Genomic DNA, 65618 nt, shown 5'->3' on the forward strand with positions numbered 1-65618 from the left:
TTACCCCTGAGGGCAGGCGGATCAACACTGCCAGGACGGACTGGGGATAACTGGAGTTTTGCAGTTCAGCTGATTCTTGCTATTCTGAGCCAGGATCTCACCACAGGTTTAGGACAAAAAAACCACCCCAGAGTAGAATACACTTTTTTGCCTTATTAACACCCAAGATCAGCCAACGCCCCCCGGGATATGGCGCCTCCGGCAGGGGCGGGGAGGAGCAACAGACTGCAAGTACCACAATGCAACGCGCGGCGATGGTGGCCCAGCCGGCCCTGCTCTGGGACCGTGTGGAACCCTGGGCAGTGTAGTTTATTTGTGGAGAGCCACCTGGCGTTTGAAAGGGAGAAAGGAGAAGCAATGGACTACAATTCCCGTAGGGCCGTGCGCCGCCTGCTCCGTGTTGAGGGGACGGGAGAGTGGTGTCCGCACCTCCCTGCTTGTGACAGCCCCGCTCGCCACCGATCCTTGGGCCTGAGGCAGCCACACCACCGGGGGGACTATGGAGCTTGGCATAGCGGGGCTGCAGCGCCGTGCCTGAGGGCGGGCCGGGGCCGTAGCGCCATGGATAGCCGGTGCTATGGGTGCGCGTCCAAGTTCTCTGTCTTCAAGAAAGAGGCAAGTCCTTCTTGCTGCGGGGGTCAGGAGCGGGCCGGTCCCGCGGGCGCCCCCGCGGTGCGAGGGGCTGAGAAGGGAACCGGGAGCTGCTTCGCCCGGCGCATCCCGGGCCAGCAGCCTGGCGTTGGTGTCCTTGCTTACTGAGCTCTCGTGGTGCCTAATTCCGATATGTCTTCAAATATGGAAAATTACTAATAACAACAACAACAAAAAGTCCTTGAATGGCATCCCTCTAATCCAGGATTGTCTCATGGTCTCAGTTCACACACACACACACCTTGTTATACTATGGGGTGAAGTTGTGACTCAGCTCCCAGCAGGAGTTATGTGCTGCTGCTCCAAGGCTCTTGAGTCTCCATATCTTCAGCAGCAGCTGGTGGAACAGTTCTGTCACAAAATCAGCATAACCCCAGCATTATTTTGCGTGTCCCCTGCGGTGTGTGGTGCCCAGGTGGTGACGCCCTGTCCTGCCTCTCTCTGTCTCTGCAGTGTGGCTGCAAGAACTGCGGGCGCTCCTTCTGCTCGGCCTGCCGGAGCTTCAGTGCTGTTGTTCCCCGCTGTGGAAACACTCAGCAGAAGGTGTGCAAGCAGTGCCATGGAAAACTAACTGGGTAAGATGGAAGTGTTTCTTCACCCAAAGACTGTTTCCTGCTTTTTTTTCTTCAGTTCTCATTCCATGTGATGTTGAACTCTGCCTTCCATGTGTGTATGGATGCTGCCTGTACCCCAGAATTTCAAGACAAGACATCTCTGAACTGTTGTTATATGAGTTGTGCAGTCCTAAAGTAGGATTCAGGATTTGTACCTGTTCTCTATGGTTGGCAAAGTAGTTTGAAAGCATCAGGTTTAAATCTTCATGGATGGACACTGAATTCCTGTGAAGAGCTTAATTACAGGGGTCAAGGTTAGGCCACACTCTGTTTTTGCCCAATAATCTACACCCCTTTAACAATTCCGACAGTCTTCTCAGATGTGTATAGTTGAGTAGCCTGACAATAAGATGTTAGAACAGATGTTATTACATCTGTGGGCTAACAATGATATAAATCCTCCTTGTTGAGGGATCTTCTATGTGTGGCCTGACGACATAAAGCTTTGTAGCCTAAAATCTATAAAACTTCTGCTTTTAAAAGAAAACAAAATTATTTGCAAACATAACCAGTAGACTTCTTGTTGAAAACAAAACATGTAATTCAGTAGCAGCAGGATTATAAACTTGAACAAGCAACACAAGAACACAGGTCTATACCAGAATCCCTCTGTCAGGCAATTCTTCTGTGTCCTCCTTTTTCTCTTGCATTTCTCCTTTTCTTTTTCCTCACTTTTTTCCTATAGAAAGGAATTTTCACCAGTGAGGAGGAAATTTTCTGGCTCTGCAGGTGTCTAAAGCAGAAGAGCCTCATTAGTGAAGGTCTTTGTCTTCATGGGCTGCTGAAAACAGTGAAAGACAATATGCAGTCTTTCAGTTTTGAAGTTTTCTGATTTTGCTTCACAACTTCAAAGCCATTCAGAAAACAGGGCTGCCTGTCTTGATGTTTCTTCTGGGTCTTTTTTTCTCATAATTTTAATACCAGTGCTAGAGAGCTACAGCAGAAAAATAATCTTCCCTGTCTGCATAGCAGGTAGATTAATCACAGAATGGCCTGGGTTGGAAGGGATCTTAAAGATCATCTATTTCCAGCCCCTGTGCTGTGAGCAGGAGCATCTTCCACTAGATGAGGTTGCTCAAAGTTCCATCCAACCTGACCTTGAACACTTCCAGGTTTGGACCATGCACAGCTTCTCTGGGCAACCTGTTCCAGTGTTCACCACTCTCCCAAGTAAAGAATCTTTTTCTAGTATCTAACCTAAACCTGCACTCTTTCAGTTTAAAATCATTCCCCTTGTCCTGTCACTACATGCTCTTCTAAAAAATTTTTTCTCTGTCTTTCCTGGAAGTTTCCTTCAGGTCCTTGAAGGCTGCAGTTAGGTCGCCATGGAGCCATCTCTTTTCCAGGCCGAATAATCCAAATTCTGTCAGCCTTTCCTTGTAGGGGAGGTGCTTCATCCCTCTAATCAATTTAGTGGCCTCTTCTGGACACACTCCAACAGGTCCATGTCCATCCTGTGCTGGGGACCCCAGAGGAGTGGATGCAGCACTGCAGGTGGGGTCCCATGAGAGAGGAATAGAGGGGCAGAATCCCCACCTCTTGCCCTGCTGGCCATGCTGCTTTGGATACAGCCCAGAACACATTTGGCTTTCTGGGCTATGAGAGCACATTGCTGGGTCATGTCCAGCCTCCTATTCACCAGCACTCCCAGGTCCTTTTTGGCAGGGCTGCTCTGGATCTGTTTGTCCCCCAGCCTGTGTTCATACCAGGAGTTGGGTTGGCCCAACCCAAGTGCAGCACCTTGTACACTCTCTCATTTAACCTCATGAGATTCCCAAGGCCCCACTTCTTGAGGTTATTCAGGTGTCTCTGCATGGCATCCTGTCCTGCACGTCATACACACAGGCTGCAGTTCTGTAAGTTGGATATGTTGTTCTTCATTCAAATAGCTTTCAGATTTGAAGCCTTAGAACTTTGGACAGTGTTCCAACAATATTGCATTGAGTCCCACTACTATGTGGGCCTCAGCTGGGATTTCTAAGAACAAACAAAATGTGCTGACTTACACAAGTGCCTAGTTTAGTCCCTCAGCCTAAACACAGCAAAGTAGAAGAGTTACACATATTTGTGTTGTGTAGTATTCAAGTGTTCTGGAAGATGTTATATAATAACTTTTGTAACACTTTGTTTTGCTTATACATTATATAATTCTATGTTTGTTGCATGCCCCAGCTCCTTCCAGAGTGTCCTGCTGCATTGGAGCTAATTACACTGGGAGTCTTACCTAAGTACTCCCTGCTCTCTGAACTGGGAGGTGCAGGCTGTGGGAGGCAAGGATATTTCAGCCCCACCGCCTTTGGATCACTGGTGACCGTATTAAATCACATTTTGTCCAGGTGCAAAAAAACTGGACCAAAGGACAGAGATGAAGTCTCCCACTGTCCTGGGCAGCTATATTATATTAATCCCTTGCATAAGCTGATTCCTCTTAGTATTAATGAGGTTAAGGAAGGGATTGTACTAAGAGGTCAAGAAACATCTAATGATTCCTCTTGAGATGAGAGAATAGATGATTATCAGGTATTGTCGGTATCTTGAATTCAGATAAATCATTTTTGTCTTTCAGAGAAGAATCTCAAAGCAGTTCAGCAAAATGGTCACCACCAGAAAACTACAAAAAGTGAGTTGCACTTGCCAAGCAGTTCTTTGTACTGCAGATGAGCCTTTTAGGCCCTCTCTTCCCCTATGTATCCCAGCAAAAGTGGGGCTTGCAGTGTGGGTATTTGCTTGTTCAGAGTTAGATTAAGGGTGGAGCTTTTGTTTTACTGTTTGGCTTGTTTGTCTAGAGGGGTGGGGGCTATGCTCTTTTGAATATACTCCTGAACAGCCACCTGCCTGTAATTATCTGTGGCTGATCAGAGTTGGCTTGGAAACAGGAACCTTGTGGTGAAATGTTCCTTGTTTCCTGGGAAGTGCTGCCAGGTGTGCTATTCTTGTGAGCTGAGGTTTTCCTTGCTCTTAGGATTACTTTATTGTGCTGATATTGGAGAGAGTGGTTTCATTTCTGTTTTGCCCTGGCATTCTTTAGATAGCCTGTTGGGTTCACAGAGGTTGTTTTCTTATCTCTGGGTTAAAATCCCTGTTCTCAATTGTCCTGTATTTTTTTTCCATCCTTATCACAGGCGTGTGGCAGCTTTTGAGGCTAAACAAAACCAGCTGAAAGACCAACAGAAGGCAGCTGCAAAACCATCAGGTCAAGCAGCCTGCAGATACCAGGGGCTCTCAAAAGAGGATAGAGCTATTGCAGAGAGACTGGAGAGGCTCAGGGAGGAAAGGAAACCAAGTGAGTTTTAGAGAATACCATAAATATCTTGGGTGGGAACACTACTATTTGGAAAACAATGAACCAGGAGGGAGAGGGAAGTACTGTACTTTAAAAGGCTGTGATATTAGGGGTTGAAGGCGTCAAATAGGATAGAGCATCCAAGTTCTGCTGCCACAATGGTCAACTTCTACAATAATTTTAGGTCAATGTACCAGTTTCATTTTGCTTCTTGGGGTTTCTCTTGAAAATACTACTCAGTTTTGGAGCAATGTCTAACCTGTAAAATCACTTTGTCATTTTTCATTTTTGGGGGTAAAAACCCACTTGGAGTAGAATGAAATTAAAGTCTTTGGCCAAACTATTTTGAAGAAGGTTTCATGTGAGTCACTGACTTGGGCAACAGCAGTTCCAGTCTCTGTGGAATTATATTCTGACCAGCCTCATCTCACAGAAGAGGCAAAGGATTCTCATCCCAGTCTGCAGCTGTCAGGTTCTGGGACTGCTTTGAGGTTCTATATATATTTGGTCTCTAAAATAAAAAGTATTCTCTTCAGTGTGGTTACCTGGTTATCATAGAATCATCAAGTCCAACTGTTAACCCAGCACTACAAAGTCCACCACTAAACCATATCCCAAAGTGCCACATCTGCACATCTTTTGAATACCTCTGGGGATGGTAACTCAGCCACTTCCTTGGTCAGCGTTTTCCAGTGCTTGACAACCCTTTCTGTGAAGCAATTTTTCCTAATATCCAATCTAAACTTCCCGTGGAACAACTTGCAGCCTCTTGTCCTTTATGTGGCAGGCCCTTTCTGAAAGCCTCAGGCTGATAAGACTGGAATTGCATTAGGAGATGTGGGGTCAGTGGACTGAACTGCCTAAATGACACTCATTTCTCTGCCTGTCCCTAGAATCCCAAGTCAGCTGATTGCCAGATGACATCACCCTAATACTTGTGTTATGGCTGGGAGATAAAACTTGAAGGAGGCAAGGACTTGGAAAAAAGGGATAGCAGTTACCATCAGGGTAGTCTCTGAGTCATTGCAGTATGAACTCTCATTCACATCAGGGCTGGGTGAGGTTTTTGCTCAGGTGTTCAGAGTCTGATTCCAGAAAGAAACACAATTTTGAGGGAAAAAACATGTAGCTTTTCATTTTCAATAACAAAATAATCCTCTCCCTTGGGTTATTGTGAATTGCAGAGTCCATCCCCACTCAGGCTGAGATTGAAGCTAGGCTGGCAGCCCTGAAGGAGGATGGCCAAGGACCTGTTCCATCCACACAGGAAATGGAGGACCGGTTGGCTGTCCTGCAGGGGAGAGATCCTCCTTCCCAAGCTCCCAGACCTGTAAGCTCCCTCAGCTCTTTAGTCAGCAATTTATTCTGAGCTGACACAGTAACTGGTGTCACAGCATGCTAACCATTCCTTCTTCTTCAGCTGTTTTTCTGTCCGGGTAGCTTCCTTCAGAAATCTGTTTCCTGATTTTGTCATTGCTCCAGAAGCAAATCACCAGCCTTTACCAGTTCACTGCTTCAATCTGAATGCAACATGCTCCTTTATGCCAGATGTAGTTCGTGTATATATTTTTCACAATAGATTGCTAAGGTTTTTTACTCTCAACTCATTTATGTACCTGAGTGGTCATAGTTTTTCAGAGCTGTTTGTGTTGAAGGCTTATCAGCCCTACCTTTTAATTACATCTTCTGGTTGTTACTGCATAGCAGCTGGGCAGAATCCTGTTAATTTTTTTTATAAATGGAAGCCAAACATGATTTGTCTGAGGTTGCAGAGGAATCAGTTGGATATATGTCTTGAAAGCCTATAGGAATGGTCTTGTCTCCCAAGATACCATTTCCTTATGGTTCCTTCAGCTGCGTGTCCAGCTGTTATCATAGGTCTCTATGGGGCTGCTGGCTGGCACTGTTGAGAATGGCACTTTGTTTGCACTGGAGTTAGTGGCAGAGCTGGAGTTGGGACCCAGGAGCTTGTATTCCTACACATTCAGTATACCTTTGCCTTGTTTGGATGACTGCTCTTAGAGCTTTGTGCATTCAGCACCTCTGAAAATGAAACCCTTACAAATCTTACACCACCTAACTGTAAACTGAGATTCTCAATGTCCATGGAGCCATTTTTGTATGCTGCTCCTATCTAGGGTAATCTTGGTCGCCAAAACTCTCCTTTGATTGAGTATGCTACTTTCCTCTCATTTGTCTTTTCACACATTCCCCTGGTTTCTTAGGTACACCAACCTCCTGATAGCCGAAGTCTGGTCCAGCAGACAGATGACCTGTTAACTCAACTGTCTGAGGAGGTTGCCATTGATGAGCATTACAAACCAAGAGTTCAGCCTCAAGGTAACTGTTTTGGCTTCTAAAGACCTGTTTATGTCTAGTAATGTATGTGCTATGCTGAGAAGGAAATCTGTGCCTCCCTATGTAACTTACAGGTGAGCTGTGTGTCAAGTTTGTCCATATCTTCCCCCTATAATCCCCCACACTGACTAAGAGCAGCCATCTGGCTTCACACTGCTTAGAGATTGGTTCCTTCTTGTCAGGGTTGTATTTTTCAGATTCTCTGTTTCTCTAAAGTGATTCCTCCCTGGGGAGGAGCTGTTGCTACTCCTAATGCACCTGTGCACTGTTACAAAATATCAGAATCTGGCATATCATTATCGTCCTGGCTGCATTGATTCCTCTGTAATCTCACTGTAGGCCAGAGATTAGCTCATTTTCTTCTCTTCATATACAGTGAAGATCCTACTGGCATGCCTTTCCCTCTTGTTATCCACTTCCATGGAGAGCAGCAAGCTGCTCTCATAGCATTATTTGTCACATTTTCTGTGCCCAAGGAACATTGCTGCTGTGTCACAAGTGTGTTCTGTGTGTCTGTCTGCAGCTGTTAATAGCCAAAGTTTGAATGATCTCAATCGGGAAAGTGAAGATAGTGTTTGCCCTGAAAATCTGGACCCAAAACAGCTAGAGGAAGAGAAGAATAAACTTCTGGCAGAAGCTGCTGCTGAGCTGCAAGAAGAGAACACTAGGCAGGAAAAGATCCTACAGGTTGCCAAGAGACTGGCAGCACTCAAAGGCAAAGACCCTGAGAAAGGTGGGTAGCAGATGAGAATACAGTACCAAGAGAGGATTCAAGTTGCTATAACAAAGTAAATTCTTTATTAGTGTTTATCCATTTAATTCCTTCATTCTGCAAGAAACAGACTGAGATTTGGTTCTGTCTGCAAAGTTGTACAGGTTGGTTTGTCATGAAATTAATATGAAAGCTCTAAGTTGAGGGTGAAGGCTGGGACTGCAAGGTCAGACTGCTTTGTCTTGCACCCTTCTTTGGGATACTTCTAGCACACTCTGGTGAGGTTAACAAAACTTTTAAAACCAAAACTCTGGTTTTGGTGGGGATCTTTTCCTTCCCTCTTCCAAGTGCTAGAAATAAACACTAATATTCTTTTTGAGGAATCTGCACCTTAAAATGCCACAGCAAGCTCACACCACAAAAATTGTCTCTGATACATTAGTGGACACAAGGCTTGAGGCAGGTGTGAGTTACAGTCTCACATTTCTTACTCCTACAGTTACACTGGAAGCCTACAAGCTCCCTGACAGTGATGAGGAAGTGGCTGAGGAGGAGGCCATTCGCAGAGTGCTGAAACAGGTCAGAAGTAGCAGCTGCTTTTCTTCCTCTTGCTTATGCCTTGTACAAAGGATGTGTTTCTGTTCTGAGGAGAGTTTCGTTCCTTACTTTCCTAGTGCTTTTCCAACACTGGATCCCATGGGCCATTCAACTATTTGACAGACAATTGACAACAGTATTTCTAGTCTGTCACATTGTCTTTTTCATTCATTCGTATGTCTCCTGTATAACCACATTTTGCTGGTTCTTCCTCACATTTTGTTCTGTATTTTCCTCCAGCCAGTTAGAACATGGATGATGAGATGTGTGCCATGTAGCTCAGCTTGTGCCTACATTTCTCCCTTATGTCTCTGAATTGTCTTGCAGGCAGACCTGAGCTAAAGTTTGTGTGATATGTCACATGTATGTGATTAGCAGGATGCTGAGAGCCTGCTAACTGCACTGCAGATTGTGTGAGCTGCAGGCCCAGGCTGCTGCAGAGTGTTCACAATGGACACACAGTGTTCTGAGTGCAGAGCAAGCTTACATCTGTCTGGGTAACACCAGCTGCATTCAGACTTGTCATCTCCTGTTTCTGCATGAAAGCAACAGTGCAGGAGGTTTAGGGCCTAGCATGAGGCTCCCAACTGTGTTTGAAACAAGAGATTTCTTGCTTTGTGTTGTTACCAGCTCACAGAGGAAGCAGCCCTGGATGAAGCAAGTGGATTCAACATTCCCCCAGATCAGACCACCCAACCAGGATCCTCACAACAGAACCTGTGTAAGAAAGCAAAGCAAAAGGTCAGTGAACTGGTCAGGATCTCTTGAAGAGAAGTCTCAAATGTTCCAGGGTGTCAGGAGAGTACAGTTCTGCAGCAAAAGTTTGTTGTATCCTAGTCTTGATGCAGGAAAGAAAATTAACCAACCAGTTTCTCCAGAGCAAACAAGCCCAGCAGCTTCTGCAAGGCTGACCAGCTCTGAGCTCAGCTGTGAATCATCCTTCTACTTATAAAAGGAATTGTTCCCTGGATTACAGTTCCTTTCAGGCTGGCTTTGTGTTGAATGTTACGGTGTCATGTAAACCAAGAGGAGTTGGTAGGCACCTCACAATATGCATATTAGAGAATTATACACATATATATGTATAATTAGATAAACAAGGCCATGGTATAGTACCGTGCACTCTGAACCAGAGTAAATGGGAGGTTTACCAGTGCTTTCAGCATGTGCAGAATAGAACTTCTAGATAATATTCTACTGTTCATGTTCTCATATAATGTCAGAAGAAGGAATTAGTAGCAGGATATCCTATGCTCAGAGTGAATTCTGGCCTACTGTAGGAATATATACATGATCTCTAATGAATATGACAAGAATTAAATGCAGCTGTGATTCACAGGCACCTGTCAGGCCTGCTCCCACTGAAGAAATTGTATAATTATAAGCATTATCAAAAACATCCATCTCAGGTATGACACCTTGCATTTCTGGGATTACTGATGCAAAAGATAGTGTTAGGAAAAGACTGTGTCAGAAAGCTGCCTTTGCCAGTGTCCAGGCACTATGTCTTGGTGTGTTTTCAGTTCCACAAGAGTTCTCTGTAAGAGAGAAGGATTCCATAATTGGCTGTATGGATGTATTTAAATTATGATTTCAGAAGATCTTTTTTGTCTCATCCTCAGGTACAAATGAATAGTAGGGGCCTTTTGGCAAAGCACTTGCTTTGTCCCACAGTTTCCTATCTACAGCAGGGAGAAAACAATGCCCCCACCTCTGCGTTCCTTTCCCTTCCCACATATCCCCTTTCAGCAAAACTGTTTGATCTCTTGCTTTTTCAGCAGGAATTGTTTTGTCACATGGTATTGTTATGGTGCCTTCCAGAATATCTGGGCTTTGTGCCCTTACAGCACACATAATGTGGGTGTACATCATTGTATACACTAAATGAGGCCGAATACCTGTTTACGTTCCAAGCAACATAGATTCAAACCCAAATTCTAGCAAGTACCTTGGGTTATTATTTAACAATCTAGATGCTTATGGAGCCTGTCCCTGTGCTCTGGGCAAGTTCATCTCACAGACTTAGGATCAAGAGAGGTAAAATGGAAAACTGTGGAGCATGGGACAGGTCACTGTGGCCATCATGCATTACAGTTAAAACCCTTTATTGTCTATGCTGGAGTTTGAACTCTCTATCTCTTGTTTTCTGTGTGAATTAGAGCCACACTCCAGACACCACAGCTCTTGCAAGGGCAGATGATAGTGATGAGGATGAGTTACCCTGGTGCTGCATCTGCAACGAAGATGCCACTTTGCGCTGCCATGGCTGTGACGGGGACCTCTATTGCCAGCGCTGTTTCTGGTGAGTCTCACAGTTCCTCTAGGTTTGAGAAGTGGGTCAAAGGTAAGCTTGGCCCCTTTTGTATGTTTTTCTCATTGAGCAGGAAAACAGGCAGTAGCAGGCAAGATTTGAGGAGTTCAGATTTGAACTGAATGCTATTTGTTAGAGAAATACTTTGTGTCATCAGTAGTTGTCCCAGGCTTCAGGGGCTAAACTGGTCCTTGGCAGAAATGCCTCAGTGCGTGTTTGGGCGCATTGTCTGAGTGTTCTGTGGAGCAGCTGATGTGCTGCATTACGTGGGATGGGATAAATGAGACCATTGTTCAGTGACTCCTATGGCTTGTTAATGCCATTGGTGGATGACCTGGGCTGGATTCCCTTAAAGGGGGAGATCAGATAGTATGAATTCCTGAGGCTTTTCTTAGGTTGAGACTGCAATCCTAAACCATAATAAAAAATTCTTCATTGAAATATGTACATGTGAGCCTTTTTTCACCAGTCAGGCTTTGCAACAGCTATAGTTTTGGTTCTTAAACATACGTAGCTTGATTTTTGACAAAACTTTCATGTCTCAGATTTGGAGGGTTAATTCCTTTGGATACAAAGCCAATGCTAACAGATTGTGTGGCTTCTCTTTTTTTCATGCCTCAAAAGTATTGGGTAGTTGGCCGGGTTCTCAGATTAGTGCTGGGTGACATTAAGACAGCAGGTTGCTAAAAATGTGGTTGGGATAACAAGCAATGTTTTTGTGTATATATTCTCTCATTTCCTGCAAATGCAGTCAGAGAAAACCATATGAAAATATTCAGGAAACATATGACTGGCAGTGTTAGATTATTAAAAAAAAAAAGCATTCAAACAAAAGTATCTGATGGCAAACATCAATAAAAGCAGATTTAACAGTCTGGCAGGTGAGTGTGGCAGCCATACGCTGTGGATGCAGGCTTGTACTTCACTCAACACTGCCTGCTCCTGAGTGTAGTTATGACAGCTGCCAGTACACTACATTACTTTCAGTTAATTTCCAGAGTTTTCTGGAGGAGACTATCGTTTTGTCAGTTGCTAATGTCCCTGGAATCACAGACACAGTGCTGAAAATGAGTCAAGAGTTAGATGAATCTCTTCAAGTGAGAAAGAAACAGAAGGACCTGTTGTCATTTTCAAATCCAGCTGACAAGGATGAGCAGACCTTCCCATAAAGCACCTCAGAAATTTCTATTACAAGCAAATATCTTAAGTAGTTAGTCCATGTGGCTGTGAGTCAGGTGCTCACAGCCCTTGGATAAGTTTCTGGTTAAGGACTGCTAGGAGATATCTTGTGCAGTGGCTAAGGGTGAGTTCCTGGCCTGGGTATTTATTTCTGACTGCACTTTGTATTTGCTTACTAGGGAAGGCCATGAGGAGTTTGACCTGAAGGACCACCACACCTCCCGCTATCATCTTCCTTGCAAACAGAAGTGATCACACTCTTCATGGGCAGAAAAGGAGCTGGAGAATAGGAAAACAGAGGAACCGGCCAGATGGAAGAATCCAAGTGGATTTGCAGCCAAAACGGGTGATGTTTTGGACAGTTCAAGGATGTGCTGTAATCTGAGAGAGGCTTGGAGGGTGTGACTTTGTCTTCACAAATACAGCTGAGAAGTGCAGGGTTTGTTGTGCATGCTTGGGGATAAATAAGGACTTGATACGAGGAGGTGGATACAAGTCCGTAAATACAGATGGTAAAGCAACGTGGGTAGCAGTAAAGATGTGTGTTTAAGGCAGTACTGACTGGCTGATAAATAACTTCCTGCTTTTACTAACAGCTTATACACTGGTTCAACAGGCAGCAAAGCACTTTGCACTGAGAAAAATGTCTGCATTGTGATCACATGTGTGATGAGAACTTTCAAAGCATAATAAAAATTATTTATTATAGAGGCCTGTGGTTAAAGTCTCTCCTGAAAATGCCTGATAGCCCTTAACAAAGTGTTGCTTTCTTATAATGGTATGGTCTTAAAATGGTATCCTGTCAAGCGACTTAGGGAAAGAAATGAATGTTTTTGTGGCAAGTCTGGAAAAGATACAGGGCAGTGTTGCTCACTGACTTGAAAGGAAAGATCCTTTCAAAAGGTTATCTGCCACTTGATACAGTGTTGTGGCCTACAGCGGCTGTGCCAAGGTCATGTCATCTTTAAGAACAACCTGTTATTCTGAAAGAGTTGTGTATTAGTCTGAAAGCAGGATTTGACTGTTTATTGTTTGGTCCCTGGTAGGATAAAGAAGTTACCTGTGTGATGCTCTTCATCTGGTTATGAGAAGCTCAGTTGCATAGGTCCATATCCCTCCTGGGAGACAATCCAGATGCAAGTGGCACTTGCCAGTGCCCAGAACACCCAGAATTGCTTCAAATACCCAACTAAATTGGCTGTAAACATGCTCTATTGTTCCATAAATGAGCTTTTTCCAAATAATGTGACTTTTGAGAGAGCTCTCTAAGGCTGATAAAATCAAATTGCAACAAAAAAGAGGATTTGCCCTTGACAGGGAATTTCCAATGAATCTTGCCTGTCTGGTTTGACACTGCCACTCCCAGCTGTCTGCCTTGCCCCCTGTGCTTAAGGTCAGTGCCTCCGAGGTGAAGTGATGAAACAGTGTTTACCTGCACCTCTGGTCAGAGGACAGCAAATGAATTAAACCACTGTTGAAGATGGGTTTCTGCTAATGTGCTGCTCTGGATCAGACTCTTCACCAGAAACCTGATTCAAACAATGTAGAATAGTAATACTTCAGGTTAACACACTAAAAATGGCAAGCATATCCAGCAGTGCCACCAAAACCTTTTCTTAGGAGGGGGTGGAAAAACCTGATTTCTGTGGAGAATCTTCTTTGTCCTGGCAGCCCTTGCTTCATCAGAGCCTGTCTCCTTGGGACAGGTAGATGGAAAAAACTGCTTAAGTTGTTCTGATGCAAGAGCTCACAATTAACCCTGTGTTACACAAAATTGCAGTTACAGCTGTGAGGAGCTCGCAGTCTTAAGAGTCAAAACAAAATGCTGTTCTTTATTGATGTTATCATAGGAGTGACACTTTTTCATTGCTATTTGATATGGATAATTAGTCTGATAGTAAGACAGCCCAATTCTGTCTGAGGCTAAATCCTTTCATGTTTTACATATAAAGGGGAAGGTGCAACTATCTGTTCTCATTTATCTCCTACTTTTCCACCACTTTGGGCTTCAGCCTGTGTCTTCTCCAAGAAGTTAGTAGTAATTTTATTTCTTGATTTACAGGTGCTGATTTTCCCAGTATCTTAGTATGACCTGCTATGATACTTGCAACATTTTGAATGCTTCATCAGCAACAACAAAACTTTGAGCTCCCTTGCAGTTAGGCAGCCTCTGTCGTGTACGCCCTGCCCTGCTCACATCAGTAGGATTGAAGCAGGTTGCAGCCAGAAGCAGTTTATTTAGATTCCCAGGTTGGTTTCTGTGGGGCCATCCCAAGGAATCCAGACATGCACCCAGCCCATTGCCTGAAATAGAAATTAGTCATGCATGGAAGACTCTTCAGTCATACAGACACATGCTGCTGCTTTCCCTGCACCACTAATGAACATTTTTGTGGCTGCTGCACTTTCTGCATGTAATGGGCCATTTTAGTAGTAGCCAAATTACTTTCCCCTGAAAAGCCATTGCCACTGTAGCTGTTGCCTCAGTGAACTCCATGCAGGAGGGGCAGAGGGGCATCCAGATGGGCAGGAAGCACACCTGGCTGAATCTGTTGTGAAAGAGGAATGCTGCATGACCTTTAAGTGGGCAGTGCACTGTTAGCTGTGTTGCTTACTCCCTATCCTTGTGTTTGAAAAGGTGCTGGCAAACAAAGACACTGGTAACCAATCAATTCCTGACAGGCCAGATCAACTTCAATCATAGCTATTCAAGGACAGAAGACAGCTTGGCATTTTCCAGAAAGAGATTTAACTTGTTTGCTCTTGCCTTTGTAGCAAGTCATGAGGGAAAATGAGATTTTCTTTCCCTCTCACAATGTTTTGTATGTGAATTATCAAATGTATGCTCCATTCCAACAAGAATTCAAATTAGACAACCTCATGAACTTTCATACATCGAGTTATCTTGGTATGATCAAGAGGGCAAAGTTCCTTTCAAGCAACATTTTTAGGTAGTGTCTACATACTTATGCTAGTGGTGATTAACTGGAAGGTGTTTGTAAAGAAATTTTTCAAGCATTGATTTTAATCTATCCATGTGGTCTAGTGTGAGAATAGCCAAAATGTAAATCAAACCAATTATTTAGTGCTGTTTAAGAAGAAAACTAAAAAGAAGTTACTCTGTCTTATGTTGCCCTTTCTTTTGCACCAGTGAGCTGAGAAACCATCTACCACTGGCCACATGTTGTCTTGCTCCCCTGATCTCACTGTGCTCAGTTGAAATGCTCTCAGGTATCATTATGTATCAGAATTCCTTATGGATCAGAGCCAACTGCATGTGATAGGGTCTGCAGCTTACTCCTTTCCTGCTACTTGCAGAATAAGAATGAAGACAACTTTGGTCAAGCAGAGTTTTCAGAACCTGCTTTGTCTTTGACTCTAACCATGTCTACCTTAAAGCACAGACAAAAATTGTTTTTGCATCATTCCACATTGAGGAAAATACAGAGCAGTGCTCAGGGGAGAGAAGCTATTTTTCTTGGGCCAGAGGAGAGGCATGTCATGTCTTTGTGCTGTTGTAGCTCAGCAGAATAAAACAAAGCCTGTTGGTGGGGTATGGAAGTAATCTGAACTCCTATACTATTGTGGTGCAGCTAATTGCATCTCTAGTTTAGGACTCTCTCCTCATGTCCTAGCTCTTCCACCTGAACTTCTGTTTGATCCTACCCTTTTTACTAATGTTCAGAGCTTTTTGTCAATATGCTGCTCTCCTTTCTCAAGCAGCGTTACATGAGTCTTAGCACATGTCATTCATAAGCAGTGCCAGATCTGCAACCATTGCAGCTCTGGATTTAATTTTTTGTTTTTATTTTACTTATAAAGTTGAGATTTCATGAAGGTAGGCATGTCCCACTAGCCCCTTTTTAAGCCAAAATTGGCATGTTCCCAGGGCTACCAAAGATATATATTGGACCTGATAAACAGAGACCATTTTCCGAGCCTAATGGAACATCCTGGAGAGCCTTAGAACAAGGCATGAAGAAAGCAGCCCTTACATCACAGTTGTTACTGCAGCTTGGGTTTTGTCCTCTCAGAGGACACAACCCACAGTTTGTTCACTGACACCTGGAAAATAGGAGCAAAGAACAAGATAATAGTCATCACTCTGCTGCTGATAAAGATGGAAAGACTAATGCATTTAAGATATTACCAGTCCAGCCCAAGAATCTTTGTTTGTCTTTGTTAGCTAACCTGCACATCCCTCTGGTTCCATAGCTGTTCCATTCTGCCCTGGCTCACCAAACAAAAGAGGTACTCAAAAGCTGGCCTTGAATTTTCAGCTCTGTAGGAGCTCCCCTGGATGTGACTCACACTCATCCCTTGTGTTTCCATGGCAGGTATCAGCATAGGGACAGGGCATAATGTGAGAGTGCTTTGCCTAAGCAATCAGCCTCTGTTTGCTGTCTTATTTCCTAGTCACATGTGTCAAGTTACTGACTTGCTAAGAGGCTGGATGTAGTTTCCTTTGTATTTTTCCAGGCAAACATTAGTTGTAGCCAGAAGGGTTTGTGCAGCAAGGTACTGTGTCCTGCTGCTCATTTGTGAGACCTACCTGTCTGCAAAAGACTCGTTCTGAGATTCTCCCTGGAGGGAAGTTAAGAGCAGGTATTTTTTTACTTCAGTTTTTCTTTAGTATCTAAAGAGAGAGCAAAAGCAAGCATGTTTTCTCAATTTTAATATAAAGTATTTTTCTAACACCTTTTTAAACTAGGAGGAAAATCATTCCCAGACCTTGTTCCTTTAGAAAAGGCTTCTAAGTCTTAAATTCCACAAAAAGGAAAAAACATTAGCCATTAGCCTTAGCAGCTGTTTCACAAACTTCCCCTTAAGTAGACCAGGTGCACTCAAAAATTTTCCTTCTATCCTATATTTTCTGTCCAGTCTTCATAAATAACAGAGGCTTAATAAGACTTACAAAGTACGTGCAATGCTGTAGAGTCAGGTACAGCAGTAACAGGCAGGACATCACAGTCAGGTCCAAGCCAGACTGAAATGAGGAGCAGCTTGACAGTGGCTGATTTTCCATGTTGATGAATGAGTGATAACCAATGCCTTGTTTTCCTTGCAGTGGATGAAAAAAAGAAGTCTTGATGAGCTCCTGAGAATTATATTCAGTGCTCCTTGGCCAGCATGGAAATTCATAGAAGAATCTAAAGGAGGGACATCTCATCCTGTTCCTCAAGTTAACACACTTTTTAAGAATCAGGAAAATGTAAAGTCTAGCTCCCTGCTGTGTATGTACATCTGGAAGGAGTGGAGACTTCAAACCGCTGGTACAAAGTTCACCAACTTGGTGATTTTTCTCAATAATAATAAGTCTTAAATGTATTCAGAAGTTCTGTTGCTGATCCTGGCATTTGTGAGGAAGATACACATTTCCTTGTAACCAAAGCTGGGTTTTCCATGTGAGCAAGGTCATTTCTTCTGAGGATTGGTGACTTTTCGGAGACCTCTCAATCGACTAAGCAATTCCGTAATGAAGTCCTACAATAAGAATTGGTTGAAGAAGGATGTCATATTAATTCCAGTGCTCACTAACCCCAAGAGTACTATGGTGTTTCCATCATTCCCTCATTCACCCTCACATTGAGCACTGAGAAACCAGAATTTTGATATATATTGAGCAAATCTATCTTTTAGCTTAGGAAAGGAGACCTTGTGATGGATGAGAAGTGTCTAAAAGCTCCTCTACTTCTCCTGTCTCCCTTTGGAACAGCCATGTTTACTTTCTCCTCAGGAGCTAGCCTGACCCTCTTCATCCCAGATACCTATTTTTCCCACTGTGAGATGACCTCTGGATGCTGTTGTTCTCTTTTAGGTTACACTGCTTCCTGTTGCCACCATAACCTCCTGCCCACTTCTATTGCCCTCCCAATCTAGGGCAAAGCAAGCTGTCCCTCTTGTTGAACCAGTAAAGCTCCATGTTGTGAATTGCAAACCATCCTGGAGCTGTGCCAGTTCAACAAGGAAGTGGCTGGCAGAGAAGAGGTGGAGCAAAGCATGTAGGACTAATGATAACGTTGAGCAGGGGTTGAGGACAGGCAGAGCAGATAGATGAGCAGTTAATGGAGACAAACCCTGACTACTTTGCTGACACAGCCAAGGACTATGAACTAAACTGGCCTATCTGGTTATTCCAAGCAGAAGGCAATGTGACTGGTGCAAACTTTACCCTTTGCATGGCAAGTAACATCACTATAAAGAAGTGCAGCCTTTCTTACCCAAAGACATAGCTACATGTTCTTGTAATTAGACAAGGTCACTGGAAGTATGGCAGCTTGTTGCCATTTGTGCTGTGTGGAAACCCAGAGTACTCACTTGGGTGATCAGAGGTTGCCACAATATGCTCTTCAAGTAAATGCCTAGGATCGTACATTCCTTTTCAGTCAGTCCTTTCAGTTTCTTGTCTGCTTTCTGCAGTTAAATTGCTGTGATCTTTCAAGGGGACTGGATTCAAGATCCCCAGGGTGAAAGTAGTGTTTTTCTCCATGGGGCAGCAGTATCTGTGTTTAGCAGGTACTGTACTGTCCACAAGACACTTTCATGGTTCATGACTTAGGAGAGTAAATTGTCTTCAGTTGTCGCTCTGGGAATGTGGGATTCTTGCCTCAGATCTGACATTCAGACACTCTGAAAACTATTCCATATTGCCAGCTTTGCTGAAACCCATGTTAGGAGAGTATCTGTGATGATTGCTAAGCCCAGTTTCATTTCAGTGATATTAATTGTGATTCAGTGATTGAATTTCATGCATTCATCTCATTTTTTGTAACTTCATCACTGGACAGCCACATCAGCTCAACAACATATGGAGTCTGATGGATGATGTGCAAGCAGAATGCTCACCTGCAGTGCACGTAGCTGAAGCAGTGATGGGGACCACATTTTGCAAAGGTGTGCAATGGAGCAAAGGCAATCCCTGTGTGGTGAATGCACACAGTATTGCCTCCAATCATCTGGACATTGTGGGATTTAACTCTCTAATTCAAAGTCAAAACTTGTGAAGTTACATGGGGAAAAAAATACATGTGTAAAACAAACCTACATGGACACTGCTCAGCAATTATCTGCCCCATCCAACCTAAAGACCATTCTACATTCTTGTCAATCATAACCCTAAAGTGTTTTAAGCTTAGAATGCTTTTTGTTAACAGTGTAAAAAATGGCTGTGTGAGTTACATCACTGTCTATAGCTTTGCTATGCTAAGGATCAAATAGCAACTCAGACTGATCAGCTTAGGATACCCAAAACATGGAAAGAACTTCCTCTGATTGTAAAACACAAATCCTTATTTGCTGCAGTGCTCTGCCTTCAGTTTATCCATGTGCATTTATATGTAATTTTGCAATCACAGAATAAATTGGCAAACACCTCCCATTATGATTAAAGAAATCTGCAGCAATGTAGTGTCTTGGCTACTCAGCCAAGTAGGAGCAAAGACATTGTAACAGGATAGTATGGCATGTATGCATGTAAATATATATGGTGCTTCACTCACCTCTGTGGGGCTGGAGCACTCATGGAGGATTTCCTAAAAAAACAAGGAGTCATCATTTTAGTATTTAGTATTTTATGAGTTGATCTAATTCTCCCCTCCCTATGAAAAAAAAAAGGAAGGCACAAGAAAGCATCATGCAACACTACAAGCACCTATTATCTGCCCCATGTGCCACTAGTCTTTATGAAGAAAACTTGAAAATTAAAGTCACCAAGTCCCTCTATCTGACCTGTAATTTTAATTTCTGTTCTTCATTAGGGACCTCCAGGAGATCTTCAAGATCAATTTGTGGTTCAGGAGCTGCTGCCTCTGTTTCTTCCCTTAGCTAAAAAGGAAAAAAAGCCACCAGAGTTAATTAACCTTCTAAGAATTCCAGAGGCCATCTTTAAAGAACTAAGCAGCTGAGTTACAATAAAACTATGCTGCAAAGTTAAGGTCAATATATAAATCATCTCAAAAAAGGGAGGTTCTTATGATGAGGGCATGGATTCCAGCCCCTTTGTGGTTTCTGCTACAGCCACACATCCTGACATAGACATTCTTCATCTTTTCCAGCCACTACACTGCTCAGGGATCATCACCCATCTTTGGAAGACCATTTTAAGGTATCAAACAGCTGTGCCATGTACACCAGACTGTGACACCCTTCCTCTATGCAGAGTTCACTAAACAAAACTCCAACAGCATTAATCTTAGAGAGGCATAAATAATAGAAGGAGATTTTAGGTTTTTATGCTAATTGCACTCACCTATTTTGTATTTATACTAAATTTTTTTAGAGTAATGGAGTAATAATTATGCTGTTGAAAGACCTAACAATATTTTGCCTGTTTTCTCTAATGTAAGAGGGACCCCAAGTTTTGGTGACTGGAGTAATTATCTTGTTTATATGGAAGTGTTAGTTGGAAACATTTTTTAGACTCAATCACACACACTTTTTAGCTTCACAAATCTCTACAAGGAAAGCAGCCTGTGTTTTTCCAGTGTATTTGCAAAATGAATCTTTCACAACTCTAATGATATTTTGGCATAGCAATCAGTAGAATAAGGATACTGGGTGGACAGTGAAGTACCTGACTGCCAGGCTGTGGCATTTATGGCAATACATGCAAGAACAAAAGGAACTTTTCCTGAGCAGCCACTGATACCAAACCAGAAAGGAAGTAGAAAGCCTTTGTTTAGCTTTGATACACAGCTGACTTAAGAATAAATAATAAAGCAGAGGTAAATAGGTTGCACTGTGACCCACACAGTATTTATTCTTCCAAGTAATAGTTTTCATGTGACTTTTTAGAAAACCAGTGTTGATCCAGTCTGACTTTGTGTCTGGTTAAGAAGCTAAGTAGGCTGGGAGGGCAAGATAAGGTAGGAAGTCCCTGTGGTTTTTAGTCCTAGTGTGGATGCTGTTCTGGCTTCCATATGCAAGGAATCATCTTGAAAATCACAGAATCTTAGTTTTGTTGCAAAAACGCCTTATGGCAGTAAGCATCATAGTATTCCCTGTATCAGGAGGTGATGTTAGGACTAACCTTGCTGGCATTTGAATCTCTGGAAGACACCCTGGAACATTGCACTGCCAAGGGCAGGGAGAGCAAAGTAAGAGATAACAAAGAAACAATTGTGATGGAAGTTGATGGATACAAGGAAACCCAAAGAAACAGGGCAAGTAAATAGTCTTGTCACAATGCACAGAGCAGAGCAGGATGACCTGCTGGACATCTCTGTGATTACAAGTAATTTACTGTGGCACATGTATGTATTTAAAATCATCCTATTGACAGTCTCTAACCTGGCATAGCATTATGTTATGTAGTTCCTTGTAGCAAATCTCTTGTGCTGGCCTGAATATATCTGGAAGTAGGGAAATCTGTTGTGCTGAAGTGATGCTAGCAAGGGCAATCCGTTCCTATAAGGGCATGAGTGGGTTTCTCACTTGTGCCTGCTGGCATTTTGCAGTGAGGAAAAAGAAATCCCTTTGGGCAGCTACTCTGATGACAGTAAACAGCTCTTAATTCTCTGGAAAACAGAAGTGATAATGTAAACTGACTTGTTTTTCTGACACCTTCACAAGTGTAAAGGTCTATCTCTGTATTCTTCAGCAAGTAAGAGTAGAATATGCAGAACCCCATCTTGGGTCATGTTACTGGTCAAACCAAGTGCTTCTTGTCTGTCTCAGGAAAAAAAAGTGCCAAAATTTTAACTCTCTGAAACTGCAGTAATTCTCCAAAGGGCAACATGTTCTGTTAATCAAAGCAGCAGCCATTGTCCTTGCTTTTCTCTAGCAAACCTCAACAGTCAGGAAAAGGACTCTCTGAACTGAGCTGCCAACTCCAGGACAGTCCCTTAAATGCCAGTGTGGGCATGGTTGGGAAGCACAATTTTCACTGCCACTCTTTTGAACAGCCTTCACTCACCAGGACTACCATGCTAGCACTTTGCAGACACACTGAATTTTGCCCTTCTGACTGGGTCTGCTGATAATTTCTGCTCCTATGTGCACTGTGTAATGTTTCATAATGTATTATCAAGAGGCCTAAGATACAGCTGAGAATTTATTACTATCATTTTAATAAGCTATAGAAAATAACTGGAAATTCACAACTAACTTGAAGAGATTAGTCATTTTTACTAAGCAAGCTATGTTTGGGAATCTAAAAAAGTTAGTTAACCAAACAGAAGCAGTAATATACTCATTTTCAGAGGAGACATGCATTTGCAGCAGAAGGAAAGACCTTTTTCTCCATATTTGTTTTCTGCCTGTTCCTTGCATAAGGCATAAATTAAAACAGACATGAACTATTTTCATCTCCCAACATGGCATGAGAATCTGGCACATTGCCACAAATATCAAATAAGAAACAATCACACAGAAAATTATTATAATAATGATTATAATAATAAAAATCAACAGCAACAACAATGATAAGAACAGATTTAGAAGTAGACTTAGGGTCTTCAGCTGTGGAGGTGACATAATTCTATAGTTCTCAGGGCCTAGAAAATCAGCCTGGGCAGGCAAAATTTTCTCTGTACCATCATGGCAAGTAGCACAAAACCCACCATTCCAGGCCTGTTTTAATATGTCTACTTCACTGTTGATTGCAATTTGAAACTGCTGATGCTCAGAGCAGAAGACTCTAAGCAATCATCAGCTCTTATTTCTTGTATCTCAAAAGTGTGCTTAACATTGCACTGGTGTGCAAATACAGAATACAGGACAGCAAGGGCCTGGCAGTTCATTTAGTCTGTCCCCATCCAGGACATAAATAAGCATTTTTACACAATTTGTTAAATCCATCTGTGTCAACTGTTGAAAATGGAGATTCCCTGTGAGTCAAGAAAGCTGTGTTCTCTTACTGTATCAGCCACTGCCCTAGAAGGAAAAGCAAAACCCTTCGTCAAGCTATTTAAATGTGTTTATGATCATGATGTACAATGGGGGAAAGCCTTTAATCTTTTACTGTACTGCACTCCAAAGGATTATCTCAAACACAAAAGAGCACTATTGCTTCTGAAAGCACCCAGCATATTATCATGCATCTAAGGACAGTATATGAACAGAAGTGATAGTGCAGGGTTAAAATTTCAATATACCCAGGCAGTGCTGGAACTTGAATGTCTCTAACCCAGCAAAAAAATGCAACAGCTGCAGTAAAGACCTGTACCATTCAGGTACTGTAGGCACTCCTGGAGCTTTCCTACTGGGACAGCTCTCAGGCAGGCAGGAAGAATTTGGGAGCAACTGTTCCTGGTGCAAAGGGAAGCTCAGGCAAAGGACACAGCTCTGGGGATTGGTGAAGAATGAAAGCATAAGATCTCTACATTTGAGCAAAGTTTTTTTTCCCATTCTTCCCTGTTGCCAGTAGTGTGTCCAGACTCTGCAGTTACAGATACAGCACATTCTGAAGTGTCTCATTCAAACAGCAGTGTCTCATTCAAACACTCACTGTTGTGCCAAAAAGGAACAGGGATACACTGATCACTCTAACCCAGCTACCTTGGATACTGCTCACTGCAAAGCCACTCACCACATGGAGTTCATCAACAAGAATCATCCTGGGTTTATACATCTCTCTAAGTTGTGCTGCTCATGCTGAGCAATAGCTACACCCGTTCAGTGGGTGCAACACCAGGCAGTTCAAAGCCAGTTGGATTGCATCAGTGCAAGCTCCCTGCCTGCCAACACACCAGTGCTGCAGAGGGGGCATGGAGAGACCTGCTGGAAGTCGAAGATAAGGAACTATTTCCAGTGAGGCAGAGCAAGCAAACCGCTGTGCAGCCCACAGGGCCTCTAGGACAAGCAAGTGGCCGATTTGCCCCAGCTACTCACCCGGCACTGGTACAGCTCCTGCAGCTGGGCGTTGATCCATTCCTCCAGGTCCAGCCAGCGCTGTAGGTCTTTGCGGTTGTACTTTATGGTCAGCTTGCCCAGTTTCCTGTGTGATGATTCCTCCCCAGGTTTCTCTGGTGTCTGGAAAGTCACCCGGGGCAGTGTGCTGGAGTTGCTGGCCATGCTCACCACCTCCTCCTCTGACAGCAGGAACTCACCTTCCTCTGGGCTCCCTCACACCTTTCCTCTGTCTCCTTTAACCAAAGCCTCTCTGCAGACAGTGTCTCCCAGCACAAGCTAGCTACAGGCACCAGAGGTGGAAGGCATTGGTGATCTTAGGTAGAGAATTGGGGTGGCCACAGGGCTGGGGAATCAGCCAGGCTCTGCAGGCAGAGTTACAGCCGCAGACTCTTGGGTTTCATCATCAGATGTGCAGACAGGAGCGGGGAGGCAGGCAGAGTTGTTGTAATAACATCTGTTGTTAAAAGAAGCCAAGTGAACCAGGGAATTGATGAACCATGTTTGTTAATATTTAACACAAGTCAGGTCCAAGAGGTGGGGAAGAAGGAGGTTTTAAATTACTGTTTTCCTACAGGCATAACTTACATGCATGTGCAATTCCAGAGGGCTGATCCATGCATAATGCATTGAATCCTGCTGAAATTCCTACTCCGTAAACTGCCTGCAGCTACAGGGTTGAGCTCCCTTTGAGTTGGGATATTTGGCATTTCCCAGCTAAAGCACTGGACCCAGCACCAATAAGAAGTGGTCTGGAATCAGGCAGCTCATCCATTATTTTATAGCAGTAGATCAGGAAATGACACTGCAACACAAAGTTGGGCTCAGCAGTTATATTTTTTGTTCTCTATTCTCTAAGTTAACCCCAGCTCTCTCAAAAAATTCTGTAGAAATCCTATGAATTTGAAATCATTTGAGCAAGAAAATTCTGGGATAAAAGAAATCTATGCCCATATTAGGAAAAAAATACAGTATTTGATGTGATAGCACTGTAGAGGAAGACCTCACTAGGAATATAGCACCATCTTCTTCCCACAGAAAAGTATTCACAGTAAGCAGGTTCACCTGATGAGGCATCATAAATGTCTATCAGACAACATATTATCGATGCTACGTTTACAGTTCCTTCCCACCTGGGTAAAGGTCTGCAGCATTATTGCCCTGTACCATTTAAAAGGATGTGTGTGAGAAGTACACACTGCTGTTCTGTTCAGAGGAACAGAAGTCAGCTGGCTGTGATTACAGGGTGCCAGGACACTGGAACACCTGTGTCCCTCCAGACACTCTCACACCTCTTTATTGAGCTTTATTCAGAGCCCTCCATCAGCCTGCCCAGGGAGCTGCCCCACCACATGGACAAACCAAGACCCTCCATCCTGAAGCAGAACAAAAACCTCCAGTCTCATGATTCGTGTGGAAAAAGCAAGTAAGCCTCTGCTGTCAGGAGCCAAGGTATTTCCAGTTTGGAGACCATGAGCTAGATAAGCCAAAGGAATAGCAACCAACCCTTCTCCTACTGTAAGGTTCTGTCAAGCAGCATGAGGCAGTCTGCAGAGGGGCTGGTCTCTGAAAAGCTTGCCCTGTCCCCCTGGCACAGTTCTGTCCCCAGAGGGATGGTGGTACAGACAGCCAGCAAAATCTTGTACACAGAGTGATAGAAAAAAGAGCAGGGCCATTACAGCCCTTCTTTTCATTCTTAATGTGAGCAAAAAAAAATCCTTTTCAGATGGATAGGTATACCTGAAACTGATACTATCTCCTCTGTTTTTCAGACAGCCTAAAACTTCTGTTCAGAAGACAACTGTTAGCTAGTCAATGTTAGCAGCTTTACCCATTTTTCCTCACTGTTTGGCTGTATCCTCCCTCAAATCCCACTCCTAAAACTTCCTTATTTAGATCAAAGTTACACAGAAAAAATCTGTGTTGAGAGGCTCATAGCACACTTAGTGAGTGCAGATTCTTCAGAGATTCTTAACCAGTGGAAACCTTGTAAAACCCATTGAACAACTTGTAATGCCTTTACAACTATTGACTTTTCAAAGGTTAGTATGGCCTAAAATGGGCAGATATTCACAAGCTAAGTCTGGACCAAAGGACACACATTCAGGTGATAAATTCCTGTCTCCAAATAGGAGTGCTCGATTTTGGTGTTCGAGGACTGACATATTTGAAAGGGGAAAAGAGAAGGGAAACTGCACTTCTTTGGTCCCAAGGATGTCCAGAGAGGCTGGCATTGAGAGCAGAGAAAGAGGACCAGACTTATAGGAGAAGCTACTTGTTATCACTGAGTCACTCCAAATAGCTGCAGCAGCTGAAGGACTGGCAGGGAAGCCCCTTTCTTCCACCCCCTGTGCTAGCTCTGGTGCTCTTGAGCACTTTAGGTAATCTCTACATGAAAGGTAGAATTTGTCCTGTTAATATTCTGCCAGCATGGTTGAATTTATGAAGCAGAGGATCCAGAAGTAACAGGAGAGCTGTGAAAATGAGGAAAGAAGGAATATAGCCTACTCTAGTGGCTCTTCAGATAGCTTGAACCACTGTTGAGGTGTAATCTCACATGGGCTGAGATGCCACATCTGTAAAGGTCCACAGGCCTGTTCTCTGAGTGACAGACTCACCCCCCAGCTGTACTCTATCAATAAAGGAACATGGGGCACCAGCCCTGGTGCTGCTCTATTAGTGCCACCCTACAGGTGAACAAGATGTTCAGAGGATGATGTCAGAGGCCCTCTCAGGAAAGCTGTAAGCTGAAATGAGGCAGATAACAGGATGTTCATCATAGTGCTTTGGCTTATTTCAGCTTAGTCATGAATTTGTTGTAATACGAAGGTGGCAATATAGGAACAAATGTCTACTGATAAAGTAGGCCTCCTCCAGTAATAAACTGTTTTAATCTATGATGAAAGCAAGAAGAAGGAGCAAAACCAGTGCAAGATCAGTCCTTGAGGGTGTGGTAGAAGTTCCTGCAGGCACAGGACTCAGTGCCTCATTCAAGGTAGGGATATTGTCATCTGGAATGAGGCAGCATCTCCTCTGGGTGCACCAGCCACCTGCCAGTGCTGGTAAATGCCAGCTGCCACCAAAAAAGAAGCACTTTCAAGACTTCCTTTGCAGTGCCACACCCCATCCTGTCCTTTGTTTGCATTACAGCAGATTCATGTGGCCAAAGGGACAGAAATTCATCATTTTGTTTGGACAATCTCAGAGATATCAGGCATGGCTGGAGATGGAATTTTATTTTCAACCTAGTTATCTCTCCCTATAGCCTAAGGCATACAACATGGAACAAAATTTCTGGAGTGAGCACACATACTTGGGCAATTAAGTCATCTAATCAGACAACCTGTTTTTTCACAAGAGCTGCGCACATGGAAGCTGCAATGGACCTCCTACTGCAGCTGCTTGTGATCATGTCCTCTGCAAATCTGCATATAATTTATGTTGGTGAATAAAGGGAGTTTAAACAAGGCCAACACATTTGAATTGTAAGACTGAAAGAAACATTGTGCCTCAGTTTCCGTGTGTGTGACCTGGGGTTGATCTCCAGGCCTACCCTAAAATTGAGATGCCTCTGAAAGGAGGGGAGAATTCAGTACTTTGAAGCTGGACTTTTATGACTGCCTGTGGTGCCAGAGAAAGCCACCAAACTGAGCACAGGCATCATAGTACCAAACAGCTGTGACATTGATCCAGGCAGCAGAGCATCCAAGGGCATGAGTCAGATCCAGTTACACTCCCCTGTTCTTGAAGCTAGTAATCTCCATCCCACACCTGTGACCTAAGGTGGTGCTTCTCTTTCTCCCTGAGCTGATGACTGTGGTGTGTGCTTAATAATTCAGCAGGGCCCCAGCTCATGTTTCCACAGAACCAGGTTGGACCCTTTCCCTTGAGTCCCAACCTAGAGAGGAATATTTCCATTCAAGACAGCAGAAGCTACTCTCTGCCTGCTTTAGAAAATAATCACTTTCCCTATGGTTGCAAACGTGATAGTTAACACAAATTAAACCAGAGAAGCCATTAGGGGTGATTGTATCAACATTACAGTGACACCACAAGGTAAAAAGGTTCTGTTCCTTACAGGGAATGGGAATAGGCATGGAAAGAAATGTTGTGCAATAAGACAATATAGCCAGGATTGGAGGTTTAAAAAAAATCCAGAGTCCTAAGTGAGCAACCCCAGTACACCCAGTAACTTGATGTCCATTATCCACCTTATTTTTCAGTGTCTCCATGGGAGCATGGAAACCAAAAAGGCTGCACCATTACCCCAGAGTTCTAGCAAGTAGAGGGAGAATGCATCATCTCTCACCCTCAACTTCTGGAGACATGAGGAAGCAGACAGGGATATCCAGTCCCCAGCTTCACCTGAGATATACAACCACCTTCCCATCAGCACAGGCTGAGAAACCTCTACATTCTTCAGCCAGGTGTCAATGATCAGCCTTACTCCTTTTTCCTTACAGGCTCACCTTTCATAAGGCACTAGAAGGGCACTGGAAGGAATAATGACAATTGGCAGAGGAAAACATTTCCTAATTTGACTGATCAACCCAAAATTGCACTATTTGGCATTGTCTCAGAGAATGGAGAAGTCTCAGCAATAAAGAGGTCAGGTGAGCTGGCCTGTCCATCTGTCCTTCCTCTGGCCTCTGCTACTGACAATCAAGTGAGGCATAAAGGCTAATGTCTCATCAGCAGTTCTGTAGGGTAAATGGGAAATACTTGTACCTACTCCTTTGGCACACTAATTTTCCTTGTCTGTGTCCATCCATAGACATCCTGGAGGCAGCAGGTTGGGTAAGCATCTCCACTGAGGAAGAAAATCCCCTTCCCCTTGAATACTTAGGTGAAGCTGACAACATGAATGAGATGTCAAAGTATTTGTTTGGAGATCTTTGAAAACCTGCCCATGTTATTAGTTGCTATCCCTCTTGTTTGTTGCTCTCCCTCATTACTCTGCTGCTTTCCTAGAGGAAGAGGTCTTAGGTACTGATAGCATAATCAGTGCTTTCATGTAGCACAGAAGTTTCAGCAAGTCTTCAAATGGTGGATTTGGAGACAAGAAAAGCATTGGCTGAATAGTTGAAGAGGATCTTCCATGTTTTCCACCTGCTTTCAACATTTTAGGCTTGCAGAGGCTATATAGTTCTTGCACCAAGAAGTTTATTATGACCCAGTCCCCTTGAAAGGGTACCATTCCATTTGCAGGGACTGTACTGCTCACACCTGCAGAGAAATCACCATCTACAAGCAGAGTGGAGGGCAGACTTTCCCAGGAGGCACTGGCAGCTGGTCTGAAGATGTTGAAAGAAGATTTCTGGGAATGCATTTGCTGTAGGAAGTAATGGAAGAGGGAACCCTATGCTCAATCCTGTTCTATTCACAGATGCTTTGAAGAACAGATCAAGTTGTCTGTATGAATTTCAGTGGAAAATATAAGTTTATTCTAGTTCCTACAAACCGAAGGTTCTTTGCTTCACATTTCTGTACTCATCTCCCTGTAAAAGCCTAGCATAGACAGCACAAAAATGCAAATACTTTATTGGTGTAACAGTCTAGATACTCTTTCCACTTCTTCCTTTCATACTGCTTCTGCCCTTAAGGGTTTACCTTGAACAGCAACATTAAAATAAAGACTAGTGCCATGAAGCTGTAGACAAGAACATCCCTAAAGAAACAATATACCCTTACTGCGACTCCCTTCCCCATAGCTACCTCGTTGCAATGGGAACAGCTCCCAGGAGGACTCAGCAGCCTGTCATCCTTTCTCCTGCTTTGTTCCACAGGACCAGGGGTTAGTCATAGCCTGATGAGGTCCCTTCCTGTCTCCTTCCTTTGCCACATCTTTGTGCCGTCACTTGCATCCAGGTCTCACCCCTAAACCACACCAGGAGATTTAACCTGAGGCAAATACAACAAAACAAGCAAGCAAACCTGTCTGCCAAGTGTTAATGACACATGGAGCGGTTCCAAGGTAAAACACAGCAGAATGGATTTGTCTGCAGCAGCCAGTGGGACAAGCTGCTGTGAGGAAGTCATTGCAGGTGGTGATGCCATAGAGCTGGGCTGCACAGCAGGGCAAAGGGGAACCTCAATCAATTCTTCCTTATTTTTCTGCCTGTTGGAGTCACTTCCTCCTGGAGGGTGAGCATCCAGCTGCCAAAGGTACCGTGGTCTCAAGAGTAATCAGAAATATGGCAGGTGATGGAGGCTCCTGCACTGCATTTGTTACAAGGCATGCATGTCTAAGAACTCTTTTAATCTTAGTCAAATATTAAACTATGGTGTGGTGTACCCCCCTGAGTCATCCTTGGAATAGTTATCACCAGACTGAGGGCACACACTTCAAAGACAGACAGAAGTTAACAATGACTCACTGTTTCAGGACCCCTTAAAAACACTCCCAAGTTATAAAATCACACACCCTACTTTCCCTTCACACTAACATGAATAATGCAAGTCTCAGCTGAAGCCGTGGGAATTTATTCATTTTGCAGAAGATGACATCTGAAATGGGATTTTGAGGTGAGAAGAGCAAAAATTGAGTTACTGGGTTGGAAGACCTGCTGCCACAGAAAGGGGTTCCTAATAGAAGTCCTTGATCTTGGGCTCAATCTCAATTAAAATTTTAATTTCTGAATTCCTCCAGAATAAACTGGGCATATTTAAAAACTGTGCTACTGTTATTGAATATACTGAATAAGCATAAAAAAAGCATGACTATAAAGACAGGGTGAACAGCATAAAACCTTGCAGCAGAACTTAGCACAGTCTTCTGATAAGAATGAAAGCCTCCTGCATATACTTAGATGTTCAAATACAACAAAAGAAGCAAGGTCAGTTCTCCCTTTACTGCTTGCATGGTCTGCAGGCAGGTCCAAAAGATCTGGTTTGTAAATGGAGTAGGAGACACCCATGCTGCTTCTGACAAAGATTCATAAAGCCAATGAGGAAAGCAAACATCCCTTTGCTCTGCAGATATTCTTGTTTTCTCCTATCAAATTTCAAGGTTTCTTCATTACCTTACCACCAATAGATCAAAGGAATTCCCTTTACCTAACATATGTCAACATCAGACCATAGAAAGTCATGAGAGCTATGGAAAAATATGATTACTAATAATAATATCTTGCCATGATGCTTGTGGCAGCCAGGAGGCAGGAAACATGTCTCTAAGGACTCTCAAGAAATCCTGTGAGGATACACAAGGCTGGATCAGAGGTACGGAAAGAAAGAGCAAGAATTGAAATACTGGACACCAGAATGGACCCCAAACCATAAAGCCAACTGCTGTTTGATACATAGATGCTGCTCAGCACCTCTTTCCAAAGACCTACAATGAAATGCCATCTCAGATTTGATGTTATTTTAAGCGATGAAATATTTCATTATTTATAATGTCCAAGCAAATTACCAACACTCCCAGCTTTCCTAAGGACAATGACAGAGGGATAAGAGCAGTTTGCCCAGAGGTTTTAGGACTGTTTAAGGACAGTTTACAGAGGGGGTGGATGATACAATGTATGTGTTGAACTGAGGAATTTGATCATGGATCTGCAAGTGTAGAAGCACTAAGGAGGAAAATAGATTGCATTCCCGTGGTCCCAAACAGCACCATCCTGCAAGACAAGGGCACTGCAAATAGACCATAGCTAATCTATATGAGATTGAGGAGAACAATGAAGTGCTGCTTATGAATGGGAGGTGATTACTCAACATTTTCCCTGCTGTGGTAGCAGGGGTCCTGCCGCTCAAGCAGCCTCCAAGTATGATCCCAAGACCTTTGACTGAAAAAACAAACAAACAAACAAAAACCCCCCAAAACAGCAACAACAAAACCCTGTGTCCCAAGAGCAGGGAATTAATTATTTCGGGATGCTGCACTGAGCACAAAACCTCTCGCAGCAGCGCCGGCGGTGGGCACTGCAGACAGGGCGGCAAGGCTGACTCATTTGGGTTAGCGAGACGCTAATGGTGCTAATGGTGCTCCGTGCCAGTGAGCGCACCGGAGCACAAGGGCGACTGCCACAGGACACAGATCCCCCTCTTCTCGGCTTTCAGTGCCTTTGGAGCATCCTTAGCACGGGGATGTAGTTGGAACCCAGCAGGTGGGATGCTCGTCCGGAGCACCTGCGGAAGCGAGAGAATCGCTCCCGGCTCCGCTCCAAAGGGAGTAAAAGATCGTATCAGCTTGTCTCTCCTCCCCTTCCTCTTACGCAATTCAGCATTCAAGGGAGTGACTTGATTTTTTTTTTTCCCCACTCTCCTAGGGAGTTAGTTTTCACTTCCTGTGCTCCCGAGCCTTTGTCTCCGCTGGCCGCGGCTGCGGGCACACCTGGGCGGTGGAGGGGCGGCGGGGACACCCCGCTCCGGCAGCGGCGCCAGGTGGGGCTGGGGCCACATGCCCGGGGACGAGGTGCAGGGTCAGGGGACACACCTGAGCGGCTGCCTGGGGCGAGTCGGAGTCCAGAGCGCAGCCTCGGCCGTGCCCCGGCTCGGCACGCACTCCAACAGTCCCTCTGAGCTTCGTGTGTCTTCTCCCTTCCTTTAGGAAAGGATTGAAGTCTCCAGACAGTGAGGACCGGGGCGCCAAGATGGCCAGGAGGAGCCCGGGTCCGTGGTTTGTGCCCTGGGTGTGCTTGGTGCTGGTGATGGACTTGGGCGAAGGGCAGACGGGAAAACCCTTCGGTGAGATGTGCCTGGAGGACTTCACGGCAGGGCTGCCGGACTGGGTGCTGGACACAGACGCCTCCGTCCAGAATGGAGCCACCTTCTTGTCGTCCCCCATGGTGCACCGGAGCAGGGACTGCGTGAGAGCCTGCTGTAAGGACCCTGCCTGTAACCTGGCTCTCGTGGAGCAGGGACCGGCCTCGGAGGAGGACCACATCAGGGGCTGCTTTCTCCTCAATTGCCTCTATGAGAAGAATTTCGTCTGCAGGTTTGCTAGGAAGATCGGCTTTGTCAATTTCTTGAAGAAGGAGGTGTACGATTCCTACCTGGCAATGCAGGATCACAGACCTAGTGGTAAGGTGCCCATAGTGGATCCCTGCAAACCGAGTCTGGAAGAGCATTAGTGGTTAATTAGTGCCAGCTCCTCTGGCCATCAAATGAGCAGCAGTGCTGCCAAACACTCGGGGCAGAGTGGTGCTAAAGTGGTGTTTCTGTGTTTTCTTCTGCCACAAAGGTTTTCCCAAACCACAATACTCATTTTTAAGATTTTATGCCTCAGTTTACCTGTTAGTAAATGAATAGGGAATCTCTCTTTGACCTCTTTGAAGCAAGTGGAGGGTGTGATCACCAAAGTCAGAGTTTTTGCTACTTGACAATGTAGACAACAAGGTATTATTTTTTTTCTCTCTTCCCCTGGGCCTTTGAGGTTGGAAAGTGAAATCTTTCAAAAATCTACACATCACCAGGTTTTAAAGGGCTGAATTAATCTCTTAATTGCTCAGGGGCTGAAAGCAAGATGCAATCCACTTACCTTTATTTAACAGCAGCCTGGATAGTGAGGTGTGTCAGTATTGCTCTCCTTGTTGGGCTGGTCACTGCTGCTGGGAGAGAAATAGCTGGGGGAGGCTGGTTATAAATTTTCCCCTTTGGAGGTGGGTTTCTCCTCTCCAATCCCTGTTTTCCTGCTCTAAAAGATTACACCTGGACACAGAGAGACAGGTGGAAAAAGAACTAATTTGAAGCTGGCCACCTGCCATCTCTGAAGAATTGCTGTGTGCTCAGAAACAGTAAAAAAAACACAGCAGTTCCTCCTTCTGTGTTTGGTTGAAGCCTAAGAAGGCTGGAATGTTTCTGGCCTGGCTGGGTCTTTGGCAGCCATAGCCAGTTTATCATTGTTGATCCCTGGGCAAGGGCTGTCAGGGGATATCTCTATGGGTGATCCTCTTCACACCCCCTCCCAGCCCACCTGTGGGAGGGAAAGGATGTGTGGAGATGGCAAGGAGAGCATCCAGGTGGGTGCAAGGGCTTGATGGTGTGAGCTGAACAGATCTTTGATCTTCTGCTGGCATGTGAGAGCCTGAAGCCCTGTGGGTGCTGGAGATGTGAAATGGCCCCTAACTCCACAATGACCACTTCTCTATCTTGAGCAGCACTGTGAGGGGTTTGGAGCAGGGCACAGCTTCTCAGAAGCAGCCCTTGGGTGTTGCTGGCTTGAACAGCAGTGCAGCAGAAGTGGTCCTCCTAGTCCTCTGTTCCTACTTGTGGCTTCCTACTGGATTTTAGGGCCTTTTGGTAAAAGTGTCTCACTCTTTCAGTAGTTCTCCCACATATCTGTTCCAGGCTCAAAGTCCTTTCCACAGGAGCTGCAGTTAGGAACTGAAGGCCACATTCCCAAGACTGGAGGTGGCATGCTGGCAGTATCTCAACTCCTATATGCTTTGTTGTAGGAGGAAAAGGGAATGCATCATCTCCAATACATCCTGATTTCATAAGATTAGATTAAAATACAATGTACTAACTGTTGAGCAATTTGGCCTCTTTACATCTGTGGAGCAGTGCCTTGTACAAGGAGGCTGCAAGCCCCTTGTCTCTTGGCTGGTCCCAGGGTCTGGCATTCCATATGTATGCATCTTTAGAAAGTGTCCCAGGGTCACTCCCTGTCTCGAGCTCTCTGTGTGACCAGCAGTGGCATGTTTGCTAAAATATGGCACCGAGCTGCAGCACCTCAAACACCAATCTGCAGTTGCTGTCTTGCAGTCCATCCCTAGTGCTCCTTTCACAGCTCCTGGGATGGCTAGGTGGAGCAGGAAGACCCAGGAGGGCTCATCAGTGAGAAGTGAAAAGCACTCCAGAAATGCACCTCTGCCTGGAGGTGCCTCTCCTCACTCACCTGGGGCTTGTGCCCCAGATGCTGTGGGTGCAGGAAGGGCTCGGTCTCTTTGCAGCTGTGTCTGACCTTTGGAGTGTGGTTCCCCTCCTCTCTGAAATTTTTAGGCATTGTCTTCGATACCAAAAGCTTTCTGAATCACCTTGAATGACACTGGAGGGCTAGCAAGGGAAAGGAAACCAAGGGAGTTATCTTACTGGAGAAATAGCTGAGTCCTCCTCCCCATACCAGTTGATGAGACACTTGAGAATGCAAATGCCCATTTTGATTCAGATACAAACCAGTAAAATCCAACCCAAAACCCCATCCCCCTCCAGCCATGATGCTGGAATTGGGTCCTTGCAGGACCTGTCTGGACAGGAAGGTGGATGCCTGGCTGTCACTGAGGGGGAAAAGGGGAAGGAGCCTCTGGGCACTGAGCATGTCCACCTGGCAGCATGAGGAAGCTCTACAGTATTTTTGCTTCTGGACCTTTTAGGGATGCCTGAAGAGGCCAGGTGAAGCAAGTGTTAAAGGGAGCTGTTCTTGGCGTGTCAGGTCTTCCTCCCAAAATCCAGATTTTGGACTGGAGACGAAACTGTAGTTTTCCTGCTGTTGTGCTCTATCAGTGCTAAAATGTGAAGTTTTGTGACTACTCTGGATTCCAGGTTACTGTCAGCCCCCAATTGTGGCCCTAAGGGTGTGCAGGAAGCTTATCTGCTGCTTTATCATGCATTCCTTTCCTGTATGTTATGCTATTCTAGGAGTCTTTGCCTGTATCACTTTCCTGACACCCTCTGCAATGACAAGAATTAAATGCATGTTTTTTCTAGTGAATAATGAAATATCCATTTTGTGATCCCAGTGGGTGACATTAAACAAAAAAGTCACAACTTATAAGAGCCACACTACTGCTACTACAGAGAGCAGACTTGTTGAATTAAGAGGTTTATGTATGTTAGGAGGAGACCAGGTAACACTTGAAAGAGAGCACACAGCTGGGGGCTGCTGAATGGACAAATTTAATCTTGGAGTGTTTCTGGAGCCTGGTGGAAGTAGCTGAAAGCAGGCAGAGCATATTCTTGCAGCTCTTGCTCTTGTTCAAGCACCCACAGCGAGACTGTTGGCAAGTGAACACAGGGACAGGGGAACCTGCTCTAACCCACTGTGGCCATTCTTACAGTGTTATGATTTCAGAAAAAGCTGTGGGTACAGGCAACAGTGAATACAGCTGAAATCTGGGTTCTGCACATCTTATGAATATATTTTCGGTAGTTTGCATAACAAGAGTTCTGAGTTCTTTGCAAGCTGGTGACGACAGCTTGGCACTGTCTCTTGCCTGTTTCAGCTAACACACAGCCTGAAGTCTCTGATGTTATTGTTAAAAGGCACGATCTTAAATGATTCCTGAGCCTGAACTTTGGTGCGAGTTTTCTGCCTGGCTCATCCGGGAGGGGCAGGCTCACCATGCACTTTATTGGTTATAATGGAGCCCAGTGTTTAAGTAACTAGCCCAGCTTATTCTGGTCTAGGCAAACCAGTTTTGGGTGTGAAACTGGAAAATAACCTCCCTGAACCTTTGTCCATTTCTTGAACTGAAACTTTTGTGGTTGTTGAGAAATGCTCAGTGACACTCTCCTCCTCCTGTTGAATCCAGGGCTTGTGAGTGGGAGATGGGAAGTGGTTGGGAACCACAGGGTTCTGCTCCTGCCTCACCATGGAGGGAGATTTGCAGACTAAAACTTTGGTAATGCATTTCTAAAGGAGATCTCCCCAAGATGAAGCTCAGTCCTCCTCAAATGTTTGGTTCCATGCTGGTTTCCTTTCTGTGGGCAGCTAAAATGAGCAGCACTGGTATCACAGCTGGGGCTGGGACAGGTCCCCCTTTGGCTGATGCTGTTGAGCCCTGAGCCAGCTGCTCATCCTTGAGCTCAGGCCAGGAGATGGGAAGTTGCACAGTCAGTACCTACAGCACAGATTCAGGGGCTAATGTGTCCTGGAAGGGTCCTGGAGGATCAGCTGGTCCAGCTCCCTGCTCAGAGTGGGCAGTGAGGGGCTTCCACTCTGCTTGCTGTGAAATTGGTGTTTGTCATGCAGCATTTACTGAAGTGGCTGCATCATGTCCTGTCTCCAGAACTCCAGTCTCCTCAAAGAGACCACGCTTTACTAAAATGCCAGAAATACCTATGGGAAAGTCTTTCCTTCTGCCTGCTAAAGCAAATAGGACTGGTTTCCCACACTCTGAGAAAGGATGGAGGGAACCTAGTGACAGCAGCATCTTACATTATTCTGCAAATATAATCCACTCAGTCATACTATATTGTTTTTGAGAGGTTAAGTTGACCTGCTGTGTGCACCATTTACAAACCACTACAAAAACCTCTAGAAACTAATGCTGAGAGCTGCTTGTCTGTGCATGAGTTGATAGAAAACTGTATGGCTTTGTCATGACTGCATTTACTGCCCAGCCAGGATGAAGCCCTAAAGTAAGAGCCTGTATTTCTCTTTCTCCAGGCACAGAATTGCATTGCCTTGCTCCCTTCTCTCTGTTGCCACCTCAGGCAAATTAATACTGTGGCAGCAGTGTCATCTTTCATTACCTCTGCCCATGGAAATGGAGAGTTTTCTAGTGTGGATGAGTGAGAAAGCTCTTCACTTTTGAATTACTTCCCTGAAAGCAATGCAGGGGCAGAACTTCAGCATTTTTGAGATGAGTCACACTGCTGCCCACCTGCTTTTGCAGCAGACAGGCTCCCCTAGCTTCTGACACTTGAAATCTCCTGTGTCTCGTGGATGCTGGAATTTGGGTGGCCTCATTTTTGGCCTGGTCAGTGGCTTTGAGCAGTGGCTTCTGTCCCCAGTGAGATTTTCCCATCCTGGTGCCTCAGTGTCCCCAGTGCAAGGCACACTTGTCTCCTTTGCATGTTGCTCCTGCACAGGCAGTCAGCAGTGGGCTGCAGGGGCCCCTCAGTCACCACGAGAAAGCTCTCCTGCTTTTTCTAGTGACAGCCTCAAATCATTCTGAGGTATTTTTGAGCATTGCTTTGTAGTCTCAGCTACTCAGGGTGTATCTGCATGAGCTCTGGAATGGAGGAAATCTGGTTTTCTGTGGATCTCAAGGGCAAAAGTCAGTATCTAAGTTCCAGAAGGAAAAAAAACCTCCAGACTGTGAGCTTTGCAAGTACATTCTGCCATGGGATTTCAATGGTGCCTGCAGGTTTGCATAGCAAGGTCCCTAGTGGGGTCTCTTCCCCCACTTAGATGCTTTACTTTTGAAACTCTTTAGAAATTTATTATCTTCTAAATTCCTGTTCCCCAATCAATTTTGGTTCAGGTGAAGCCACGCAAGCAACAGACTGCATGAGCTTTTAAACAAGAAGAAATTTTTTTAAAGGTGTGAATACAGTGTGAGTAATAAAACTTTTTTAAAGCAATTTGGATATCCTCTATCAAGCATTCCTCTGGAATCACAGAGAAAAGATACATCCCCTACTGATGTGTTATATAAATGGGAATGGAAATTGTCACTGATGATGTGACTCCAGGAGTATGTTTCACTTTAAAGAGCATGCCACAGACAGCATCATAAAGCTTTAACCTCCCTGTTAATTAGAGTTTTACTACAGAAACTTCCCATGGTCAAAAGAGCATTATAGCAAAGGTGACTTTCGTTTTTCATACAGACTTTCAGAGCAAAACAGTGGAGCCTCCACTCTGCAAGCACTTGTGGATACCCTGGCTCAGTCAGCACTTGGTTCTGAAGCTCAGGTGGAAAACAGACATGTTACCAGGGAATGCTTCCTACAGGCAGTGTGGCAGAAATACTCCAAAGTCACTCAACTTTCAGGCATCCTAAGGAGAAAAGAGATGGACATGAAAGACAAATCCTTGATTTCTAGTGAGCATTACTCCTTAGCAGGCATCACAAATAAAGAAATACTCTTGACTTTTCTTCTGGGTGTGAGGAGAGTCAGTAAATTTGGCTAATCAGAGATGGGAACTGGAGAAGCTGCTGACCCATTGAATAGAACTGAGCTTTTACAAGGAAAAACATGATTTGGAGTCATGAGTTAAGGATCAGGCTCTGTGTTGTTGAAAAACTGGTCTTTTCCTTGTGCAATTGCATCCACCTACTGGGCTCACCCTGGCAGGATGATGGCAGGGAGTAGGCTGCCTTTCTCCCTGCCAGGCTCCTGGTGTTTGCCTGGCAGGAATGGCAGGCATGTGTCCCCTTTGCAGAGCTTGCAGTGGTGTGTACAAGGTGACAAAAGAACTGAGTGGCCTGTTTTGATGTCAGGTTTGTTTGTACATATGCCTTGTATTAAATGTCCCTTCAGTAGACTGCAGCAGGAGTCAGCAGCTGGGATATGAATCCAGATACACAGGATTCAAACAGGAAATTAGGAGCAAGTCTGCAACAGTGAAAATAATCAGCTAATGGAGTAATTTTCTAAGGGGTTTGGGCACTAATCCTCTCCTTCAATCACAGTGGATAGCAGTGTAATGGCAGAGTGATTTCTATCTAGCTTATAAATGGTGGCTGGCGCCTTTACAAACGACTCAGGCTGAGCTGGAACACTGAGTTTGCACTTGGTACAGGTGCTAGCAGGTGGAGTTTTACAGCCTGAGCTATGCACAAAGCCTGCCACAGAGACGTTCAGGCCAAAAGGAGTTATGAGTCAGGCTCAGTGGTGTTATTGGACAGGCTGTTCTTGCTGGCACAGGCAGGGGTCAGTTTTCATCTCTTGTACTTACAGTCTGAAAAAACATTTAATAGATTGTGGAAATTGCTGGTAAACTAATCCATGGAACGGTACAAAAATCACAATCTCATGAGTGGCGTTTTTGTGCTGTTTTAAAGAGATGTAGGTCAGAGAGAGGGGTGGAAGATGAGTTGGAAGTGAAATACTTCTCATCCACGTCCCACATTGTGTTGCTCTGGCTAAATACTCTAACATGTTAGTGTTAGAGGTAGTGGTAGGAATGATGAGAGTCACTTCCACATTTTTCATCAGGCCATTTCCCTAAGTGAAGGGCAGACATTGCTCTGTGCTCTTCTGTGAGGATGTGGTCCCACTCTCAGAAGCACAGTGGCTGTAGCCACAGGGCCACCCTCTTATGGTGTTTCCTGTGGACAGAAGTGCCCAGGGAGCCAGCTGGCTCAAGGAGACTGCCACAGTGGGTTGTGGACTCATTAAATTAGTGAGGGCAGTAATAACAGTACTGATTGCCTGTTGATTGCTCAGGCTACAAAGAGCACAGCTGTATATATAAGTGTTTTCCTTCCACCACTTGGAGTCTGGGTTGATTTAGCCTGGAAGAATCCCCTTCCCTTGTCTTTCTGTAATGGAGACAAGGACTGGACCATTCAGCCTCTTACCCAAGCCTTGTTCTACATTTCTTCTGCAGATGACCACCCTCCAACAGCCCGTGCTGTCAAGGACATGAGGGTACAGCCGGGGGAGCCAGTGATGCTGAGAGGCACGGAGAGCACGGATGACCACGGCATAGTCAGCTATGAATGGAAACAGATCCTTGGTGACCCCTCTGCAGAGATGAAGGTAGGGAGCTGCAGGGAACAAGCAGCTTGCTCAGTGGCATCTGTGATCTGCTCTAGGTTGGTCAACCAGAGCCCTGATTTTAAAGTCACATTGTCCTTCCCTCTTAAGGCAGTCCACCCAGGAGCCTGTTCCCAAAAACTATGGAACACTCCTTGTGATTGCTCTCCTTCTCTCAAACACTACTTAGAAGTGTCCTTTTTGGCCTGATTAGGTCTCAGGCTCCCTGCACAGGATGCTGCCTTCCTGAGCAGCACCTGACGTGCTTGGGTGGGAGCAGCTGGGAGGGCAGAGCTTCCATGCAAGAGCTGCCTCTGGTCCCAAGATCTCACAGTTCAGTGAAGGGCCTTCTCTTAGTTCTGCTCTGTCCACTTCAGTGCATTTCCTCTTCTGTCTCTGAACAATCCAGTCTCAGACTCTCTTTCTGTTCTCCTGGGGCTTTCCTGGACTTTGCCTCTCTTTTTTATCTGAGCTGAAGCAGAACTCATGACTCCTGTCTGGATCCAAGATCTCTGGGGTGTGAACACTGCCTATTTGCTGAACTGTGGCTTTAGGAGCTCAAATTACTTCTTTTAAATTTCTGTAAAATGCTTTGAAAAGCCATGGAGTTGGTATGGAGTTCTTGTGGCACCTTTTGGAAGAAGTAGCAAACAAGTACCTCAGGCCCACAGCTGATTTTGAATATCAGCAGTGGCAAACACCAGAGTGCCAAGGGGTCTGTGTAATTCAGCAAATGCTGCTTTCCTTTTGCCTTTACCCTGCTAAAACAACTGTGAAGGTGGGGGGGAAGTCCCCTAATATAATGTGTCAACTGCAAAAAAAATTGTATGTAGTGAGGCTGTGTGCTATTGAAACCTTATCAAAACCAGAGATAGCATGGAAATGAAGGTCCAATTCTGTTGTAAATATAGAAGAAAAGTTTGTGTCAATAATATTGTAGCTTTCTCTTCTGACAAAATAATTAAATACAGCTACCTTATTCCTTGTATACTAAGTGAATTATTCATAATAGGTTTTAAGTTTTAAAAAGTAAAATACAAACTACAGGTATTTCTGTCCTCTCCAAGGAGTTTTATTTTCTCTTGTGCTTTCACAATGCCCCAAAACATGAAATACCTAATTGTTTGTGTTACTTGTTTTCTCCATTCCAGCTGGGTACCAGTCCATGGGTTTTGGGGGAATTGTCTAGCACTGAGACATTTTTCATTTCAGACATCTGCTTGAAGATTTCCATCCAAGTTCCTTCCTCCCTAATGCAGGAACATAGACCTTGCCTAGCTTCAGTCATTTCTTCCTTAGAACTACTTTTCTCCTACATAAGCCTTTCTTTTGCATTCTCAGGAGCACGAAGGAGATCAGGTAGAAATCTCCAACCTCCAGGTGGGGACTTATGTCTTCCAACTCACTGTCACAGACACTGCACAGCAACAAGATTTCACCAACATCACCATCATGGTGTTGAGCTCTGAGCAGACAGAAGGTGAGCCTTGCTGTCTGCAAGACATTAAATGTGTCCCTGGATATTTTTTTCTTTGAAGGCTTTGTTTAATGATGAAAATGTTCAGCATTACATGTGTATTAGGAATAAGGAGATCTTAGACAAATGGTTGACTAGTTGTTAAGCAGGGGATGTTTTCTCCTACCTCAGATACCATAAAAATGTAAGAGCAGCCATGTCAAGTGATGCTAATGGTCTGACCAAAGTCCAGTACACTGCATTCAACAGTGGGCAGGGGTTGGTACTTTGGAAAGAGTGCAAGAACATGACATGCTATCAGTCAGTCTCTACTATACTTGACTAATCCCCAAGGATTTTGCAGCTGGGAGATTTTTTTTAAGCAGAAGATGGCTGTCTTTGTGTTCAATAACCATGTATGAATCCCGTTTTGACCTCCTGCAATCCTTGAAATGCAACAACCTCCTGAATCAAGGGTTTTTACAGGTTGACTATGTTCTGTGTGGAGATGCAGCTCCTTTTGTTTTATGGGTGTGGCACCTACTAATTTGGTTTTGTGACTCTCCCTTTCATATAAAAAAATTAATTCCATGATTCTCTACTGTCCTTTTCCATGTTGGTCAAGATTTTATAAACCTTTCAGACATGTCCTTTGGAAGGTTTTGTTTCCCTTCACATGTACAAAACAGAAAGTCTTCCAAAGGGCTTACCTAACCCAGACCCTTTGCTGCTAACTTTCTTGGTAGAGCATTGTTTGACTCCAAAGAAGGTGGGCTGGTGTCGGGGATCCTTTCCACGCTGGTTCTACAACCCCAGCCTGCAACAGTGTGAGGAGTTCACTTTTGGTGGCTGCAAGCCCAACAAGAATAATTACTTAAGAGAAGAGGAGTGTGAGCTTGCCTGCAAGAATGTCAGAGGTGAGTCCTTCAGAAATCCAGCCCCCTCGTTCTCATAGGATTGGGATGACCCTGTGGGCAAGTACTGCAGCCTCTTGGCTGACACCTGGTTAGAGCCCCCTAAGCTGAGGAGACTGGGCTAATTATGGATGGGCAGTCATTGTCTTAAGCTGCCAAGGTATCTGACCCACCTCCTAAAAAACTGGACAGTGTCCTTGGTATTCCCTCACCAAATCTTTGTGTCACATCTGAAACCAAAATTCAGAGAGCAGCATTGTGCAGTTGGGGGCCAGAAGTGCTTCACTCCCAAAATGAAATTTAGCTCCCTCCTTGGCACCCTCAAGCCACTAGAGAACAATTTAGTGCTGCTCAGATAAATGGGCTGAGCCTCTGCTAGGCCCATTGCAGTGCACAGCTTAAGAAGGAGATTAAAATCCTTGGAAAAGAAAGACAATTTGGAAATGGTCTAGCTTGTGGTGGGAAGTTCCCCTGTGCTCCTCCAGGCCTGCCTCACGTGGCTACAACTCATCTGGATCTCTGAGTGCTCTGAGTGAGGGCATCCACATTTCACCTCTGTAATCCAAGGCCTCCTTCCAGAAAATACACTCTTCTCATGTGGTACATGAGGGCAATATAAAGCTGCTGTTAAGCTGACAAAATGTTGTGGTGGTAAATTTATTTTATTTTATTTTCCCCTTGTCTCTTCAGGTTCTGTTGGTGGGCGACAACAGCCAGGTGAGTCTCCCATAGGGCAGTGAAATCCTACTGCAAGCTTGGGCTGAGTGTCTCATGTCCATTCCTGTGGCTTTTGATTAGGACTCAATGTGGAAAGTGGGGCACTGGAGACTAATTTCTTTACTAAGCCTTTCACTTTCATGTCACAGCATAATTTAGGTTGGGGATTACCTCTAGAGGTCATCTGATCCAAGCCACTACTGAAAGCAGCTTTGAGTCACACTAGGTTGCTCAGCACTGTATCTGGTTCAGATTTGGGTATCTCTGAAAAAGGAGATTTTACACTTTGGTCAAACTGTGCCAGTGTTTGATGACCCTCATAATTTTTTCTCCTCATATTGAATTGCTTTCTCTTGTTGCAACTCCTGTCTTTTGCTGTTCATTCTATTAGTGTGCTCCAAAATGAATGTCTCTTCTATAATCTGTCTTCTCCTCATGCTGGGTCTTGTGTTCCAGGCTCTTGCTGAGATTTACTCTAGTATGCCAATGTTTTTTATCACTGGGCAGCTCAGAGCTGGGCACAGTACTCAGCACTTGGGCCACCTCTAGAGCAAAGAGGTTTGAAGCTCTTGCAGCCCAGTGTGCAGGTTTCAGTTTGGCTTCCCAAATTAAACCCCAGGCTTGGGCAGTGTCTCCATATTCTTTCCAAGTAGCTCATTCTTGCTTCCACCTGCTATGTACTTCTTTCTGAGAGGAAACACAGCTGTTTTCAGTGCAACGTTTCCTTTATAAACAGGTTTTTTTTTCTTTTTTGAGTCTAGGGTGGCACTGAGGAGAGACCTTTACCAATCTGCCTTGTTTCTTGTTTGCCAGCCCTATCAGCAGCTTTTAAGTCCTTCGTAAAGCATCTGGCAGGGAGAAACAATGAATTTTAATGAGCTATCTGAACTGTTTCTGATGCAGTATGCAATGGGAACTGTCAGGCCCCCTTCTTCAGATGCAAGGATGGTTGCTGCATTGATGCCTATCTGGAGTGTGATGAAACTCCCGACTGTGCTGATGAATCGGATGAGATGTTCTGTGAACGATGTAAGTGCTTTAAATTCTGCTTCAGACAACTTTACCATCTGCCCAGGAATGGGTGCAATATGACTTACAGGTGCTGAATCAATACTTTTTGGTGTCTCCTGTTCTTATCTGCTAACCTGACGTGGCATTATCTCTTTCCACAGTATTATGTTTGCAGGTTCTGCCATTTCCTGTGTCTCTGCTGACTGCAAGAGATGACCTTCCCTCTTTCTGCCTCTTAAATAAGCTATGACTCTCTTCTCTGCACCTATCTGTAAGACTTCAGGCCTGTCTTGCTGACCCCTTTCAATATTTTCCTTGCTGAATGACCTTACCTTCTCTCTTAAAGTTGGGAAATGGAGAAGGAAACCACTGTTTCTCCAAGTCTGTCCAGTGGCACAGTCCCCTTAATATCTTATGCTAATGTAAATGCACAGTGGTGAGATGCTCAAATCCACCCTCTCTCCTCCCTTCTTCAATCCCTCCTCACCTCTTCTGAATTCCCATAAACTCTTTCCTATGTGTGGGTATTTTGTTGCCTTTTTAGATTTGCAAGCCTATGATTAATCTCTCTTGCCCTCTCTTATATTCTGCACTAGTGCTCTTTTATATTTCTTAAAACTTGGAGTGACTTTTCCTATACTTTTTGATGGAAAACAAAAATTAAAGTGCAGCCTTTGTTTTCTTTACTTTTGTCTCTGTATCTGTGGATTGGAAATTGGGAAGAGTTTTTTACTACATTTTATTTTTCCCCATGTTCCTCTTATAGCTTTGAGATACATAAGAATATCAAATGATATTTCCCTTCCTCTGGCTTGTGATAGCAAAGGAATGTGCAAGAAAGCTCTGTCTGCTCCAGTCTGCATGGACAGAGACATTACTTTTGAACTGGTGAGAGAAGTTTTAACATGAAATGTTTCCCTTGCAGATGCTCGTGAGTTCAACAGACTGCAGAAAATCAATGTCACTCATAAGCAAGGTATGTACCATCCAGAGCACCTAGACTGACTTCTGCCAGCTTTTGGTTTTTCTTCAGTTTGTTGTTCTATGGTAAAACTGCCTCCCTCTGTAAATCCAAAACCAGGTATAGCATCTGGATAGTGCCTGAAATGAGCAAAGGCCTGTTCTCTGACCTTGAGGACAGCTGTTGACAGTAGGCTTTCACTCTCCTGCCTAAACTTTTTCCTTTCAGGTAGGTCATATTGCTTGCTGGACACAGTACCTGACCTGGTCAAAACCTTGCAGCACTTTTTTTTTTTGGAAGTAGTGCAAACCAAAGCAGTGTGGGGGGCACAGCAATGTCTGTTCAATCCCATATCTTTGCCTTGTTTTTGAACCATGGACAGTGGATCTATCACTGGCTTAAAAGAATGTATTTCAAGGCACTTAAATGCAGCTTATTTGTAGAGGAGACCTGAGCTGATCTGTGGTTTCTGTGTGTCCAGGCTCTTCATGTTCCCTTCTGTCTCCCAGGGAGGACAGGTCATTTCCACAGGGGAGTGAATCCAGGGTTTACCATGACTGCACACTCTGATATTCCTTTCTCTGCTTGCTAGTGGATTAATGCCAGCTCACCTTGGCATTGCCAATTTGACCAGCTGGCAACTGAGCATTGGGGACCTGAAAGCCACAGTTCTGGCTATGGATTTCCTCTGCTGTGCTGCTTGTGCTCTTTTGTTGTGAGCACAAAATTTTGCTGCTCTGGGAAGACACTGCTTGGGCTAAAGCACCTCTGCCTTGCTTTGCCAGGCCACTGTGTGGACTTGCCTGATACTGGACAGTGCACTGAGAGCATCCCCCGCTGGTACTACAACCCATTCTTGGAGAAATGTGACCCCTTCACCTATGGGGGCTGTGGTGGCAACAGCAACAACTTTGAACAAGAGGAGGAGTGCATGAAATCCTGTTCAGGCATCACAAGTAAGCACACATGAGGGCTGGAGTTTTACTGATCAGACTGGGAAAACCACTTCAGATAAAGTTCTGTGCTTCCAAAGAGGAGCTGTCAGTCAGTGATGCCCTGCTATCAAACCCTGGCCATGACCCACAGGGGAGAAACTGAGAAAATCGTCAATGACTCATATTAGCCTGAAGTTTTAAACAAAAAAAGAGAAAGGGTTACACTGTATACTTGGTAGGTATTGCTTTGGAGGCCAACAGGAAGAATTCTACCAAACTGGATGTGTTAAGAGGCAGAGTACCTCCCTCAGCTGGGCCTGGCAGCCTCCCTGAGAGCTCAGTGGAGAAGGGATGCCATGTGCCTTCAGTGACTTCAGAGCACTGCAAATGGGTTCCTCAGAAAACTGTCTTATCCCTTGTTCCCAACCTTCTTTGTAAACCTTCTTTCCTCCTGTGTTCCCAATTCAGAAGCAGATGTCATTGGCCGAAGATGGGAATCATTTGAGTCCCAAACTGCTATGTTAAGTGAGTAACCATGTTCCCAACCTTGTTGCTTCTCCTTGTCCTGAAAAATGCATTGTCTTTCCTTGCAAAGAGTAGCCCTCTCTCCCACACCCCTTTTGGAGCTGGGGGCAGTGTGGGATTGGGGGATGCTGGCAGTGGCAAGAGGTGCTTCTGTGCACTGTGCAACTGTGGTCCATTTTTTCCTGTGTCTGTGACTTGATAGCTCATACAGAGACCCATGCTTTTCTTTCTGTCAACTTGCATGAATGTTCCACTTCCAACATTGAAAAATTGGAAGTAAAACTCTTCCTAAGGGCCATTTTCACATAAGGACTACTAGCTTCTGCAAGAAAGCTCTCTCAAGTGAATATGTGAATAATATCAAGACTGTGGGGAAATGTGATGACCCTGAAAAAGCCCTATGCTATTGAAATAAAAATTCTTTAAAAAATGTCACATGAAGGTTATTGTTCTTAAATCCTAGAGATTGATTTAATCTTTACATTAACACCATCTCTCAAATGCATCATGTTTGACTGTCTCCACTGATGATGCAGGGGTTTGGTTGATTGGAGAACAAGTGTTCACAACACTGCCAAGAGTATTTTCCCAGAAACTCCACCTATCCTCCATAGCTCACTCCCTCAGTGCTGTCCCAGCCAGGAGGTGCCTTCTGTGACCACCCTTTGGTGGCTTCGCTGTTGAAGTGTGACACAAGGCTGCTGTTGCAGAAGAATTTGGTATTCCTATGGTTACCAAATGGCCAAGCCTGCCAAAGTCACAGAGCAGCCTTTAGAGGGCGTGGTGCATCTGGGAAATGATGGGAAATATCATCTGGGAGAGACAGGCTGGCTGTGCCATGCACTTGCCATCTTTCTTCTTTGCTGTTGTGCAGTGACCACCCTGCTCTCATGCCAGCTGTTGCCTCTTCTCTTTGCCAGCACTTCTGCAGCAGCTTTTGTGCTTGCTTCATCCTGACCAGTTCTGCTGCATCAGAGTTTGTGGAGCATCCCTCCTAACATGTCCACGTATTCCTGCAGGTGCCTTTGAGGTAGTGATTGCTGTGCTCCTGGGGATCTGCATCATGGTGGTCCTGGTGTTCATTGGCTACTTCTTCCTGAAGAAAAGGAACAAGAGCAGCCACCGCCGCCAGCCTCCCACTGCTACCAACTCAACCCTGTCCACCACAGAGGACACTGAGCGTCTGTTCTACAGCAGTGCCACCAAACCAGTCTGACCTACAGCCCCTCTCTCCAGCTCAGCACTGGGGCACTCCCCAAAGCTTCTGGAGGTCTGTTTTCAGACACAGGTCTGTGCCTGAAGGACTCGTTCTCTGTGAAGACATTTGGAGCATCAGGCCAAGATTTAACTGTGATTTGGCAGTACTAGTATTTGTGATTGTCTAGGCTAAATGGCTGCTCTGGAAAGTCAGGAACTGGGAGCAGTCTGTTGCTCTCGGACATCCATCTGTTCCTCAAACAATCCAGTGAAACTCTGAATTACATCTTTCTTCCTGCTCAAATCTGGAGCACAACTTTGCTCAACTTCCTAAAGGAGCCTGGAACTGGATCTGTGTAGCATTTTTGTTGGTGGATGGTGCAAGCTCACCAGAAGCAACAATTTGTTTTTACTGTCACTTTCTGCCACTTAACCTTGTATTTTCCTCCCCTTCTCCCAGTCCTCTGCAAGGTGCCCTGCCTTGCAGCAGTCTGCCTGTTTGTGGTGCATCTCTTGAGGTCTGTAGGATTCACATAACCATTCAGACCTGATCCAAGGGTTCTGTGACACCCCTGTTTTCAACATGGACAGAAACAGAAATACCTGCTTAAGTCACTAAGGTTTGTTTTTTTACAGAAAAGCTTACCTAGACTTTTTGCTGGCTGGCTGCTGTGTTTCAGTCTCCTGTGCACAGTACATGTTCACCATTTTTCTCTCTGTGAGTTGCCCTGGTTGCTTTCCCAGTGTTCCTGCTGAACCCGAACATATTGAGAAAATATCTATTTATTCTCACGTGAAGTAAACGTCCATACTTTTCCTGCTGATTGTGCAGGAAAGCTGCAGCTTTGATTTTACTGCATGTTTCTCTGGGCACACAGCCTGGTTTGAGTCCCTGGCACCTCCCAGAGCACAGGAGTGGGCTGAATACCACTAGCTAATGTCTGCAGGATTCCTGCTGCTTCTGGCTCATTCCTCCTGATGCAAGGTGAGCCCAGCCCAGCTCCAGGAGGTCCAAAGCTCATCTCTGGCCCCAAGGCAGCATGTGAAATTCCCACTTTGGCAATGTCCTGGTCCCAGTCCTGGTCCTATATGTTCCCCTGTAGCTATTTGTGAAGAGCCTGATGGGCCAGCTGTGGGGCTGGCACCAATCCCTAAGCATCCCGTGCCTGCTGCTCTTGGAAAACTGCTGCTAAGAGAGAGAAAACCTGTGTCTGTGCATGCATGTGTGTGTGTGTGTGTGTTTGTGTGTGTGTAAGAAGCATAAATCTGTGTACAGACTTTTTAGGAGCTTGGACTCTTTCAGGGCTAAGGGCAGAGTGGTTCTGGAATGCTCTGGTGAAGCCATTCCCAGCTCAGGACATGGCTCTGGTCCTCCCAGGCAGTGGCAGGAGAGCTGCCTCCTTGGGCTGATGTGTCAGCTGAAGGGAAAGGAGCTGCTGCCCAGAGCCTGCTGGCAATCTGACTGCATGCCTCTCCCCATCACAGACATCTGCCTCAGCATTCCTGGTCAGATTCCTCCTTTCCGTGATCTCTCTCATATCGTTCCCATCTCTTTGTTTTTCCCACAGCCTACCACGGCCTTAGCATTAAACCTAATGTCTTGATTTATTTTTTTGTGTACTGACTGATAATAAAAAGGAGATGTTTGTCTTATCTGGCTCGGGAGTGGTGTCTGAGGAGCAATGACCTGCAGAGGGGGCAGGTAGGTTCCCATGCCTGCTATCTCACCCTTTCATCTGCCCCACTGTGATATCTCAGGAGAGCTGCTGCAGCAGTGGTCCCATGGCCTGGGGAGGGCTGGAAGCGGGGGATGCAACATATGGGATAGCTGAAGAGGAAACTACTGCATGAGGTGTTCTGGGAGAAAGATTACTACCCACTAAGTCACCCAGAGAGCAAGGCAGGGTGTAACCTGAAACTGGGCTCCAGCTGGTCAGACTGGTTTGGGCTTTGGGTCTGAAACCAAAAGCAGACACTATTCTTCAAACAGTGTGTCTGCTTTAATGTGTCTTCAGGCTGGTGATCGCTCAAGAACTGCCATGTAAAGTCAGCTAAATGAGACTGGCTAATTGGCAGCGGGTTTGTACAGCAACCAGGTGGACCTGCCCTGCACCACTGACCTCTGAGTGCTGCTGGCAGCAGGAGCTCTTTGTCCTGCACTGCTCTGGGCTGTGGGCTTTGCTCTGTCACAACCACCAGCTCTCCCAGTCTCCATCTCCTTACAGGTCTGAGTGCAGACATTATCCTCCTGTTCCTGAAGCGCTGCTGCAGGCGCAGCTCTGCTGGCCGATGGAGTCACTGCTCCCCTCCCGGCAGTGACCCCTGGGAGCGCCGCCTGGAACCAGGACAGTCTCCCGAGAGAGGCAGGGCCGTGCTTTGCAGTCCCTCTCACTGACACCTTTGTGTCCCCTGGAGCTGGGCACAGCCCTGCTGGAGGCTGCAGGTCCGGCTCAGCCTCCCCTGTCCGGCTCCTGGGCCCCCACCCCCCGAGCCCCACCTGCCTTCAGCCCCTCCTGACACAAGGGCTCCTGCTTCCCAGGAAATCTCAGATGGGAGCAGGAGCCCAGAGTTTAAACTTTGCAAGGTGAGAATCCCACTGCTCAGGGGTCAGCTGGGCAGTCTTAGTGCCCAAGCAAGAGCAATGTTTGGTGGCAGCAGAGCTGCCCTGTTGCACTGGCTGTGTCGGACAGGAGCACATCCTCCATGTTCCCAGCTGCCAGGAACAGCAGTGTGGAGCTGCTGGTTCAGGGCAGAGCTGCTCCCCCTGCTCTGGAGCTCCTGGTGCATTCCCACAGCTGCTCTGGGCTGCAGCAGGCTCTGAGGTCTGCACCTGCCCCTTGTCCTTGCAGGGTACACAGACAATGCCTTCCCCACCGAGGCCAGTGTTTTCCAAGGGGTTGTTTGCAAGCCTCGAGGAGCCAGGCTCCTGCCAGGCCCCAGGAGCTGCTGGGTCACTGAGGCGAAACTACTGCCCCTCTGCATTGTCCCCCCTGCAGAAGGATAACCATGGAACGTCTCTGCCCTTCCTGGCCAGCAAAGCTGTTTAGTCACCTTGCTTGGACTGTCAGAAAGAAGTATTTGCCTGAGATTTTGGCTGAAATTATCCCAGCAGGCTGGAGGGGAGCTCGCAGGGTTTGTGTGGCTTGCTGGCCTGGATGCAGGAAGCATTAGCTCAGCCAAACATCGTGTGTCTCTGGCTTCCCCAGGGCACAAGGGCTCTGCAAACCAATGCAGCAGGTGTCCTATTGCAACCAGGGATGGCTCCACAATGGCAGGCCAGGATACACAAAATCCACAGTGAGGTGAAACTTTCTGATAAGTTACTTTAGCCCTCAGGCCTAAGCTATTGCCTCAGGAAGAAATAATTTTGATTTTGAGACCAAACTGTTTATGCTGGTTATAAAGAAGAACTCTAAAGCTGGGGGAAAGAAGGAACACTTTTGTATGCAAGCACTGTGTAAAGACAGATCTTGACTCTCATTTCTGCCCACCTTATTCAAGCATTAGGAATGACCAGACTAGCTCCTACTGCAAGTGTGCTTTGAGCTCCAAAATGGCACACATGTAGATTTGAAGTCTAGTCCATGCTTACCATGTGGTAAGCAAACCTTGCTCACTAAAACAACATTTGTGTGAGAAATAGCCTGTGAAAACTTCCCAGATGGTCTTTATTTTTTTCTTTTTGTCTTTGGTTATCAATCACAGAACTGCATGTTATCGTAATAGCTTGAGTCACAGAGAAATAGAGTCGCCTCTAGAAATTCTAGCACTCTGCAGCACCCAGCAGGGCATGAAGGAACCTTTCTGCAAGGAAACCTGGCTGACCAGGAGGTGTTTCCTGGGCAAGGTGCCACATGAGGCGTGACAGAGTCTGTGTGGCCCTTATTCAGTAGCTGCCTCTCCAAGATGTCCTCATCTGTGCTGGGAGTTTTGAAACTAACCATCAGTTCCTGTAACAGCTTTAGAAGATTTTGTTTAATGTTTAATTACCATCTTCTCCAAGCTGCCCAGAGCCAGCCTACAAGTGAGGATACACAAAATGTCAGTGAGCAGCTGATGGGAAAGGCAGAGGAAGACGAGCCCTGCTGGAGCCTGCCAAGTGCTCTGATAGGAAGGGAATTTTTCCACAAGTTTCAGTGCATACAAAGAGCCTGTGTCTTTGTTCTCTGCCCTGACACACCTGACCCACATGACAGCTGCTTCAGGATTGCTAAAAAATATTTGTGAGCAGTTGAAGCAAAACATCAGTCCAGAAATTTGAGCTGCTGGGACTCCCCCATCCAGAAACTCTTCTTTAAAAGAAACAACAGTGTCCCTCTCATGTAGGCATTGTGGGAGCCCTTCCCTCCCTCAGCTGCATCCCCAGGGGCCCCAAGATTCCTGCCTCTGACAGGCTCCAGGCTGCACTGCTGCATTTTTTATTCACTGGGTGGTATTGTTGAGCCAGAGCAGCTGCCCAGGGTGGTTTGCCAGCTCCTTTTGAGATGTCCACAAGAGGGGGCAGCAATATCTCTATATCCCTCTTGGTGCTGCCTTGGACACTACTCTCAAAGCAGCAGGGATGTGGAGCACTGCTGGAGTTGGTGCTGAGGTGTGAGATGTGAGCTCTGGGAGCTCCATAAGATGTGAGGTCCTGTTCCCGTCCTCCCCATTTGTATTAAGGTCTAATGTTATGGTCTCAAAGCATCACATCCACCTGCAAGACAGGGAAGAGGTGGTAAAACCTTCAGAAGAGCAGAGAATTAACTTAGGGTCTCCCATGCCTCTTGTAGGTGTTCTGTGGCCTGGGTTTACTTCCCTTTGGTTTTGTACGGGTTACGCAGAGGAAACCCCAGGTACTGGGTTCACCAGTCCAGCCCAAAAACTTGTCAGTGATACTTCAAAAAAAAAAAAACAAACCCAAACCCACATGGGTATTTCTCTTTTTTTTAGCTAATTGGATGAGTTTCCCAGATTTCTTTTGCTGACTTCTACTGCTCTCCCAAACACACACACTACATTTTGAAAGAACTAGGATACTTTTTCCCAGTAATCAGAGGACTTCAGGCAGTAGAACCTTCATTAAAACCAAAGCAAGCCAAAACAGTTCCTTTAATAGACTGTCATCATTTGGAAGCTCTGTCTCCCAAGCTTCACCATACAACCCTTCCCTGCAAATCTACATTAGAGGATGGAGAGGCATTTGTGACACACCTGAGGAGGCTCAACAGCTCTGGGGAGCTGTGGGGTCATTGCATGGACCATGCAGCTCTGCAGGCGAGCAGACAGGACTGCCAGCAGGGATGCAAAGCTCTTATTCTAATGTCCTTGCTAGAGGTTTTTGGTGAATGGAGTTTCTGTTAAACCAGTTTGAACTGGTTCTCTCTCATATTTAGAAACTATCCCTGCTTATGCTGTAGAATTACACCCTGTCAACAAATTTTCCTTTCCCTCTCCTCTTAGTGTTTTGGGATGGGGGAGCTCTTCTCCCCTTTACCCCAAAGCCTAGGCTAATCTGTCTTAAATGGAAAACTGATTTCCCCGGGAATTGCCTCTTGCCTGCCCTGTCTTCTGCTATCTGATCCACACACCACTCTTCTGCTGCTCAGCCATGCAATTTCCATCCTACTTCCATTTATCTCCCCATTCAGCAGCTAAGGGACTGGCCAGAGACAGAATCTGTGCAGAGCCAGCCCCTCAGGTAAAGGGAAGAGCTGGCACAGTGTGTATGTGCTCAATACTATTCTTCCCATCAGTTGTAGATGCACATTCTCAGCCAGGGAGGTTTTACCTTTTCTCCTTTCTCTTGCATTCCCATCACATTACTGTGTTAAGTATTCAAGGCTGTAAAACCCATGCAAATACCTGGCCATCACAAAATGAGTAAGCATCTGGAGGGCTCTGCTTGGAAACAGTCAATGCAGCAGACACTGCCATTTGAATATTAAAGTGTTGTGTACTGGGGGAACTTCCACCGTTGGCAAACCCTGGGGCAAGTGGGTGAGGTCCAGAAGGAAGTCTAAGTACCAAGAAAATAGCTATTTGTTTTCATCAGTAGTTTTTCACCACTAGGCTTCTCTTTCTCCCCTGGGTGAGCTTTCTGCTGGTCTGTCCTGACCCACTGCATGTGGGAGCCTCCAGCCAAGGGTGCAAGGCAGGGTAGGACCCTGGGTGAGCAGCAGAGCTGATGATTAAAAATGAGCCCAAAGGAGCAGCTCAGCATTACAACTCAGTCTGTCCTACAGCTAGCCCCTGCTGAAGGAGTAGTTCTACACTCATTCAGCTTTCCTCATATTAGAGCTGCTGCCCCTGAAACATCCTGGAAAAAAGCAATTCACTTTTCAGGGATGTGTTTTCTGCTAGTATGGCTCCTGAATGCCCCAGGGCACCAGCTGAGCACCAGCCTGGCAGAAGAGAACCTACAGGAACATGGCTTGGGGGAAGCTACCCAGAAACATCAAACCATAGCAGCCAATCCTGACATCTGCCCTAGCCCCATATGCTCTGGCTCTACACTGGAAACTGCATGCAGGTTCTGTCTGTTGTCCTGCAGGTCATGCTGCTCTTGTGGTTCAGAGAGCTTTCCCCTGAACCATCTGTAGCAAGGCTGCTGTTTGGGCAGGCAGTTTCCCTGCTGTCCTGCTTTGGCACAGTGCTGAAGCTGAGGGAGCCCAAGTGCTGCCCCAAACGCCCTCATCTGCCCTTTCACATGGATGGGAAACCTCATGAAAGGCTCCTGCTTCCCCCATGCCCCCAGGCTTTCTGCAAATTGCCTCATCCAGCTGCTGAGAAAAGGGGGCTTTCCCAGTTTTCTTCCCCACTACATTCAGGTTTATGTTAATTGTGTGTGATTAGCCAACTGTGGGCTGGAAACTCTTCTGACAGTCTTTTCCAAGGAAGCCATGAGGAAAGAGCCAGGAAACAGTGGTGGCAAAGCCCTCATATAAAACTGCAAAAGCTTCCCCCTTGAGCCTGGATTTCTGCAGCAGGAGGAGCAGGCTGCAAATGCCCAGGAGTGCAGTGTCAAGTAGAACCTGTCTCTGGGAAAAAAGCGACCTCTTATTTTGCATAAGTCACCGGAGACAGCCGGCCAAATATTTCCTGACAGGGTTGTGTGTGTGACCATCAGTAGGTCAGGAGAAAAGCTTTTTTTTTTTCTTCAGTTGTGCTGAAGAGCTTGGCAGGTTTCTAGGCTGGAGGGAACCAAGCCCTTTGTCCCTGCTCCCCTTCCTGCACTCAAGAAAGTTCCTCCAGAAGTTTTCTGTGGCTGAGGTGATCTCAAGTCTCAAAAACCTGCAGATTTGGCACTTGAGCCTCCCTTTAAATGCTGTCTTCAGCAGAAGCAAAGCAGAAATGCATAGTGGTTGTCTGCAAACCTCGAGAAGAAACTGAGGAAATAAGGATGGCAGAGAGCACAGGATACTTGTCCTTCCCTGAGAGATAATTGTCTTTCCTGACTCTGTCCACTTAATGCCCTTTCTACTTCATAGCTCCTAATGAGCTTTCCTTCTGAAATGGCCTAATTGATATGTAATTAATGAAAGCCAGAACAGTTAATCTCAGCTTGTAATGGGCTTTGCAGTATGCTGCTTGTTTCAAAACGGAGAAGGGCATGTGTACCCATCTGTTTTCTTTGAGTGCTACCTCTTCTTACCAAGCTCAGAGCTTTGTCAGACTACACAAAGATCATACTTCGTAGGGTTGGAGAAGGGCAGATGTTCTGGATAGAGGGGGCCATTTCTGTGCAAAGAGAGGGTCATGTTAAACTGCAATGACTTGTGAATATACCTGGTCCTGTAGCCAGGGCCTCCTCTGCTGTCCCTTTCAGCAAGGAGATGCACCTTGAGCTGTGCTGCAGAGATCACTGAATCCTCCTCTGACACTGTCCCCTTGTTTCCCAAGTCCTGCAGTGGAGATGTCACCCGTGGATCAGTGTTTCCTCTCCAGAGCCACTCCTGGCTCCTGCACATGAGCCTGTGCAAGGGCTGCCAGCTGACAGGCACACTCATTCAGGTGTCCCAGCCACCTCTGCCCACAGGAACACGACCAGCAAAGAAACCCCATGCTCTGTGCTGCTCAGCACCCCAGTTCCCACTGCAGTCACTGGGCAGACTGGGCTGTGGTCAGGCAGCAGACAGGTAGAACCAGTACCTGAGGCATGACTGGGCTTGTTCAAAGCCTGAACTTCCTATTGCTCCCTTGCCCCTCTCCCGTTCACTTTCCCATAAACTCTACCTTTGTTTGACTCCCAGCACACCCTCCTTTCCTGTCTTTCTGTTTTGTTTTTTTTCCCAGAGACTTCTGATATGCATTGCAAGATGTCTGGAGCTGCCAGACCGTGTGGCACAATCCAAATATCACAGCATCAGGCAGGAGATAGCATCTTTCTCCAGCTGCAGGAGCACCATGTCTCTCTGGATGTTCCTGGACTCTGTAAACTTTCTGCACCAGATGTAAAGGTGTCAGGAAAGGAAATGGTAATAATTTTTCCCAGTTTTAACCACTGAGGAGATTTTTGGCACTGTGCAAAACACTCCAATAGCTGTCTGCGTGGGACATTTGCAAAATTTGCAGGAAGTTCCACGGGACCCTAATGACTGAAAATACACACCTGCCTATAAAAAGAATGCCAGTGGTTCAAAGAAAGCAAACTTCAGTTGAGTAAACAGCAAAATTCAAGATAAGGAAATGTTCATCCCAGTATATCCCACATTCCAGCTCCCATCTGTGAGCAATGTCCAGCAATTGTGTGAAGGCAAAAATGACCTGGCTGTTCTCTCACACAGATTAATGGTGCTTTTCAGCAAATATGAACCAAACTGTCCTCTCCAGAGTGCCTTTTATCTTCATAGAGCAGAAGACAAAACAACCCCTCTTAAACAGTTCAGAGCTTGACTAGCCACCTCCTTGTGACCAGACTGCTGCTTATATGACATGGGTTTGGGGCTGTCTGCTGGGATCTGTCCTGGTGTCTTGGGTAGATTTTTGTGACTCCAAACCTGTTGGGGGCAGAGTCCTTGTCCCTGCTGAAGCAGTAAGGAAATCAGCTCTCTACCCAGTTTTCCCTGGAAAAAAGTGATGATGGGGAGCCCAGACTTCTTACTAAGGACACTGTTACAAGGGAAAAGATGATGCATGATGCTTCTTAGAAGTGGCCACTGAAAGCAATGAGACAAACCATGCTTGGTTGCTAACCAAGCCATTGCTGGTTTGTTCTGCAATCAGATGGAGTAATAATGTTGCACATAGTATGGTCCAGATTTCTCACAGAGATGAGTGTTGTGGAGCTGGGCAAAGCTCAGGGGCCAGCCCCAGAGTGAGTGTAGTTGTGAGGCATGGCAGTCCTTTGAAACTGCTTTTGAATGTAGGGCTGGAAAGGGCCTCCTGACTCATGTCCACTTACCTTCTATTTTAGATAACTTTGTCATCTAGTAGTTTTCACAAACAAGACACGTTCAGTCTCCAAGGGAAGGGGCTGTCTTTGCAGTGTTCCATCTGCAAACTTCTACAGAACCTCCAGGCTCTGTGATGAAAAAAATCTGCTTTCTAACCTGTCTTGAATTTTGTCCAACTCACACCCACTTACTTTTTGTCCAAAATTTCTCTTTTGTTTAAGAAGCTTCTTTTCTACCCCTAGCATGAGCAAGCTGAGAATCTCATGGAGAGGCTAGCCAGTGTCTGTGTCTCAACTTCTCCCTCCAGTTCATGTGATGGTTAGAGCATGTATGTGATGGTTAGAGCATTGGACCTTCTAGGTCCACAGGATTAGCAGTGAATCTCACAAAATAAGAGACATTTCAGAAATTCTTGGGGTGTCTAAAGAAGGTAAGACTGCTGACCCCCTCTAGGACAAATTAGAGGGACTATCCTGTTGTCCCAGCATCCCTCATCCTCTCAGGCAAGGATAAATACCAAAGAGGATTCTTCCATGGCCAGCCATACTTGGCCAAAGTTTAGACAGGTTCAGAGGAAAGCAAACCTCTGTGTTATCATGACAACATATATTTTAACATAGCAAGGTCTGTTTGCTCATTTAGTTTAGAAGCCCATCTGTTTTCAACCTCCCCAAACTCTCAGGGAGCACCCCTCCCTTTGCAATGCCTCTCCAGTCCCCAAGCCTTAAAGCCTTGCAGGTTGTCATTGCTGAATTGAGGCAGCTATTTAAATCAGGGATGGGGACTCCACTGATGCTCTCTGCTTCACAGATACAAAAGAAAGAGATCAACCCAGCTCTGAGGAGCTGATTAGCTGATGCAAGCATGACCCCATGCCATCTGAACCTCCAGGAAGCAAGTCAGATTGATGCTCTGCTGATAAACATATCAGCAGCTGAGGAGCTGTGCTCAGTGCAGCTCCCATAATTACTGACTCTGGTTCAAAGGCTTTTATGCAAAGGAACAATGGGCACCAAAACAGTTTTGTAGCCTGTTGTGCACTGCAGTGTTTGGCTGTGAAGGAAAGGTTTGCCCTGTCAGAGAAGCCTGCTTTTCATGTCCCTGTCCTCTTCACAGCACAGAGGTAATTCCTGCTGGTAATACAAGGCTATTGTCCACCTTTTAAGAACAGAAGCCAGGGATGTACATGCTGGCTAAGGAGATGAAAAAAAGGTTTTAGTAAAAAGGGAAGTGCCAAGCAAAAAAATATTCTTCTCATTGCAAATCTGTCCCTATTATCCAAGGATTTCCCTGTCACCAGCCTGCCTGAAATGGAAGTGACAGCTCATTTGTTTTGCCTTCACTGCCAGCAGTGGAGCACATCTGTGCATGTCATTAAGTAGTGTGCAGAAGATATTCACATTTTTTCCTTATGTTCATTTTTCCTCTTTGCTCTCCAAGTTGAGGTTCTGTCTTTGAAAATATGTCTGTGTTCAGGTTCATCTGGAAAACTGGGATGTGAGCTGCTGCCCAGCCAGACCCTGCCATCCCAGGGTGCTCAGAACTGCTCTCACCTACGTCAGAACCAGCCTCTTCTTGTGCAACTCTGCAATCAGCCATGCATATTATGACTGGACAGCTTCCTTACACCCAGAGCAGTATTTGCTTTGCAGGGGAATGCTTTGTGTAAAGCATTCATGTCCTGCTCACTCAGCAATGCTGAGGCAGGACTCTCTGGGCAGCACCTCACATATGGAGTGAGTCCCTCCAAAGTGTTTCCAGCCTTCATGAAAGGCAGGCCTTTTTCCAGTTCCCTGGGTGTCTTAGAACTCTGACCTATCTACACAAAACTAGATTATCCCTTGGAGTCTTTAATCTCTTTACTGGGATGTGGTTAATTTTCAGTCAGTTGCTTTCCTTCCTGCTCATTTTTTCTTCTTGACCCCAGAACAGCAAAGCTGTGTATTTGCACAGCAGCCAGAGCTACAGAAAGTGCATCCGTGTTATTGAAGAAGAGCAGAATTCTGTCCTAAGAGATGGGCTGCTTGGAGGGAGAGGGAAGAAATAAAAGAGCATTGATCCTCATGGATTTATCCCAGCAGGCTCCCAACACTTGTACACTTCCCACCTCACTTCACAGTATGGCAGGTGTGGTGTGAAATGTTCTGCTTCCTGACCAGCCAGAGAGATTGTGCTGGAAGTCAGAATGGAAATGCAGTTTTAAACCACTAGACTTCTTTTGCTCTCCTGCAAATACTTGCTGGGATCTGTGGAGGTACAGCCAGGCTGGTAGGCCAGGGTCACCTGAGTGTTTATTCACAGCCAGGATCCCTGTGAGGTTGACAGGGATTTCAGTGGTAAAGATGCCTACAGACAACATTTGAGAGTGTGTTGGCAGGCTGAGCTGAATAACAAAAACATGGATTTGTTAGCAATAGTAACATAATATCTACTTCATATTGTGCATAATACTTATTTTCACTTTTCTTCCAGGTGCTGTAGCTTGCTGGAACTCCATTTCTTCTCCGGGGCATATACTTATACTCCTTTGAAATATTTCTGGCAAATATTCCAATGCAGATTTTTGTTATGACCTACACTGTAGGACAGAAAACTTCCCCTCTAGGAAACCATGAATTTTTTCTCTTATAAGTGAAAGAAGCAGCGTGGTGTGTTCACCTCTGAGAGATCTCTTTTCCCACAGACACAAGGGATCTTGAAAGGGATATCCTTCCAGCCAGGGCTCTTATGGTGTCAGAGCTGCAAAGGTTGAAGGTGCAACTAGTTTATTTTCAGCAGGAAGGCAAGAATCCTGAAGATGACCAAATCAGGAATGGTCAGTGTGGCTGGGTTTCTCCAGGATTCTTAAAGACTCACTGCTGAGAAGAGGCCTGTGGTCCAGCAGCCCTGTTTGCATTGCAGTGGGTTATCACCAAAATGGGACTGTTCCACACAAAAATCTATTGAAAAAAAATCTACCAAAATGTGAAAATGTTGGTTAGATAATTCCTGGCCAGCATCACCCTGTAACCCTTTTATCAGCTGCACTGTGTGAGATGAAAAGACAGGTATGCAGAGTACATGAGGCTGCATAGTAGTTGGGGCTTGCTCCTTGCCAGGAGAGTTTCCCAGGAACAGAATGACCAAAGGCAACAGCTGAGGTCTCCAGTCAAAGGAGATGTCTGGAAGAACCTTGTAGGGGGAAGCAATCTTGCAATGAGTCACCCTGGGCTCAGGTTTGATATCCCTGCCTAAAGAGGCAAAGGTAATTGCCTCTGATTAATGCTGGCAAACTTCTGTGAACTCCAGTAAGGATATGACATGCCTCTTTGAGATGGGGGTAGATAGAGTACAGCCAAGTGTGGGAAGAAAATTAAACTGAGATGTAGTTTTTAATTACCAATAAAGCCATGCTCTAGAATAGAGGGTTGAGAGCAAGAGTCAGTCTCTTCTTACTCTTTTGTGATCCTTGATGTATAGAAAGGAGTTTAAGGAAGAGTAACCTAGGACTGCTGTAGAGTCCCATTTGTAGCATTTAAATGCTTGTGCTGCCCCTGACCCTTTCTTACTCAGAGGCTGTAATTATTTAGATGTAGCCAGAGATTTCCAGAGGATGCCAATAAACCATGAAGGGCAGCATCAGTGTGGGTTCAGGCATGACTGTCTGGGCCACCAGCTGCTTACCCAGAGACCTTGGCTTCTTGGAAGCCTGTGCTGCTCATCAGCTGCTCTTGTCTACTAAAGTCTGCAGAGGTGTCTCAGTTCAGAATGCCTCTTCCTCCTCTGCCCATCCTAAAAACAATAGACTCAGAGTGGGATGCTGTTTCTCCACCCTTAATTAAAGCTAGTTCAGACTCTTGTTCTGGAAGATTTCCTGCTGCTGCTGAGCTCCCAGTCTTCCTGTGTGGTGGCCTCTCATCCACATGAGTTGCAGCTATGCTCAGATAGCTCTGCCTGTGCTACAGGCATCACATAAAAGCAGCAGAACAGACCTGAATGTCCCACGTTCTGCTCTTTACTTTATCTGGGGACTTGACAACTGTGTGAAGACACCACATTTCAATCTTCCTCCTCTCCCACCACATCACCAAGGTGACATATGGACTAGCAATAGATATAGAGCTTCCTTTTAATGATCTCCTAACTTTGCAGACCATAGTATTCGTGTTTCCTTCAATGGCACTGAAGTTGGGTGATATTTGCTCTCAATTAATACTGTTTCTCCCTTAATTACCTGAATTCCAGAGCTGGAGGTATAACCAAGAGAGTTTGATTTTCCATTTCTCTTTGGAAACTCACAGAAGGCAATAATAGAGACTGGTATCTGGACACATTTCAGGACTTCATCCCATTTTGATGACCATGAGAAGAAGCATTGTGATGTTCCTGGCAATAACCCTTCCCCTGCTATGGCACCCTGTGAGTACCAGTGCTTATCATACCCTGTGGAGGGGAAGGGACTCCATTTTGCAAATGGAAAAGGAAAGTCATTCACCCAGAACTGCACAAGAAAGCCTGGGATAGCATTTCCAGGTTTCTGATGACCTAAATTTTATTTAGACTTACCTTCTCTCTCAACACCTAATGCATTATCTTTATTATCCAAAAAGAGATGTTTGGAGATACTGAATAAGTGCAGTGCATGTAAAGCCAGCATACTGCTGTTACTGGTACTCACAGGGCAGGCAGGCACTGCAGGAAATCCTCTTCCTCCCAGAGTATGGTTGTATTTTATTTATTAGCACAGGGTCCCTGTATTTCAGGTTTAGCATCCTTTGACAGGAGTTTTGTACATGCAAGATTTTACTGTTAGATGCTAATAACTTGTTATTCTACAAATCTATTTGGCTTCCAAGAAAGAAACCAAATCATCCTGCAGAAGATATCACGACATTAGATATCCTCTCCTACCCTCCATTCAAATTATACACTGCTGCCTAGATAATATTCCAGGGTGGCTGACATCTTTCATCTGCTCTATGTCATTAAAACCCATGAAAATTCCTCAGTGCTATGTATAGCACTATGTGTACAACTATCCAGCCTGGGAGTACAGCCTGGGTACCCACCCTTGGGTCTTTATGGTTTGGGTTTTGCAAGCCTTTTTTCTCCGTGCCTGCCAAGCCTCTGGCTGGCCGGTGGCATTGGCACTCTGCAAGAAACCTGCTGCTCTCCTTTCCTGGCAGAGCTTTCACAGGTTTCAGTCTCCCTCCACTGCGGTTATTAAAGGCTTTTGTTTATCTTGTGAAATCTGCCCCGTGAATGCTGACACTGACTGAAGCGCTGGGAGAGTTTCCCTGACTCTTCCTCTCCGTGTCTCTCACGGGTCTATTCCCATGAAAATGATCTCAGGTGTGCTGTGCGTCATCAGCCTGCCCCGGGCGCTCCCCGCTCGCTGGCAGGGAAGATGAATGCGCTGTTTCTGAAGCTCTCAGCAGCTGGTGCTCCTGGTCTCTGCTGGGCAGCACCACCCCGGCTCCGCCAGGGCTGTCCCCGGGCACACAGCCCGGCACAGCTCCGGCGGGACAGCGGCCGGGGCTCTGCAGCACCGTCCCAAACCCATGGGCACTGCCTGGGCAGCCCTTTCCCAGCCTCTCTCCCATCCAGCCCTGCAGGGATGCAGCCTCTGACGGGAAAAGCGAATCCTCCCACGATGAGCTCTCCTTCAGCACGTGATGCTGACTTTCCCTTTTGGATGGGAAAGGATCTCAAGGCTGTAGGGCTGAGGTGTTGACACACCTTCCAAGGGAGATCCCAGCTAGATCCTTGACAGATTCCAGCTAGGTCCCTGCATCCCTGCTGCCACTGAGCAGTGTGCTTACCCAAACCAGGTGTTTGCCTGGAGAAGCAGAGGGTTAAGCTCGGCAGCAGGGTGAGATGCTTATGAGGATGGTGGAGGGAGGGGCAAGCCCACAGCTTGAGCACCCTGAGCTCCCAGCAAACCTAAACATTTGTGATGGCACCACCAGCACAAGTGCTCACATGTAGGTGACTGCTGGGAATCACCATTGCTGTCCCCACCAAGAAATTCCATGGTGCCACTGATGATTGGCAGTGCAGCCACAGGAAGGGCTCTTTGCTGCCTGTGATTGAGTTGCTAAACTGTGCTCTCTTCCACCCTCAGCACCAGCAGAGCCAGGTGCCATGGGTGGGCTCCTGCTGCCAGCTGGGGAACAGCAGGCACCAGGCCTGGCTCTGAGGCTGCTGCTGCAGTGCTTCCTCCTGTGCTGAAAGCCTGGGGAAGGTTTCACCAGTGCCTGGCTCGCTTTCTGAGAAAACAAGGAAAGAGAGCTTTACCCTAGACCCTGGGAAGCCCGTGTATTTTCATTGTATTTTAATTTTAAGAGATTGTCTGCCCCGCCCAAGATTATCTCATGGGAAAGAAAAGCCTGGCTCAGTGACTCGTGGTGAAACTTGTCCCCGAGCCAAATTTCTTTGCACCTGATGTTCTTCCATAGCAGCAGAAACCAGAGTATTTCAGTTCACAACACTGCCCTAGGGGTAGTGCTGGGGATAAGGGGTTGGAGGGGGAGGATGGGACCCACTTCTCCTCCAGAACAAGTCCTGCAAGTTTGGATGCCGAGCAGCTCCGTCTGGGAGCTGGAAAGGGCATGGTGTCACCCTGGGAACGAGGATCACGTGGGGCTGCAGCACAGGGAACCTGTCTCAGGGATAAGTTGAGACATACCCTGCCCTCTTGTGCAATAGGTCTTTGCAAGTACAATGCTGTATTTATACGGTGGGAACGGGGAGCCCAGGGCTGGACTCTGCAGAGGCATGAGTAAGCAGCTTCCAGGAGGCCCAGGTGCCAGCTGGGCCAGCTCTTTGATTCCTTTCCTGGGAGCAGATGCAGACTAACTGCTGGGTCTCCACCAGCATTCTCCAGCACAGGAAGGACAGTCTTAGAACCATATTGTAAAGTTCAACTGGTTTCTTTAGATAAATACTTTATCTCCCAGAATCACTACAGAGTGATTTAACACAATCTAAGAGAGGGAATTAGGTAAAACAGACCCAAGATGGACAAGCAGACCATGCAGCCAAGGACAGCACCCTGGGCAAAAAGGACTCTCAGCAGAATGGAAGAGCAGCAGTTCAGTTAGCACACAGGCTGTGAGGGGACAAACACTCCTTGTGGTGACAGCATCTGTTTGAGCAGTGCCTCTCAGTGCTCCCTTCTGCTCTTCTGGTTCTCATGGTTCTCTTTGAGAGACTGCAGAAAGAACCATGGGAAAGGACCAATCTAGCCCAAATTAGGGGCAGGAAGGCATTAAGAGCAAAGTTGGAGCAGATTACTTAGCTGCCCCTACAGCTGAGGCCTAATTGATGAATAACAGCAGAACTTGGAGCAATCTGAAGAAAAAAACCAGTTAGCACCTGAGGATTAAATTGGGGAGTGTTAAGAAAGTGATAAGGTTGTTAATGCAATCACACCCTTCTCAGGAAATGGGGGGAGGATGCTATGCCGAGGTAATTGCATTTCAGCAGGGTTCCTCCTGCTGGACTCAGGTCAGCTCCTAACCTGGTAATAGTTTAGCTGTCCCTTCAGAGTAAATAGGATGTAACCTACAGGACATAAAGATCTTCAGAAGGACTTATGGACTTGCCCTTTTTGTGCTGGAAGGAGGATGTGCTGAGCCAGATGAAACTTAGTATTATTTTGGGGTTTAATTCCCAGTCAGGGTTCAGCTGAAGCTGAGGAAAATGTTGCTCACTGACCTCATGTGGATTTGCAAAACATGGTGTGTACCTGTACTGAAGTACTTACACTGTTGCCTATGCTGGGTCTCAACCAGCATTCTCCAGTGCAGGAAGGACACTCTTCCTTATCAGTTTGTCTGCTGGGTGCAAGGATATGTAGGAGTCTGCTGCCCAGGACCCAAGACAGAGCTCTGAGCAAGAAAGAGGGTGCTGGGGAGTTCCTACCTTGTTGGTGCTTTTAACATTGGATGCTGAGCTTTGTGCTATGGAACAAGTCAGATCAACTAATCATAAGGATCCTTCTGGAAGAAAGTAAGCAGCATTTGTGAGGAATTGTGCTGGCCTAGCAATGGACTGGGCCAGCCTGGTGGAGTGGTTTGTGTTAGCAACAGTCTCCCAGGAACTCCTCTGTGCTCTCAGCATCTGAAAATACAGGTTGGTCAAGCAGCACTGCAAGGCAGAAACAAGCCCAGACTCTGCCAAAGCCAGGTAGTAGCACAGATCCAGTACTGCACCATAAGAGGATGAGAGCAAGGCTTTAAAGACACCTCAGGTGGCTTTGGTAGGAAACTCCATTTAATGACATAGATTCACCCCCCCACACACCCAGGAGTTCAGCTTTGTTCAGGGATTTCAGGGTGTTTTAGAGTGCTTATTGTGCATATGACAGGATATGGCTCAGTGGAATGACTCACTCACTGTAAAGTTAATTCACACTTTGCTGCTATTTCCATTCACAGGTGCTTCTGTAAGATTTAGTGCCAGGAAGCTACAAAGCTGGGAGTCAGTTCCAAATACTCCCAGAGGTTACTTTACATTTAGTTAACAGCGGTCTGTAGGGCAGTGTGATTACAGATTTGGTAAACAACTATGCCCCCACCAAAAAAAAAGAACCCCAGACAAATCCTAAAAGTCCCCACAA

The 65618-nt window shown here is 45.6% G+C and overlaps 3 protein-coding genes across 5 annotated transcripts; 2 read left to right on the top strand and 1 right to left on the bottom strand.

Moving 5' to 3' along the window:
* The first annotated feature begins 229 nt into the window (after positions 1-229).
* Positions 230-12413, top strand: ZFYVE19 (zinc finger FYVE-type containing 19). Its single transcript, XM_079308531.1, has 11 exons — positions 230-615; positions 1105-1226; positions 3832-3885; positions 4388-4548; positions 5733-5878; positions 6774-6888; positions 7430-7639; positions 8118-8197; positions 8846-8956; positions 10375-10517; positions 11885-12413. Exons 1-11 carry the CDS (start codon positions 358-360, stop codon positions 11955-11957), a joined length of 1473 nt encoding a protein of 490 aa, XP_079164657.1. The 5' UTR covers positions 230-357; the 3' UTR covers positions 11958-12413.
* A 124-nt stretch (positions 12414-12537) lies between these two features.
* Positions 12538-30338, bottom strand: PPP1R14D (protein phosphatase 1 regulatory inhibitor subunit 14D). Of its 3 annotated transcripts, XR_013774594.1 has the most exons (6): positions 27862-30338; positions 23535-24009; positions 19434-19529; positions 19205-19237; positions 16621-17189; positions 12538-15770 (listed from the first exon to the last, which is right to left on the bottom strand). XR_013774594.1 is itself a non-coding variant. In XM_079308543.1 (5 exons), exons 2-5 carry the CDS (start codon positions 23715-23717, stop codon positions 17121-17123), a joined length of 381 nt encoding a protein of 126 aa, XP_079164669.1. In that variant the 5' UTR covers positions 23718-24009; positions 27862-30338; the 3' UTR covers positions 12538-17120. The 3 variants fall into 3 exon arrangements, 2 of the variants coding, with proteins under 2 accessions (XP_079164669.1, XP_079164668.1); XM_079308543.1 differs by having other exon boundaries at positions 12538-17189; XM_079308542.1 differs by having other exon boundaries at positions 12538-17189; positions 24141-30338.
* A 1808-nt stretch (positions 30339-32146) lies between these two features.
* On the top strand, positions 32147-49295 carry SPINT1 (serine peptidase inhibitor, Kunitz type 1; the record flags this gene model as incomplete). Its single annotated transcript, XM_079308530.1, has 10 exons — positions 32147-32576; positions 39778-39929; positions 41268-41406; positions 42129-42299; positions 42987-43013; positions 43917-44042; positions 44950-45000; positions 45771-45941; positions 46389-46445; positions 47465-49295. 10 exons carry the CDS (start codon positions 32147-32149, stop codon positions 47659-47661), a joined length of 1521 nt encoding a protein of 506 aa, XP_079164656.1. The 3' UTR covers positions 47662-49295.
* Between the last annotated feature and the right edge of the window lie 16323 nt (positions 49296-65618).

This window comes from Erithacus rubecula (genome assembly GCF_903797595.1).
Source record: "Erithacus rubecula genome assembly, chromosome: 6".
NCBI lineage: Eukaryota > Metazoa > Chordata > Aves > Passeriformes > Muscicapidae > Erithacus > Erithacus rubecula.

Excerpts from the sequence above, each read along its gene's own strand:
- ZFYVE19 (XM_079308531.1), top strand. The coding sequence starts at position 358 with ATGGACTACAATTCCCGTAGGGCCGTGCGCCGCCTGCTCCGTGTTGAG. Across the intron at positions 616-1,104 it reads TCTCTGTCTTCAAGAAAGAG|TGTGGCTGCAAGAACTGCGG; the intron begins GCAAGTCCTTCT and ends CTGTCTCTGCAG. Across the intron at positions 8,198-8,845 it reads TTCGCAGAGTGCTGAAACAG|CTCACAGAGGAAGCAGCCCT; the intron begins GTCAGAAGTAGC and ends TGTTGTTACCAG.
- PPP1R14D (XM_079308543.1), bottom strand. The coding sequence starts at position 23,717 with ATGGCCAGCAACTCCAGCACACTGCCCCGGGTGACTTTCCAGACACCA. Across the intron at positions 19,530-23,534 it reads AGGAGCTGTACCAGTGCCGG|CTAAGGGAAGAAACAGAGGC; the intron begins GTGAGTAGCTGG and ends TTTCCTTTTTAG. Across the intron at positions 17,190-19,204 it reads AGTGCTCCAGCCCCACAGAG|GACTTCATTACGGAATTGCT; the intron begins GTGAGTGAAGCA and ends TTCTTATTGTAG.